Genomic DNA, 60598 nt, shown 5'->3' with positions numbered 1-60598 from the left:
TAAAAAAAATTACGACAAACCGAAAAAAACTTATTTTCATATTAAATTAATTTAATTTTAATACTCAATACTTGCGTCGGTCGGACGAATGATCGACGCCCATTTCACTCATTTAGAGGATAAGCTACCGCCGGCCAGGACGCTCCGTCTGACCTGATCAGTCAAGGGACGCTGCGCCGGGAACAGCTCCACCTCTCCACAGGTCCAGCAATCGCAAGACGGCCCCACAAAATACACCAGTTTTTATCATAGCCGCAGAACAGGTGGCCGTCGCGGAGATCGAGAAGGCAACCGCTCCAGGGGACGGTGACTGGGCTATCGTCACAAAGAAAGCCAAGAAAAAGAAAAGAGCGTGAAAGTTCCTCCGTCGGACAAGTTCGCAGTGCAGCAACAAAAGCGGCAAAAGCCGAGGTCCAAAAAGCCCCGGTTGGCGACCCCGCGACGTTGTGCATTACTCACCCAACTTGAAGCGTACGCCGAGGAGAAGGGGCTCAGCCATAGCTACCTCCTGCGGCGTGCAACTGACATTATAAACCTGCAGGACCTTGGCACAGAGGAAGGCCTAAGTATCTGGCGTGTCGCTATCGGGGCCAGGCTACCTGAGCTGGTGAAGGGGCAGATCCCAGACGTCACAAGGCGTTTGGCGGAGGAGCTCAAGCAAGTGCTCGAAGCATGGCGAGGATAGTCCAGCCCATGAAGCTGGCAAGTCTTCGGGTCTCTGGATTGGATGATTTAATCACCGAGGAGATGGTGGCTGGGGCAGTAGCCAAGGCCAGTGAGTGCGACGCAGGTGCTGTGAGGGTTGGCGCAATAATGGCCGGACCGGAAGAGATGGGCACTTCGGTGCTTCCGTGCCCGATCCCCGCGGCAAAGGCTAGGGCCGGCATCCTTCTTGCAAGCTAGAGCTCTGCCAGAGTCATACTGTTGGAGCAGCGCCAAATGCGCTGCTATAAAATGTTCAGGGGCTATTGATGTGTCGAAATAAAAGTCTTACTCAGAAGGTGTCGATCGAATGTATTTATTGAATAAAAAATATATGTACAAAAGTATTTACAATTAAAAGTTACTTATACTAATAAAAATAAGTTTAATCACCAATCAGAGAATATTTATTACTTGTGCTCTGCGTCTCTTTTCCGCACGTGGCTCTCTTTTTCCACGCGTGCCGCTGTCGATAATTCGTGCGTATCGTAAAAACTCGTAGGTGCGGTAGCGCAGAGCGATAATTATCAATAGGACATACGTTCCCGCGGTTCGCTCTTTTCGGCGGTAATCGGTACGGCGAACGGACGTGTATTTCACTCCACGGCGGCGAGACTATACATCGTGAAGATATACGACAAGAAGAGCACGTGCAAGTTGGCTTGAAGACTTCTGTGAAGATCTGTGCATGTGATTGGTGGTGCTTCTTGCATGGTGTGCTGTGATACTTCTATTTACAAACAGTTCTCTTCAGAGCTAAAGACGTCTTGTTTCTCGAACATAAAACAGTTCTTTTCAGAGCTAACAATCTTGTTTCTCGAACATTAAAACAGCTCTTTTCAGAGCTATGTATTTCCTGTTTTACGAACGCGTCATGCTTCTTGGTAACGGTAATGGTATCAGGTAAGTTATATTGTGGTAGCCTCATTGAATTACTATTATTACTCAAGTAATAATAGTTCGATGTGGTATGTAGCCACAAATGTATGGGTATCGAGCACACTCGCCCGACCTGTCCCTTCGTTGTGGACAAGAGTAGTTTGTGCTACCGGTGCCGCAAGGAGGGGCACATTGCTTGCAACTGCACCAGAGCTCTGTGTTGCGCCGTCTGCAGCGGCTGAAAACCGGCGGCGCACACAATGAGGGGTGGAATTGTGCAACAGTCTGACAACAGACAGACAGACGGACGGACGGACAGACACTCAGACAGGCTTTTTATACCTTTCTGTACAAAGTTGTTTTTTTTTTAAGTGATTATGACTGTCTCTAAAATATGTTCACAATCTTGAAATAATAATGGATCAGAAGAAACAATCCTGAAGTTATTTTGGCTAATTTTATCACAATTGTTTTTAAAGCGTTTGAACATTGCAATTTCGGCTCCACTGGAAGTATCCAATGCCTGAAGTCCACGGCTTCTAACATTATTTCGAGTAAATAATGTCGGCAAGCCAGCCAGAGCAAATCCTTTTCCAGCTTTTGTTCTAAAAGTACCTCTGCAAGCACCATTCCTTGAACCAGTGTTTGATGCCGTATTATCGAAACACGTGGACTTAATTTTTTCACATAAATTCCAACTTTTAATAAGCAAGTGCCTCTCCTGTTGCTTGGTTTAACGTCGGGATACTAAGATCTATCAACTTTCTTGTGGCCAGATATATCTTCACACATTTTGCGATCGCAGTGAATGGTGACAGGCACTTCCGGTTTTAATCCTGACTTGTGCTATTTTTACGACGAACAGAAAAAGTGAAAATAGTGTATTTTAATCTATCACCATGTATCACAATCAGCACTTTTTAGTGTAGACGTCAGGACGACAGCAGCTTTTCTATTGCTTTAGCAACGGCAAGAATGCTGCCTCGTTTCGTTGGCGGTGCGTCAGAGTTCGAAGGCTCTGGCTATGGAGTAACAATCAACAGTTCCATTTAATCTTTTGACACTTTATTCTTGCCGCTGCTTCAAGCTTTGCCGGCGACTGATATGGGCAGGGAAAAAGTGGCGATTTTTATGACGTTTGAAGTGTTGCTTGTGTGAGTATTGTGTTATTGTTAATAATTTTTTTTTATTTCACCCACAGGAAATCCCTAACGGATGCCTCCAGCCCGAGGTAGCTGGATGTCGGATTCGCACGGACTAAAACCTCTGGTGTGTTCCTTCGCTCGTCTAGGGTGGGATCACGGGGACGCTAAGTACTTCCGCGATCCCGATGTTAATAATAATGTGTATCAGGACTTGATATTCACGTTCTTAGAAAAAATAATAAAATAATTAACTTCTGAAATTCGGCAGTAACCAGTAAATTAAATTCAAAAAATAAAATAAAAATTATATTCTTATATTTTATGCCTTTAAATTTTGGATTTTAAGGACCACCCTAGTATAGGTAGAAACTTGCTACCAGAGGCAGTTGGCCAATTTTTAGATATTAGCTTCTAAAAGTATATAAAAGTTGTATTAACTAAACTTATTTTCTAAAAGTTGATTCTTACGTATGTTGTAGGTAATATTGTATTAAATAAGAAAGGTCTGGGGCTCTGGGTTTTTGGACCAAAATAACAACCGTGGATTGTTTGCTGTTGTATTATGACTAATAACAAATAATAAAACAATTTCAGTCAATAGTTTAATATTTTTAGTTGTTCGTAAATATTCTAACATATAATGAAAAAAAGTTTATTCACCATCGATAAATTATGATTAACTAAATATTACATAATGTTGTAATATCTACTGTATTTTTCACATAATTATCAAAATCAAAAATAAAACACCAAAAAGATTAGTCTATCTAATCTTTCTGCAACACGTTAAATTCTTTATGCGTTTGACAGTGTCTGTTCAAAGCTATCATCCTAGTAAAGCTCTCACCACATAGACCGCACAAGAATTTTTTTTCTCCAGTGTGACGAACCATATGATTTTTCAGCTCATACCTCATAAGGAAGGCCTTATCGCAGTGCTTACACCTATGCTTTTTCTCAACCCCGTGCCTTCTCCTCATATGGGCCAAGAAATACGGCTTCCAATTATAACAATTACCACAATATTCACATGTCATAACTTTAACTTTTTCCTTATGATGCTCGGTAACATGCACGTGTCTTTGGAATAGTCCGACAAACTTCTCGGGACAATAAAGACATTTAATTGTACTTTCTTGATTATGCACTAAGCTTATATGTTTGGCACGATACTTTTCTAATGTGAATACTTTCTCACACATTTCACAAGGATAATTGCCAACTTTGTGGACATTTAGATGTTTGTCTAAACGACTCGCTGATAAAAAAGTATCCCCACACTCGTAGCATATGTAATTACTATAATGGTTATTCATATGGCTATCCAAATGGCCAAAGTTGTGGAAATTCTGGTGACATAGAACGCATTTCAAGTCTGAATCCAGCGCATATGGTATGATGTTGGTGTAGGCCAGGTCGAATTCTAAATCGTGGACTTCTGCATAATGGACAAACATGTAATTCCAGTCCGGCAGAAGAATATCACAAGATTTGCATCGTAAGTCGTCAACGTCGAGCTTGATTATCTCGTTTAACCACTGCGGACGCATGTATATTTCAATTTTTGTGCGTTCATGTGCATGTTTTGACCTTGTATGTTTCCTTAGTTCGTCCGGATCTTCAAAATGTGGTCCTTCCGTGGAACAATAGAAGCAGTAGTACCTTGTTGTTCTAGTTTTGAAAGGTATCGCTGTAGTGTGAAGAAGAATTGTCTTTATTTCCTCGATAAGCTTGTAATATTTTATATTTTTTTGGTCGCTGGTAACAGTGCCTGGAAATTTAGAAATTTTCGTATTATGTATTTAAGTTTATTATTAAAAGCATCCTACAACTAAGAATAGATAGAACATACACAAATTAGGCGAATAAATTGTTGAAATACATTTTAATACTGCTGTTTTTAATATTTAAAAAATCTAGTAGAAACAGTTTTGTTCAGAGTACATCACTTTGCACATAGTGCTGGGATCGCAAACAGAAATAAGTGCTCTCAAAGTAATTAGTACTCATTAAATATCTACACCTCAATCCATAAAATGTTAAAAAACAGTTAAAAAATTCGAGATTTTATTAGTCGTATCTATGAATGCAATGTTGCTTATAATTAGACCAGCAATTAGTCATAGAACAATGTATGTACATTTTAAAGTCTGTTCAACGAGAAGAGATACCAAACGTAAACAAAGCCCATCATTTTTTCGTAGCGACGACGGGACAAACAAAATATAGTCTATCTCTTTCTATCTCGTTTGTTTTTTATTTGCTGCGTCTCTCTGCCAGGTCGAACGATATTTTAACTGGCTTTGAAAACATTCGGACCGTGGACGGCCCTTTGATTTTGTATTATTTATTTTTATTTCATTCCGTGTCCTGAAGCGTTCGGGGTGATTTTTATATTTTGATAATTATTATTTAAGAAGTATCAAATCTTATATACATAATTATATTTAATTAAGTAATTATCAAAATATAAATATATTTTACATTTTAACAATTTGTGCAAGTAAAAAAAAGTTACAAAACCCTGCATAGTTGAATGACCTCGCATTTGGTTCGTTTGCATTTGGTATTTCGGCTCGTTGAACGCACTTTAAATAATTTTACTGTATGCTCTGTTAGCACCTTTATTAAATTAAATAAATAAATTAATAGTTCAGGGCTCAATATCCGTGCCGATAACATACTATATAATGCTAACAAACATATATGGGCAGTTGTTCTGTCAGGTACTAGGTGCACCCTGCGGTTTCACTCGCGCTAATTTGAGGAAATAAAGTACCAAAATATCCAACACAATGGGAATTTTTCTATTCGAACCAGTAGCCCTGAGGTTAGCGCGTTTAAACAAACGAATTTTTCAGTTGTATAAATAAATTATATCTTTAAACACACGGTTACACACGGTCGTCTGTTCCTAAGGAAAGCGACTTAATGCTTGTGTAATATGTAACAGCCGACTGTTAGAGGTAATTTTTTTTTAAATACATAGAAATAATACCCATATAAATATATAAAATACAAATACTACACCCAGGTTCACAACAAAGCATTGCCAATACATACTGCGCCGACGGTCAAAATATAATGTATAATAATAGACTATGCTAGCAAATAAGTGTAAATATAGACATAGATAAGTAAAATAATAATGTTAGAAAGTAGATAGCAATTATGTGTATACTTCTCCATAAACAGTATTTAGTAAGGAAAAAAAAAACCGTCAGCGTCGGACCACGTCCTAGTTTTACTAGACAGTCACAGGACTGTATAATAAGTAGAAAAATCGCCTGTAGTATTATTATAATGCATGCATGATAAACAAAAGGCACGGGCATTTTGAGCCCGTGGATCAAAATTTATAAATAAAAAAAAAATAATAATAATAGACTATAAATTAAACTTTTTTTATACAGCTAGGTTGAGAAAAAAGTGTACTGCGTTGCCGGACATAACCCTTTACTCTCGTCAGGAGCTCTCTTACTCACCACCGGAACACAACACCACATGAGAGCATTATTATTTAGCTGTTATCTTGACCTCGACCTTGACCTTACTGAAGGTCACAGCTAAATAATACTATTTTCAAGCAGTGTTGTGTTCCTGTTGGTGAGTAAGGTGACCAGAGCCCCTGGGGGGATCGGGGGTAGGGTTGGAAAAGCGCTTGCGATGCTTATAATGTTGCAGGCGTCTTATAAACTACGGTAATCGCTTACCATCAGATGAGGCTTACGTACGCTTGTTTGTCAACCTAGTAATGTAAAAAAGGATATATCTCGCTGTGCCCTACCTAAAGACTAATGTATGAGTGTGTGAACTACACTTACCATCATCGCTGTTAACTTTAACGGTCAGAGTTTTCTTCGGCACACCGTATTCAACAGCGGCATTAGCTAACGTCATCTCACCACTTCTCACGGCTTCTATAGCCTTCTTTAGGTCTTGCTGTGTGTACTGCTTGTACTGTTTCGTACGCTCGCTTTTCTTCTTTTTCTTAGGCCATTTCCTTTTCGGGGACTGAGGACCTTCGGGCAACGAGGAGGACTGACTTGATTCTTCGATGTTGAAATTTAGTTTCGGTGGTTTATCTGTAAATGGATAAATTATACACATAATTGTATTTGCTCGCAAACGAAAAAAAAAACTATACTTCAATTACATCGACAAGTAATACAACGTAGATCGACGAAAAAATAGTCAAGTAACTACGCGTTATCAAAGATTACTCAAAAAGTAGTTATCAGATCTGGATAAAATTTTAATGTGACCACATGATAAACACCACCTTTCGATTAAAAAAAAATGTCGAAAATTGGTCCACCCAGTCAAAAGTTCTGATGTCACATACATAAAAAAAATACAGTCGATTTGAGAACCTCCCCCTTTTTTGGAAGTTGGTTAAAAATATAATTGTAGGTAGTCGAAAAATTAGTTAAATACACTTTATTACAGCAATAACTTAAATACTCAATCAAATTTAAATGAGACCAGTTGACCACCACACAATAAGCTCAAAATTAAAACCCACATACTCAGTAAAAATACAATTGAATCGAGAACTTCTCTTCTTTTTAAGTCGGTTAACACAAATATTAGAGGTAGTTAAAAAAAAATCATAGGAGGTTTTACGCGTAACTTTATTGGCTTTTATGCATTTTTGTTATTTTTTGCTGTTTGTTTCCAAAATAAAATAAAACCTAATTATCTAATCTTTTACCTTGTGTTTTTTTCCGGTTTTTAGATCAAAAAAAAAATAAAAACGAGTGTGCTTCAGACCACACGACTGAAGTAAAACTTACGAAACGTCACTCTCTTTCTATCTTCACTAACGTATATCTCCTTTTCAACTTCCTTTCGACTTGCACGATCACACTTTTCGTAACGCTCGCGTCACGCATTCACCAGCTTACTCCCAAGTCAAGCATGCTTAAAGAAGTTGTACTTCAAAAACGTGTACCAATAAACTCAATTCTATGGACCCTTTCATGAACGAACCACTGTCATATAAATACCTTGTAAAGCTTCTTCTAAGTCGAGATACTCCACTTGCTCAAAGTCCTCTCCCAAGAGAACATCCTGCACTATATTCACTTCTTGAACTGATTGTGTTTCTTTTTTGACATTCTCTGAAAATATTTACATGTAATTACTAATAGATATAAAAACAGACCGATACAATTGTAAGTGTGGCGACATCTATCGCTCGAAATGCGAACGACTACAAAGATTGACGAGAAAAACTGACGTATGCTGCATCACGCTATCAAAGATTTCAAAGTGATTAAGTATATATACAAGATCCCGACAACAACCGTCGGGGCCGGTAGCCCGCCAGACACAACACCCGTCTGGTCGGAGGATCCTCCCTTTTCGATGGGGAACGAGGAACTCAATCACCATGTTCCTCACACTCCCAAATAAGCAACTTTAGCACTTATTTATTTAATGCCTTTATAGCACACTAGCTGCACTACGCAGTTAAATTCGCGTAATTTCCCCATTCGCGTAATTTCCACACACTTAGATTAGACACTTTATAGCAATCATTAATCATCACTATCACAATTTAGCTCAAAACATCCCACAGCTGGGCGTAAACCTTTCTCCATTTAGGTGACGGGTTGGAGGCAGATATGCACTATGAGTAACAATTGCTATCAGGTATCAATGATAGCAACCGGGACTGACAGCTTATCATGCTCCAAGGCGCGGCGAGAAGACCCACATCATTACTCATAGTAAGTTATTAATATATCATTATCATATTTACCTTTTATGACATCATCTTGATCGACATACTGTTCTTGCTCGTATTCATCTTGTGAGAGGTATTGAACTTCTGTTTCCACATTCTCTGCACCATGTTCTTCTTTGACGTTTATCTCTGGAAGTAATTTCAATATAGTTTTGGGTTTAGTCATTAATTCCTTAATTTAGTTTAGGCTCTCGCAGTCCAATACTGGACACAGGTCTCCGCAAGTTTGCGCCAGAAATGGCGTGAACTCATGTGTTTTGCCCACAGTCAGGGCTCGCTTTGTCGCACCGAAGACGCTGCCGCCCGTCTTCGGCCTGTCTATTTAGAAGCCAGCAGTTGGATGGTTATCCCACCATTGGTCGGCTTTTTAAGTTCCAAGATGGTAGTGGAACTGTGTTATCCCATAGTCGCCTCTTATGATGCCCACGGGAAGAGAGGGGGAGACTATATTCTTTACTGCCATAACCACGCAGCAAATTCCATTAATGAAATCTAAAATTGATGAGATATGCGTAGTTTTTTTTAAAAGACTGCGGAAGCTCTTGCCAAACCTTGTCTACAAAATCTACATTATGGATGGATGGTAGCATCACACTAACAATAAGTAATTTATTAAAACCAAATATATAAATTTAATTGTAAGATTACAAGTCAAAAATGCTTTTGGAGCCTAAGTAAATACAGAAAGTAAAAATTTTTTTTTTGATTTTGTGGACTAGATGGCTTTGAATCCTGTGTTTGGGGCCAGTAACATACAAACAAAGAAGCACAAAGCCCCGAACACAACAAACACTTATTTCGTCTATAGAAATACTTTTATGTGAGAATATGTCTTCTTGAATCTAATTTTGTACTAAAACACAGTTTATATATTATTTTCAAAAGAGTAACTGCAGAGTTTCTTGCCGATTCTTTTCTGCAGAATGTACACTCCGAATCGGTGGTAGCTTCACTTTTACAAAAATAATAATTTATTTTTAAAGTTTTGATTTGTAAAATGACGATTCGAAAGTGCTTGGAGCCTATTTGAATAAAGCTATTTTTGATTTTGATTTTTATGATATGCTGGTTTACCACCATGATATAAGAGATAAGAGAAACAACGTGAATTTGGTCTGGATCAGATCACTCTTTTTAACAATACAACCTCCATTTGTATATATTTTTGTTCTCCTTGTATATTATTTCTCCTTGCTTTTTATACTGTATTTAAAGTATATGTGTGTTGTATTGTAGATTATAAGCACAATTTAGGACCAGAAACAAGTGTCCTCTTTGTTGTCACCTTTTTTTAAAAATATATTAAAATCATTTAAATTAAAATTTTGTTTGATAATTCTCATCATCCATAAATTAAAAATAATATACATGCATGGTTCAATGGTCACAGCTTTGGTTTGTGGCTGTTGCGCTGGCAGTTACGGATTTGATCCATGCACATGACAAACATGTATTGGCCATGCATATGTTTGCCGTGGTCTGGGTGTTTGTGCAGAATTGTGGGTTTTCCCACCGTACCTCGGAGTGCACGTTAAGTCATCGGTCCCGGTTGTTATCATATACACCTGATAGCGATTGTTACTTATAGTAGGGAATATATCCACCAACCCGCATTGGAGCAGCGTGGTGGATTAAGCTCTGATGATTCTCCTACATGGGGAAAGAGGCCAATGCCAAGTAATGGGATATAACAGGCTGAAGCATATAAATTAAAAATAATATACATACCATTAGCCAATATCTCTTCAGTGGCTAATATCTCCTGTTTGAAGTGAACGGCTTCCCGGAGCCTTGAGACACATAACTCACAAATATACTCGACATCTTCAGATGGCTGCCACTTGAAATAAAATATGTATTGTTAAAATAAGTTATTCTGCATATCACAATGATTAACATAAATAAGCGTAAACTAATTCGACGATTTTAAAAGTTTTAACAAACAAATAATAAATTTTAATTACAAAAGTTGTACAAAGACATAATTTATACATTAAAAAAAAATTTGACGACGCGTTGGCGAAACGCTCACAGCACTGGTTTGTGGCTGTTGCGCAGGCGATTGCGGCTTCGATCCCCGCACATGACAAACATTTGTATTGGCCATACAAATGTTTGTCGTGGTCTGGGTGTTTGTGCAATCCTTGTGGGTCTCCCCACCGTACCTCGGAGAGCAAGTTAAGCCGTCGGTCCCGGTTGTTATCACAAACACTTGATAGCGATCGTTACTCATAGAAGAGAATATATCCGCCAACCCGGAATGGGAGCAGCGTGGTGGATTAAGCTCTGATTTTTCTCTACATGGGGAAAGAGGCTTATGCCCAGCAGTGGGATATTACAGGCCAAAGCGTAAAAAGCAAAGAAAAACTTTTTTTTTTACCGGTAAAGCAAAACATTCTGTCAGCATATGGCCGTAGATTTCTTGATCACCATCGTAAATATGCACGTCCCATAAGTTTTTTAATTCCTTATCGTCCAAACAACATTTACATTTACGCAAACAATCCTCATCTAAAAATTCTACATTGACACTCATGTTCAAATTTATTTACAATTTACAAACAATTTAATGAGGTTTTTCTGAATTCTTGGCTTGGAAACGAGTCTTTTGCACATTGATATTTGTTAAGCACAGTCTGGTGACAGACTGTGTTACCAGTGTTGCAAAAGTGTAAAATAAAAAATCGGTATATTTGGCTCCGAAAAATCGGTAGAAATCGGTAGATTTTTACTCGGAGTAAAACATAAGTATTTTAAGTCAATAATGAACGCATTTATTTAAATTTGTTCCGTTAAATTAAATCAAATTCTTAATTTCCATGAATATAATTAATACATAAGGTGTTATTAGTTACAATGTCTCATATAATCTACCTTAAATGGCGTGCAAATTTTTGTTCCATTTATAATTATAATTATTTTACATTACAGAAAAAGAAAGTACTCAAAAGCAATACGTTTTATCACTAAGAAACATTAATTATAGAAGTAGTCCATACAATGGAGACAAAAAGAAGTCATTTATTTATTTTATTTATTTATTTTGTTAACAAAACCAACAGCCTTATATACTAAACATATAACTCCTCTCACTCACACACTCACTCTACAATCTTATAGTAACCTAATAACAGGTTTTCCTTAATTATCTGAGCATGTAATATTAACATGCCCTTTGATATATGCGAGCAGAACTCTGTTATATGACGTGTTAGTACAATTTGTTTTAACACACCGCGGATTTGAACGGTCATATTCGACGTGGTGGGAAGAATTTCGGGAAGTCCCCGTGCATTGATTTTGTGTTACCGTTTTCTTTTAGTGTTACCGTATTAAGAATATTATTTTACCTTTTTTTATAAAATTATTTTACATTAGTTGAAAATTCAAAAATTCGGTAGATAGCACTGCTAAATCGGTATATCGGTAGACAAGGGCCAAAATCGGTAGATCTACCGAAAAATCGGTAGCTTTTGCAACGCTGTGTGTTACTGATATTTTCTTACCAGCTATAGTGTTGAACTCTAAATACGTTTCAAACATCGATATCGCTTCGATAGTTTTCAGTGTAAGGATTGTCAATTGCAGAAACAAAACGCAATTTATATTTTAACTTTTATTATCTGTTACAGATTTTGACAATTAGTTAGGGCATGTTGGGTTGGGAAGCTAAAAAATCACAATATATTATGTTTTCATCCGCTTTTAATAAAATTTTGGAAGAATTAATGACACGAAAAGCTTTAGTTTGAATGAAAAAGTGTTATGAATGTTCATTTGTGACATAATATGGCCTTAATTAAGAACAATGGTTCTATTATAGACCCCGCGCTGTGTAGATGTTGTAGGGCTATAAAGAAATGCAGGCTTCTAACATCGGAGTACACTTGGATGGAGAAGAAGGAGATTTACGCGGACATGATCATGGACTGCTTTGGTATCCTCGTAAGTGTATGAAATATTTACACAAAAAGTATTTTAAAATAAGTTAAAGATTTAATGTCAAAGTTTAGTGTTTGGACCTAAATAAAAATATAAAAAATAATTTTTGTTTTCGTATTCTAATGATGAGATAATTTACAAAATTGATAATTTAATATAAATGTATTTAATACAGAATTTCTAATTACTGTTATAAATAAATTAAATATCAAATTTATTTTATTAGTTTCATGAAATTATTATTTCAGAAACATTTTTATTCAAAGTGAGTCTTAATAAGTTTATATTTGTAGATTTACGAAAGTATACCTGTTTTTATGTTTAAAATTTTCATAGAATAATTTGTGAAAAAATATAATAAATAGCTACATCTTGTAATATGTTTATTGATGTTACTCAGATCTTAATTCATTTATGGTCTATCTTATTTAATTAATCTAAAATTAGCTTAACTAACGATTGATGATGAGCTTAACAATCACGAAAATATAGATTTCATTTTCTAAAAAAAACTAGCGACCCGTCCTGGCTTGGCACGGTTGCAAAAACTATCAGTGTTCCTCTACTATATTATGCATGTATCATACATGTAAACCTTCCTCTGGAAGCACTCTATTTACTAAAGAAAACCGCATCAAAATCCGTTGCGTAGTTTTAAAGATTAAAGCAGTCAGCTATGTTTTATACTATGCAATGATATATTATAATATTTGAGACTACATTATGTTGTTTTCTATAACACAACACTTTACACCTATATCACATAGCATCTCTATTACCCGAAGGTTGCCTGGAAAAGTTTGCATTCAACACTATTTAATGTCGCCTTTTGTGCATATGTATATCAACTGGTTATTGTTAATGTTACTTTTTTCTTGATGTACAATAGTGTTATAATCACTTAAAAATAATTTAAATATTCACCCTTGTTAGTCATAATTTCTGTGTCACCTTTAGTATATAATCACACTTAAGGAGCCATTCATTTATTACGTAAGACTAATTTTGCTAGTTTTCGACCCCCTCCCCCTTATTATAAGGAAAAATAAGACATAGTCGACCACCCTCCCCCCTAAATCGTCGAACGTAATAAATGAATGGTAAAAACATAAATACATTCTCATATGTTTCTTCTTTATATATATTCTTGTTCTCTTACAGCTATCTCATGTAGACGATGAGGTAAAAGACAGCGGTGTGTGTGCGACCTGCGTGGTACGGTTACGAGATGCCTGTGCGTTCAGGCAGCAAGTGTTGCAGTGCGAGGAACTGTTTCTGAGCGCTAAATTGGAGGATAAAGATGGTAAGAACTATTAGAATTAAAAAATGTACGTGCTTTAGACCGCACGACTGAAGTAAAACTTACAAAACGTAGCTTTCTCTCTTTCTATCTTCATTAGTTATATCTCTTATCTCTCTCACATATTTTGCAATGATGCACATAACTTTCGATATTATTTTTAATACATTATACATCATACAATTAACCCACTGGTGAAGTGGTACACCACCACCCCCTCCACCCCCTCTCTTCCCGTGGGTGTCGTAAGAGGTGACTAAGGGATAACAAGGTTCCACTACCACCTTGGAACTTAAGAAGCCGACCGATGGCTGGATAACCATCCAACTGCAGGCTTTCAAACACACAGGCCGAAGACGGGCAGCAGCGTCTTCGGTGCGAGAAAGCCAGCCCTGCGGTCACCAACCCGCCTGCCCAGCGTGGTGACTATGGGCAAAACACATGAGTTCGCGCATTTTTGGCGCGAACTTGTGGAGGCCTATGTCCGGCAGTGGACTGCAATAGGCTGGAATGATGTAGTGGTACGAGTAGTCGCATAAAACACCGACGTTTTGCGGGTTCGATTCCCGCCCGGGATGGATATTTGTATTTGTACAAATATTTCTATCCGATTTGGATGTCTTTCCTTGTGGATCTCCCCACCGTGCCTCAGAGAGCACGTTAAGCCGTCTGTCCTGATTGTTATCATGTACACCTGATAGCGATCTTTACTTATAGTAGAAACATATCCGCCAACCCGCAGTAGAGCAGCGTGGTGGAGTAAGCCCCAATCCTTCTCCTATATGGAGATAGAGGCCTATGCCCAACAATGGTATGCTACAGGCTGAATGCAACTTATATCTCCCTCTCAATCCGTTTGCCTCGCTCAATCACACTTTTCATAATGCTCTCGTTACGCATTCACCACCTTACTCGCAAAGTCAAGCGTGCGTAAAGAACTTTTACTTCAATAACAAAATCCCTACACAATAATTCGATTTTATGCCGAAAATTCATCATTTTGTAAGAACTCTGACACTTCAAAAATACTCAATTCAATTTAAGATTGTCCAATTCGATTTTGATACAGATAAAAATAATAATAATAATGATAATAATGTCGGTAAACGAGAATTACGTTTTGAAATACTATCGCCACTCTCCTTTGCATTAGAAACAATATATATATAATATATATTGTTTCTAATATCTGTTCTATAATTCAAACTTTTATACAATAATTTCGGAGACTAATATTACGTATTATTTAGTCGACGAAAGTCTAAGAAAGTCTAGCATAAAAATTTTCAGAGACGAAAAAAGATACGGATATCGAATTGAAAACTGAACCAAAAGACGACTGCAGCGACCACAACTCACTAGCCGAGGATCACCAGGAGGTCATATCTTTAGAATACCCGCCAGCTATCGTTGGTAAGTGGGTATTAAGTTTGTGACGATATTCGCTAGTAAAATTTTATTAATATTTATAAATGCGAAAGTTAGAACGAGTAAAGTATTTGTTTTAAATTCTGAGGGTAGTTTCATGTGCTATTTAAGTTGTTTGGTAATTATTTACATTCGCGGCGAGAAATTTATGGGGTTGGGGGAAAAGGGGGGGGGGTGGGAAGGAGTGTGGGTTTTTTCACCCCCCATGACAACTACTTTCATGTAAACCCCGTTGTTACAGAAATATCGTGGTTGAAGTTTTGAGGGTCAATTTTTAAATCGGAAAAAATTAACCTACCACCTTTAAAGTTAGAGTAACGCTTAGCTACAAAAATTTTACCTCCCATAAAAGAATCTACCTGTAATGTACATAATAGCCAGTTGTTTGATTATCATCATCAGTTAACCGAGGTAGGGCAAATATCGTGCTCAAAATATGGAGCAGCCCGACGGGGGAAGTACCGCGACCTTACAGAAGATCGCACCCAATTTTCTATTCATAATTTGAAATGTGTATTAAAACGTTACATATCTTATGTGATGAAATTAAACACCTTTTCTGACTGACTGATCTTTTAATACAGTTGATTGCATATACAGTACATGAATAAGTAATTAATTTGATTGGATATACAATATATGATTAAGTAACCAATGACAGAACTAGCGCTCGCTTCAAATCCAGCAACCAGAATGAATCCTCCGTTCCTTCCTCTAGCTTACCAACAAATTATCCCCACTTAACATACCCCCACTGTAATCGATTTCCATTGATTTAAATGACATTTAATTTAGTTGCCAGATTCTTATAATATTTAATAGTAAAATTAAAAATAATTATAAGTTTTAATGAAATAATGCAATCTTTTTATCGTAAACTACAATTAAATTAATAAAAATCACAACACTTAGTTAAGTTGTGTTACACATGCGTGCTACATGTAGTTATACGTGAGTAAATAAAACAGTTAATATCACCTGTTTACTGTATCAATACGCATAGTGAGTTTGAAATTATGTTTTGATTTTATAGTTTCAATTAATCAATAATTTATTTAATTTAATACAAATCTAATTTATAAACAGCAAGGTTCTCGTTTTGAGGCATTTACTGTGACATATCACAAGTTGTACGAGATGTGCTCAATTTAAACAAATATTTCAGACGTAAAACCGCCCAAGAAGGAAGAGGACGAAAACAAACCGGAAATACAGACACATAACGATATAACAAAGGATTTGGACATCGAGATCGATGATATGGACGATGATGATTATCACGACGCTTACTCTGGATCATCATCAGATTCAGATAAACCGATCAAAAGAAAAGCAAAGACAAAGAAAACTAAAGTCACAAAGAATGGAACGCAGAAGAAAAGAGTTCTTAAGGGTAGAGTCGTTAAAATGAAACAGAAAACAGGTAATTATATATTGATATATTAAGTAACGTGTGATTGTTTATTGAAAAAGGTTATTTGCTAGGAATGTCTGAAATTATAAAACTGATTTATGTATATTTTTGATAACATGTTTCAACTTAGAGGTGGAAAGTGCAAGCGAAAACGTATGCCTACTTATTTAGAAATTGAGTACAATAAAGCTATTGCTATATAGATTGTCAGATTTTGTACCTTCTTGATAAGTTAAACATCAATATTACGAAGTAATTAACGAGTCCTTAGCAAATCACTCATTAATACTATGCATTTTTGGTACTCTCGGTAATGAGAAGAAAAAAAAAAAAACAATCCATAACTATCAAAACACGCGGTAATTTGAATTTTTGTCATGCAAACAAGCGACAAATATAAATGGGCATGTTAAAACTGACCTGAAACTGAAGGTGCTTTAGACCACACGACTGAAAAAAAATTTACGAAACGCAATCCTCTCTCTTTTTATCTTCACTAACTGATATCTCCCGCTCAACTTCCATTCACCTCGCCCGATCACACTTTTCGTAACGCTCTCGTCACGCATTCACCAGATTACACCCCAACTCAAGCGTGCGTAAAGACGTTTTATTACAATAAATAAAAACTACTTTTAATTATTCGAAGTTTTTGGTTTCCTTTTGGTGTTTCGAACTCTTGGTAATTCGAAGTATTAGGAAGGTCGCTTCAACTTTGGAGTCGAGAATCATCTGTTTTTATTTTTGATTTGATAAAAGATAAAAAAGTTTTTTTAAATATACGTTGGCCAAATTTAAATGTGTTTTCGAGAGGTTGATTGATATAATTGTGTTTGCTCGCAAACGAAAAAAAAAACCGACTTCAATTACATCGACGAGTAATACAACGTAGATCACCGAAAAAATAGTCAAGTAACTACGCGTTATCAAAGATTACTCAAAAAGTAGTTATCAGTTCTCGATAAAATGTATATATGTGACCACATGATAAACATCAGCTTTCGTATAAATTAAAAATCATCAAAATCGGTACACCCAGTAAAAATTTATTGCTGATTTTCGAGAGTTTCCCTCGATTTCTCTGGGATCCCATCATCAGATCCTAGTTTCCTTCTCGTGGTACCAAACTAGGGATATCCCTTTTTCAACAAAAAAAGAATTATCAAAATCGGTACATCTAGTAGAAAGTTATGCGGTATAATACAACGTAGGTCGACGAAAAAAGCGTCAAGTAAAAAGGCATTATTAGATACAGCTCGAAAAGTAGTTGTTAGATCTCAAATAAATGTAAATGGGACCAATTGACACACACCACCTTTCGATTTAAAAAAAATTTGTCGAAATCGGTCCACCCGGTCATAAGTTCTGATGTAACATACATAAAAAAAAATACAGTCGAATTGAGAACCTCCTCCTTTTTTGGCAGTCGGTTAAAAATGAAAACGTCTGTTGGTTTGCCTTTTAAGTTGATCTGACACTAAAACCTTTTTTATATACGCAACGCATTCAGTCTGCAACGTCCCACTGCTGGGCATAGGCCTCATTCTCCACTGCGGGTTGGCGGATCTGTTTCCTACTATGAGTAACGATCTCTAACAGATATTGATGATAACAACCGGGACCGACGGCTTGACGTGCTCTCCGAGGCACGGTGAGGACACCCACAAGGACTTACGTCCCAACCGGAAAGGAATATTTGTACAAATACAAATATCCATTTCGAACGGGAATCGAACTTGCAAACCGAACCACTACACCAGAGCGGTTGTTAGTTCAGAGAAGTTGTTATATACGTAGTTAGTTATACGAGGTTAATAGTTTTAGAGTTTCTATATAAATACATCATATTTTTGACTAGCCCGTTGGCGCAGTTGTCACTACAAACCTGGGTCCTGCTTTCACTTCCGCGGTTTGCGGGTTCGATTCCCGCCTGAGTGTGGGTGTAATATTTGTATTTATAAATATAGCTATACCAGTTGGCTGTTACTTGTAACACAAGCATTAAGTTGCTTAGCATATTAACAGACGACCGTGTGTGTATGTTATAAGATATTTATTTATTATTTCGAATTTCCAGGTTCATCCGTAGAAAAAAAGGTCAAAATTAAAAAACCGCCCGTCGAAAAAAAGAACACATACGACCGAGATTTAGACTGCATGTCAGAGGAAAACCTCCTGACGATCATCCAGTACTCCTACGTCTGCCCTTTCAAGAACAGAAGAAACAACTACTACTGCTTTTATTGCAAAGATTATTATCCAAAACCAGAAGACTTAAGAGAACATACGGTTTCCCATGACACAAAACCGTTCCAACTCTTGATGGGTTACAAGAAAATGCCGAAATTAGACATTACCAGAATAGACTGCAGGCTCTGTCCGATGAAAATTAACGATCTGGAAACGTTCAAGCAGCATATAGACCAAGTTCATGGCAAGAAAATATACTTTGAGGCTCCGGATAAAATGCTACTCTATCGTTTAACTTGGAACGATCTGGTCTGTGTCATGTGTAATGATGTTTTCGAAGACTTCAATACTCTAAACACACATATGGTGGAGCATTTCAGTAACTACACGTGTGATATATGCGGTGTTTGTTTCTTAGAGAAACCGAGGTTGGACGCTCATCTCAAACGTCACAAAGACGACGAGAGGCATACGTGTGAAGTGTGCGGTAAAGTGTTCAAATCGAATCATTATAAAGACATGCACGTCGACATAGTTCATAAGAAGAAAGCGATAATACGGTGTCCGCGTTGTGATGAGTGTTTTATGTCTTACGCGTTGAAGAACAAACATTTGACTGAAGCCCACGGTCAGAAGCGTACGTATCCGTGTAACTTGTGTGACAAGGTGTACAATAGACAGAAGACCCTGACCGAACATCAGAGGCGTAATCATCAGAAGGTTCTGAAGCATCAGTGTGAGTATTGCGATCAAAGGTTTTATTTACCGTCCCGTTTGAAGGAGCACATAGCAACTCATACAGGTGAAAGGAACTTCAGATGCGAGTACTGCGAGAAGAGCTATCCACGGCTCAAATCTCTACAGTACCACATAAGGACTCACACAAACGATAGACGGTACCGTTGTCATATATGCGGACAGGCGTTCATTCAGAATGCGAGTCTAAAATCTCATATAAAGAGCCATCACCCCGAGTGTGATATAGAGGGGTGCTATTTTTAACGTAATTCAATGTTTAGTTATTAAATTAGTGTAAGGAAATGTACATCACGTTATTAAGTAATATATGTTTTTTAAACAAGTATATCTATCGGCGCGGATATTGAGCGATTGATCTATAAATTTACTTCAATATTTCACGAACCTAGACACGGGTGGGGGGACACAATAGTTGGGATCATTCAAGTACGTAAGCAGAATTTTAGTAAATTTTAACCCCATCCTCCCCCTTTTCAGCGAAAGTCAGCAAACCCCTCAACCCTCCCCTTATTTATGTAAACATCTTTAATCTATTCAGAAATAATAAATAGATAGTGCTGACGTAACCACTGGCTAGACCCCCGACCCCCCATGTCATCAAAAATAAGCAAAAAAGACGCCCACAACCCTTCTCGGAGTTTATGTAATACTTGAATGACCCCCCTGCTAAATACAGTTACGATTTTATTTTTGTAAAAAGTGCCCCCATGTCCCTAATCAAAGCCTAGTGCTCAATATCCATGCCGATACCCATATAAAGATGTAAATGCTGACCGCTGAAACAGACTTTCACGTAATTTCTGTTTGACTAATTCTGGCCTAGTTGGAGTTTACTCGAACGATATATGATCCATGGTATAAAAAAATACGAGGAGTGAAATTTTATGAAACAGTAACGCTAAATAGTGGTATCGAGACCTAAAGGGTACATCGATTAATTACGTGAGCTCAGAATGGGTCCCATGAAATCACACCTCAACTTCAAAAAATATAAAATATTACAGATATGAAAAAAAAATATTTTGACTGTTCATTTTGCCCGCTAAAATATATCTCATGGCTATTAAAATAATTTAGTTTTGCTTTGAATTTTATTTAGTTTAAATAAATTAACTGTAGTATACATGATACATGAACGGTTCATTATTTTCCTGAATAATAAAAATAAATTTAGTTTAAAATATTTTTAAGGGGGGGAGTTTTTTTTTTTTGAGTCTAAACTGATCGAAAAATAGCTCACATAATTAATGGATGTCCCCAAAAGAGAAGAATAGGAAGAAAGGAAAGAGATAAATATATTTTTAAATACCACAGGCAGTGACGTAGCGAGCTTAACTCGCGCCTGGGGCACAATACCTTTTTAGCCCTTCCCCCCCTTCGAAAACCATATATAATATGTCCAGCGGTTTTTTGTTTTGGGACCATTTGGCACCACTTTGCGAGCGCCCGGGGCATGATGCCCCTGTGCCCCCATCCGCTGTACCACTGATCACAGTTGTCGTTTATATGGAGTAAACTACAGTTGCTTGTCGGAGTTAATACAGATAGTTTTTTACTTAAATACTTTAGCAGTCAGATCACACAAATAAATTTCTCGATTGTACATAACAGATTGGTGTTTTTAAACTTAAACGTGAATACTGCAATATCGTGTACTGTGATTATCAACTTTAGATATTAAGCAGTAAGCGCATTGTTGTATATATATTGCTTTTAAAAGTTTCCTAAAACGTTCAGGCCATCTCTCTTTTATATTACCGGTTTTTTACTACCCCAACTAACAAGCATTTGGACTAATGAATTCTTAGATTTATTTATTAGTACTGTTTATTTATTAGCGCCGTAAAGCCAATTACTTAACATTATTTTTTTATTTTTTTTTTCAGTCCGTAACATCCCACTGATATGCCTCTTTTTTATGTAGGAGAGGGTCAGGTACTTTAAATAGTATAAAAATAGTAAACAAATTTAATCACAGGTGAAGCAGCATAGTGCATCTATTTTATACATATTATGTAATTCAGTATTTCATCTTATGCTGTTACATCTTGGTTCAAACAATCTGCCTCTATCCTACATACTTTGCGGTTATCTTGTCTGTACATAGGGTTTGGGATAGAAGGATATTTCATGTACAAAGAAATATCTAAATTTTATTCAAAGCTAGTCGAGACTTGGCTTGAAAGGCTTGTAAAAGTTTTGGAATACTTCAGATTTTTTTTTCATTAATCTGAAAATCGAATGTACTAAAAGTTGGTACAATTTATTAATACCCATATTATGAGAAGGAACATATACGTCACTATAAACAGTATTATATTTAATCTTTAGTTATATTAAATTAACTTATGACGTAATAGTAATTGAAAAAAATAATGAAAACCCCAAAAGTTAAATGTTTGATAATTTGACGATTTAAAAAGTACGTATTAAGAGATGGTAACATTGTATGAAATAAGTATGTGTTGATAAATGATACGTATCCATGTCTACAAATCCATACCTAGTGAACTCGTGACATTAATTTACGTTAATGTGATATCAAAATGATATAAAATTAGTGTTTTATGTCATATTCGTATCACATTTACGTAAACTAGTAGCCGTCCAGTTTTCAACATAATTAAAATTATAAGTTTGAACATTATTAAGGTTTCGTTGTCAAAGAGTCAAAGACTATACTTCTATAATAATAAACAAAAGAGTACATATGCGTGTGTGTGACGAATACGTGGTAGTGTTTGTAAATTTTTTTATTGATTTTTTATGCATAATTTTTAAACAATATTGGCTTCCTGCCCTCCTTCTCTATATAAACTGTAAGTAATAGTTACTATGTCTATAAGAGGGCAAAATTTCATACTCCTCCTTTTGCGCAATTTTTCCAAAAAGGGGTACAAAGTTTTTGCTTCGCGTATATGTAGATTTACGTCATGTGAATTATGGAGATACTACTTTTTTTCTTCTTTCCTTTTGATAGTAAACAGATCAATAATTATCGGGTATTTTCTTTGCGAACATATAGAACAATTTTTTTTTAATTTTTTAATAAGTGATACATACAATAATGGTATTGTAATATTTATATTATTACTGTTTATTAGATTTTATTTTCCTTATGTTTAGATAAGTGAAATATACTAAATTAATGTCTAGTGTATATTACCAATCAGAGATTTTGCACTTTAATGTGTAATTATAACAAGATAATCAGTCAAGTTCGTTTTATAAAAGGTTCTAATGAAATCATGAGAAAATAAATAACGTTATTTGCTACGATTGTATTGAATTCCGTTTTCATTTTGTAATATTAGGTAAATTTGGTACACATCGCAAATGTTCTCGTGATTTTGATTAAGAGCCGTATGCTACATTGATCGTAACTATATGTAACTATAAACGGAAACATCAAATCTGTACATAGAATATTCGTAGTGTGTTACAAGCGATTTATATGAACTATTTATTTCTGATTTTATCTCCTAAAAATATAATTTTGACATCAAATTCACAGTAATGTCCAAACACCAATCTCTAATGAGCAAAACCAGTAAAAATTGACAATATATGACAAAGACAAGTATAAAATAGTTAAATACAGTTGCAGTAAAGTACAGACATATTTATTTACTTGTTAACTTGTACATAAAATAATGATTTTCAATCGAATTTGCACAAAATGAAAATGCTATTTCTAGTTGAAGTAAATAGATTTTACCGGTTTTTTTATACGTCCCTAGCAATAAGACTCGTTGAACGTTAACTTTCCATATAGGATCTTTGTGGTAAGAACCAAAATTATCATTGTCAAATGGTATATTTGTGCACTTCTATTCGTTGCTATTATATCGTGTTATATGCCCGAAAGTTGTCTGTAAGAATTCGTTGTTTTAGCGATAAGATCGCCTTTATAAGTCGTGTACTGTAGACATATGTTTGTATTTTGCGTCACACAGTTTGTCAAACAATTCAAACATTTATGGAATGCATGAATGAATGAAGTAATTATGAATAATGCAATATATCAGGAACATTATGGATATTAATATATCAAGAAATAAACCATATTTTTTGTTATACACCAGAATACAAAAAAGCATATATAAAAATAATATGTTTAAATGCGATCTTATTCGTAAAATTGCCACTTATTCCAGACAAAACTTTGGACATATGACATACAACTCGATATAGTAACAGCAGTGAGGAAGTACCTAAGTCATATGTACGATATAAAATATTGTGCAAATTCTATAGAAATTCTTTCTTATCCATATGAAAATAAAGGCTTTAATGAATACTCAAATCACAATTGAAATAAACTGAAAATGAATTGTATCATAGAGATATTACACATTTAAAATAAATAATAGTATTGTTCTCGATAAGTTAGTTCAGTAATGTACCTAAATATAGTAAAATAATTGAAATTATTTAGTGTCTAAACATTATTTTAAATAATTAATTTTTTAATAAACTTATTTGTACAGACTGTTGTTTTATTTATATGGAAATATGTTTAACATAATCTAGTGTCAGCATATCTTTATACACTCGCGTGCAACTGAATCGACTCAAGCCCTATATTGGTATAAAAGTTCGATTTTTAGGAAAATGGCTTATTCGATTTTCTTGTTTTTTTTTTTTTGTTTGAAAGCCTAATCTTTTCTCTTAAAAAATGCTATCCTAATGAGAAAAATCGGTTGAGTATTTATCGATAATTTTTTTTTTAAATTTATTTATATTTTATTAATTTGAGAAAAAAATTATTTTTGATAAAAGTAAAGAAAATTTAAATTTTCAATACGTTGTATTGCCTCCCCTAGCTTTTATAACGGTTTGTATGCGATTTTTCATTGATTTTATCAATTTTTTGATAAAATCTTGAGGTATCGTATTCCATTCTTCCTCTAGCGCAGTTTTGAGCTCGACGATGCTTGATGGAGCCGTATCTCTAGCTCGCACCCTACATCAAATGTAGGGTGCGAGCTAGAGATACGGCTCGTCCATCGGGCTCGTCCCATAAATGCTCAATGCAATTCAGATCAGGACTGAGGGCTGGCCACATCATCGTCTCAATTTGCACCTCTTGAAGAAACTGGTGAGTAACACTTGCTGTATGGCACCGAGCATTATCATGCATCAATAGAAAATCTTCTTCTATGTACCCTGCATAAGATACAACATGATCGAGGAGAATGATTTCCACGTACTTTTGAGCTGTTAGACCACCACTCCGACCACCACCAGGCACGAAAACAAGCTCGGTCTTCCCTTCATATGATATGCCAGCCCACATCATGACTGAACCACCGCCATATGATACTGTTTCAGCGAAACAGCATTGCGAGAACCGTTCCCCTGGACGCTTGTATACTCGGTCTCTTCTGTCGTTGCCATGGAAACACATTCTGCTCTCGTCAATGAACAGAATGGAGCTCCATTGCTCAATAGTTCAATTGAGGTGTTCACGAGCAAATTGAAGTCGGTCTTGACGGTGAGCTGCGGTCAGTTTCGTGCCTCTGGCTGGCCGTTTAGGAGTTAAATTGGCTTTCTTCAGGCGTCTTCTAATTGTCCACTGACTGACAGCCACTCCTCGAACCCTCCTGAGCTCCTGTTGCACATCAACACCCGTGAGATGACGATTTCTCAACGAAGTTGAGACAATGAAGCGGTCGTCTGTCTCAAATGTGCTCCGGTGTCTATTGGTTTGTGGTCTCCGAACGAAGCCACCAGTCTCTTGAAACCTTCTGTATACTCGTGAAACAACTGATTGGCTCATGTTAAGTTCACGAGCGACTTGCCGTTAATTATGGCCCGCTCGCAACAAAGCTACAACTTGGGCCGCTGCTTCTGAGGTAGTGTCCATGGGATCGCGATTAAAATACTGGGAGCTTAAGGGGATGTGTACCTGCCAACCCTGACGAGTGACTGATAAGAAATATGGGTCACGTGAGCTTATATACATGATTTAGTCTCGCAACTCGTGGGTACCGCAACGAGTAATTTCTGTAACGCTCATGTTTGACCGTATTTATTAAAAAAGTTTTGTCATTGTTTATTTGAAAATTGCTATATTTATGAAAAAAAAGATATATGTCTTTCGAATACATTTTTTTTTTACGAGAATCGGATAAGCCATTTTCCGAAAAATCAAACTTATATACTAATATATGGCTTGAGTCGATTCAGTTGCACGTGAGTGTATTTTATTTATAATTTTTACATATTGTACTTATTACTTAAAAGTTGTAATTAACACTTCCTTGGATGAATCGAAACTCGCGTAGACAAAACCATGTCCAAATACAACTAGTCGTCGTAGAATGCTGTAAACGTGTTTAGAGTTAAAGCTGCATTATTTAACAATAATATGACCTTTAATAGTGTATTCTTTTTAAACTTTTAACTTACTTAAAACCTTATAATTCACCCTTAAATTTTAATCGATACATACAACATGTACATATCAATGAAGTATCGATAGATAAAACATCACTCATTGGAAGCAATCTCAAAACGCAGTCATAAGTCATTCAAGACCCCTACTTTTTAATATTCATTCAGTCATTCTACTCTATGGTTAAAATCACAGAGTATTTGTCAAAGAGTATAATAATAAAATACGGAAGTATTTGTATATATAGGAAAGTTAAAATATCACACGATTGACATACGAACATCTCTTCATCATTTTTGTACCTATATTATTTCTATTTCATTTAGTTATTTAGTATAATGGAAAACGTAATTGTGTCTAAGAAAAATCAGGGTCCTTTAATAGATCCCGCGCTGTGTCGATGTTGTCGTTCTATTAAAAAATGTCGCCTTTTAACATCGGAATATGAATTTATGGGAGCGAAGGAAGTTTACTCTGATATGTTTATGGATGTTTTTGGCTTGCTTGTGAGTAAATAAACAATTTTATCACTAATATTTCAATAATGCAGACAAATGTCAGGAGCTCGAGTGGGCTTACTAAAATAAGAAAAACCGACTTCAATTATATCGACAAGTAATACAACGTAGGTAGACGAATAATTAGTCAAGAAAATACGCATTATCAAAGATTACTCCAAAAGTTGTAATCAGATCTCGATGAAATTTAAATGTGACCACATGATAAACATCGGTTTTCGATTAAATTAAAAATCATCAAAATTGGTGCACCCAGTAAAAAGTTACGCGGATTTTCGAGAGTCTCCTCAATTTCTCTGGGATCCCATCATCAGATCCTGGTTTCCTTATCATGGTACCACCGTTAGGATATCTCCTTTCCAAAAAAAAAAAAAAAAATAATTATCAAAATCGGTCCATAAACGACTGAGTTATCCCCAAACATACATAAAAAAATATATATATATATATATACACGGTCGAATTGAGTAACCTCCTCCTTTTTTTGAAGTCGGTTAAAAAAATAAATGTACTGAGAACAAATATTTTGATAGAATTCTGCTAATGTTAAACATTTTCCAGATTTTACCACTTAGGGTGATATAACTACGTTAACTTGAATGGTTGGAGGGTAGGATCTCTTTGGAATATCTGCTAATTTTAGTTTTACTATTTTTTAAGTAAATAAAATCGTCTCTTATCATTGGAAAATAAATTCTGGTGTATTTTGGTGTGTGATGGTATTTTTAAGTTGTAATTTCAGTTATTTAGGGGTTGTACTATTTTAAATAATCATGTTAATTACACAGTTTAACGATTTTGAATAAATGTTATTCAATTCAATAATATTATCATTCAAAAGCCAAATCGAGCTTTCATATATTTCTCTGAATATTGTTAGCAATATATTCCAATAATGTGGTTTTTAATAACAAATTAGTAGTAGGAAGGTAGTTAGTTAGCAGTAGGAAGAGAAAAAATTATTCTATCTTGAACTTGACAGAAATCTATTTTGTTGAAACAAAAATACGCTTCAGCCTGTAATATGCCACTACTGGGCATAGGCCTCTTTCCCCATGTAGGAGAAGGATTAGAGCTTAATCCACCACGCTGCTCCAATGCGGATTGGTGGATATATTCCCTACTATGAGTAATGATCGCTATCAGGTGTACATGATAACAACCGGGACCAACGGCTTAAGGTGCTCTCCGAGGCACGGTGGGGAGACCCACAAGGACTGCACAAACACCCAGACCACGGCAAACACCTGTATGGCCATTTGTCATGTGCGGGGATCGAACCCGCAACCGCCAGCGCAACAGGTACAATCCATGGCTGTAACCGTCAAACAAAAATATCAGTTTCTAATTTATTTATACTTATTTCAGTTATCGCATTTAGAGGAAGATAGCAAGGAATCATGCATATGTGCTACATGCGTGTCTCGTCTACGTGAAGCATGTGCTTTTCGACGGCAAGTACTGCAGTCTGAGCAAATGTTTTTAGAGGCTCGATTGCAGAATAAAGATGGTAATTGTCGGCACTTACTAGAAGGTTTATATTTGAATTTTTAGCTCAGTCTAGGAATTATTAAAAACATGTCTTTTAAATATTTTTTATTTGTTTTTGAGAAACAGTATCCTAACATGTGTAATAAGAAATAATTAAAAGTTTTACAAATATATGATGGTAACAACTATTAGAAGTTAACCTGTACTACAGTCTGTTTATAGGTGTATAATTGAACGCTAGCTTCTAGTATTTTTGTCGTAATTAATAAATAAAATAAATCAACACTTCACATTTATTGTGCCCCAATTTTTCTCATGAAAAATGAATGAGTTCAGAAAATACATAAAATACACAAGCATAAAATAAAAACCCATTGGCAAATGTCCAGACCACGAATAACTTTTCTAATTATGACCTGTACAAATGTCTATCATGTGCGGGGATCAAACCCTGACTGCTAACACATTAAGCCAGTTGCTGTGACCGCTGCGCCGACTAACTGCTTGTCAATTGTAAATATAACACACTATCGCTATCGTTTCAGCCTGTAATATCCCACTGTTGGGCATAGGCCTCATTCCCCATGTAGGAGAAAGATCAGAGCTTAATCCACCATGCTGCTCCAATGCGGGTTGGTGGATATATTCCCTACTATGAGTAGCGATCGCTATCAGGTGTACATGATAACAACTGGGATCGACGGCTTAACGTGCTCTCCGAGGCACGGTGGGGAGACCCACCAGGACTGCACAAACACCCAGACCACAGCAAACTCCTGCATGGCCAATACAAATGTTTGTCATGTGCGGGGATCGAACCCACAACCGCCAGCGCAACAGGTAAAATCCATGGCTGTGACCGCTGCGCCAACGCGGCGTCAAAATAGAACACATGTAATATTAAATCAATAGTGTGTGTGTGTGTTTATAGAAAAATGTATGTTTTTCAGATACTGAGCAAAATCTAAAAGTGGAAATAAAAATGGAGCCCCCCTGCGAACCTGATTGTAATGACGTTGCTGATATGCAGGATGATCAGTATGGTATGATAATTACGAATTTACGATTGAATATACTAGATGTGATACTACTATGGAGTCACTAGAATGCCTAGCTATTATTCGGTCTATCCTAATAACCTCACATTTATTTGACTGTTACTCTCTAATGTAATTTATGTACTTGTAAAAGATGTTCTTAGTTTTATATGATTACTATATGTAGGAGATAATTATTATTAACAAAATTTAATATGTAGATGAATTTAATTTATAAAGTAAACGATATTACAATTAATATGAGAATGAAATAATAATTAAATTTAGATGCACGGTTAGTTTTAAGATTCGTAAGCAAGTGTGGTGTGTGAGCGCCGTTCAGCCGAACACTTCAATTCTTGATGGCGTCATATTTCTTTCAACGCATTGGTTTTATCGTGTGGTCCAATGTGTAAAATTTGTAAGGAGCTGGTCCAAGTTGATAAAATAATATTGTGGCGTTTATTATCATCAGGAAGTTCGCCACATATTCCCCCTGGCTAGACCGTAACTACGGTCGATAAAAGTTGGGAAATTGGACTCTTCGCCCGCTTCGTGTGTACTTCTCTGTTGAAGTTTTGACAGGTTGTGATAGTGTTACCTTTTCTTCTCTTGCCATGTACGCCGGTTTAAGCCTGTCGATAGAAACATTAACCTTTTTGTTCTGGACGTCTAGTGTGAAATACTTAGGCGTTCTTTCGATGACCTTGAAGGGTCCGGCATACGGTGGTTCTAACGATCCACGCAATCGGTCTTGTCTCAGAAATACATGCGATGAGTTTGTTAAGTCTTTAGGTATATAAAATGGTGATGCGGTAGATGTATGCCAGGAAGTTGGTCTTGGGGAAAGTTTAGCCATATGAGATCGTAGGCGTGTGGCGTAAAGAGTTACATCTGTTGCGGTGTAATCATCCTTAGGCGACAGGAACTGACCGGGCAATATAAGTGGCTCACCATAAACGAGCTCTGCTGGTGACGCTTGAAGATCATCCTTCCAGGAGCTGCGCATGCCAAGAAGTACTAGTGGAAGAGACTCAGTCCACTGCGAAGAACTACAGTTGCTGTTGCACATGATTGCTGTTTTAAGTTGTCGATGCATTCGCTCAACTATACCGTTTGCTGCAGGATGGTAGGCGGTAGTGCGAATATGTCGAGCGCCAACTGTCGCTGTGAGAGATTTGAACAGTTGACTTTCAAATTGCCGACCGCGGTCTGTGGTTACCCGGGCTGGGCAACCAAAGCGTGCAATCCAACCGGACACCAAAGCTGCGGCACAGGACTCAGCTGTTATGTCCTTAAGCGGGAACGCCTCAGGCCATCGCGTGAATCTATCGATGACGGTAAGGCAATACCTGAAATCATAAGAAATAGGTAAAGGTCCTATGATGTCGAGGTGAATGTGAGAGAACCTTGAAGAAGGAGTAAGGAAAGTGGAAAGGGGGGATACTGTATGGCGGATAATTTTGCATTTTTGGCATTTTAAACATTGCCGTACCCACTCTCTACAGTCCTTACGAATCCCTGGCCAAACAAATCTTTGTGTCACCAGTCGTACTGTAGCTGACCTTCCAGGATGATGTAAACTGTGTACCATGTCAAAGACTTGTCTTCTAAATTCTGGTGTTATATACGGTCGAGGTGAATGCATGGAGATGTCACAGTAGATGGGTATAGTAGTAAATTCAGTTGACATTTTCACAAGCTTCAGTGAAGAACCACGGCGAAGAAAGTCTTGCAGTTCAGTATCATTGTCCTGAGATTGTGCAAGAGTATGATAATCTATGGTACTGATTTCTTCGATCCGAGAAAGTGCATCAGCTACTTTGTTGTCCTTACCCGGTATATATTTTATATCAGTGGTAAATTGAGATATGAAGTCGAGATACCGGAATTGTCGTGGTGAACAGTCTTGCTTACTGGTAGAAAAAGCAAAAGTGAGGGGCTTGTGATCGGTGTAAACAGCGAATGTAGCAGTTTCTATCATATGTCGAAAGTACTTGACAGCTTCGTATACAGCTAGAAGTTCTTTGTCGTAAGGGCTATACTTCTTTTGTGCAGTAGACAACTTATGAGAGTAAAATGCTAGAGGTTGCCAGTCATCAGCTTTCCTCTGTTGGAGTACCGCACCGATAGCAAAGTCTGAAGCGTCAGTGACGATTGCGAGTTCTGCCGAGTAATCTGGATGAGCTAATAGTGTAGCTTGCGATAGTGAAGTTTTACAGTCTTCGAAAGACTTGAGTAATGTAGATGTCATCTCTACTGGGTGAGAACCTTTCAGTTTAGGTCCTTGTAGAATGGAATTCAGCGGCGCCTGGAGTTTTGCGGCATTCGGAATAAACCTACGATAAAAGTTTAGCATTCCTAGAAACCGTCGAAGTTCTTTAACTGTCTTAGGTACAGGAAATTCGTTGATAGCTTGGACTTTTGATTCAAGAGGCTTAGATCCAGAAGCAGAAACGTTATATCCTAAGAAATTTACAGTTTCTTGACCAAATGAGCATTTGGAAGTGTTAATTAAAATGCCATACTGCTTGAGACGTTCAAATAACTGCCTTAGATGTGACTTATGTTCCTCTTTAGATTTAGAAAATACCAAAATATCATCGATGTATCCGTAGGAGAAGTCTAGACCGGATAACACCTCATCAATAAATCTTTGAAATGTTTGTGCTGCATTCCTAAGTCCAAATGTCATGTAAGGGAATTCGAATAATCCAAACGGTGTTGTGATAGCAGTTTTTGGTATATCCTTCGGACTTACAGCTATTTGATTGTATGCCTTAACAAGATCAATAGTAGAGAATATTGAACATCCTGACAACTGGTATGAAAAGTCATGTATATGACGTATCGGGTATCGGTCAGGTATCGTTCTAGCATTGAGTGCTCGATAGTCACCACAGGGTCTCCAACCATCGTCCTTCTTCTTAACCAAGTGAAGAGCAGAAGACCAAGGACTTTCAGAGCGTCTGGCTGTACCACTTGCTAACATATCCTCGAATTCTTTTTTAGCAGCCTGACAACGGACAGGATCTAGACGACGAGGCTTACAAGATACTGGTTGTCCAGGAGTGGTTCTGATGTAATGCAGAGTATTATGTTTTGTCGGAGAGTGTATACCTGCTGGCCTTGTGATCTCCGGGAATTCTCGCAAGATCTCGTGGAATTCAGTTTCACCTGTGACAGTCTTCACTGATGCGATGTCGTCAGACGGAACTGTATGGTTAGCACGTACTGAGAGGGAAGTGATACCATCGATCAAGCGTTGCTGTTTGCAGTCTATGAGCAAACCATAGTAAGTCAGGAAATCGACACCAATGATAGGTCGGTAGACATCAGCGACTGTAAAGTTCCATGTGAAGTCTCTACGAAGTCCGAAATTAAGATGCAGTTTTATTGGTCCGTAAGTATGAATGACTGTGTTGTTTGCAGCCACCAACTCAAAATTAGTTTGCTTGCGGGGCGTCTTTAATACTGACCGTGGGAAAACACACAGGTCGGAACCAGTGTCTACAAGGAACTGCATTTTACTTACACGATCGGTTACAAAAAGACGGCCTGTAGTTGTTGTTGGGCAGTCATAGGCCGCTACTTCCGACTGCCCGTGGAGTTTTCCGAAGAAAAACTACATGGCTCCTTGCATTTTCTTGCATTTGCGCCGTAGGTAAAATGGTAAAAACAATGAGGATGATCTAGGGGTGGTTGCTTGGGATATGAGCGGCTTCGTGAGCGATTATATTTTCGGGTATTTGAGCGTGAGCGCGAGCTATTGTGTTCTAACCGTGCCTTAAGTTGTGCTACTTGCTTTGCTAGTTCGCATACCTGCTTAGCCAAGTCATCGTATGAAGAAGATGAAGTATTAGAAGATGTACTTGCTATCTGCGGCGTTGATGGAGCAATTTCATGCACCTTGTCGGCCAATTCTGCCAGCTTTTCTAACGGTAGATCTATCTGCGAAGCGATTACGGTTTGAATTGTCTGAGGTAATCGACTAGACCATAAAGTGGCTAAAAAATCTTTAGGGACTGATGGACCTGCCAGTCCTTCGAGATGACGTAGGAACTGTGATGGTTTTCGGTCGCCTAGCTCCTCATGCATTATAAGTTGCTTTACGCGTTTCTCCTTTGAGGCAGATAGGCGTTTAATGAGCTCGTTTTTAAGTTTTGAATATTTATCTGCAACGGGCGGATTAGTAATTACGTCTTTTACTTCAGCTGCATATTGGTGATCTAATTGAGCCACTAAATAGCAAAACTTAGTCTCGTCGGTTGTTATTCGAGATAACGTGAACTGGCTTTCGACTTGAGCGAACCATAAGGTGGGTTCCTCTGGCCAAAATGGTGGTACTTTCACGCCTACACGCAATACATCTGTGCCGACATCGGCATCTCTAGGATCATCCTGATTCATATTTATAAGAAAAAAAAAAATCTCGCTTACCGCTATCACTTGAGGCACACCCTAAAAATCACAACTCAATATTCCTTAAGGTATCTTTTCGATGTTTTCAAAATCCAAACTTCGTTCCTCGTCGGGGTCACCAATAATATGGGGTCACTAGAATGCCTAGCTATTATTCGGTCTATCCTAATAACCTCACATTTATTTGACTGTTACTCTCTAATGTAATTTATGTACTTGTAAAAGATGTTCTTAGTTTTATATGATTACTATATGTAGGAGATAATTATTATTAACAAAATTTAATATGTAGATGAATTTAATTTATAAAGTAAACGATATTACAATTAATATGAGAATGAAATAATAATTAAATTTAGATGCACGGTTAGTTTTAAGATTCGTAAGCAAGTGTGGTGTGTGAGCGCCGTTCAGCCGAACACTTCAATTCTTGATGGCGTCATATTTCTTTCAACGCATTGGTTTTATCGTGTGGTCCAATGTGTAAAATTTGTAAGGAGCTGGTCCAAGTTGATAAAATAATATTGTGGCGTTTATTATCATCAGGAAGTTCGCCACACTACTTTAACTGAGGTAGGGCACAGCAGGAATTTATTGCTCAAAATATGGAGCAGCCCGACTGGGGAAGTACCTCGACCTTACAGAAGATCACAGCTAAATAATACTGTTTTCAAACAGTATTGTGTTCCTGTTGGTGAGTAAGGTGACTAGAGCTCCTGGAGGGGATTGGGGATTGGGTCGGCAACGCGCTTGCGATGCTTCTGGTGTTGCAGGCGTCTATAAGCTATGGTAATCTCTTACCATCAGGTGAGCCGTACGCTTGTTTGCCGAAATAGTGATATAAAAAAAATGTGCCCTGCAGTTTTATCCATAATTTGATGAAAAAATGTACTTAATGGAATTTAGGTTTATTGCAATAGTTTGTGTAGTTCTTATTTTTGTGCTCATGAGACGATAAGCAAAGCATTAAATGTCTTGCTCAAAATCTGGAGCAGACTGGGGAAGTACTTCGTCCTTACAGGAAATCACGGCTAAATACTTATTTGGGGAAGTTCCTTGATCTTCAAAAGATTACGTCCCAAATAATACTGTTCTCAAGTTGTGTTATATTCCTGTGGCGATTAAGGTGTTCAGAGCTCCTGGGGAGGGTCAGGGGTGGGATAAAGCGCTTACGATGCTTCTGGATTTGCAGGTGTCCATAAGCTGCAGTATCAGCTTAGGTTTAGGTGAACTGTATGCTTGTTTGCAACCTTTGTTTGAAAATAAAAGAATCATTTTAATTATTCTCTTATTTCCAGAAGATGATGACATTGATACTAAGTTAGATACCCAAATACCAATAAAAGAAGATACTTTAGAGCGGAAAATGTCGTTAAGAAAAACGAGAAACAGTCAGAAGAGCAAAGTCGGTAAAGAATTGAGTAGTAAAAAAATGCAGAAATTAAGAATGAAATTGGATAAATTGATAAAAACAGGTGAGCTTGCCTTAAGTAAATGAGGATTACCCAATCTACATATAATTTTCCAACCTTTTATGTTGGGTGTTGACAAAACTTTTTTTTTGTGAAAATTGAAATATAATGACTAAAAATGGGTATATTATAAACAAACTGATCTGACAATCTTTGTACGGTACTTTTCGTGAATATATATCTGAATATATATACAAATGTTATCCTGATTGGTGAATAAAAAAATAATAATTATCCAATTTGATAAAGTCATTCGGAAAGTATGCGCGTACCAAGATATTATTATACGATATATAATAATGTCCATAATGTATCCTAACACATTTTAGACAATTGTTGCAAATGCTTCACACTAACGCCTCACGTTTGACGGCCCTCACTAGGATTGATCCTACTAACTAATAAGATATTTATTATGTTTATTTGTTACTTTTTATTATGACTCTTTTGATTGTGTATGTGGAATGTGAAATTGTGAATAAAGTTTTTATCCATCTATCTATCTAACATCTAGAAAACTCAGGAACATTCGTTTTGAACTGTACAAGGCATATATATCACCAACCCGCCTGCCCAGCGTGGTGACTATGGGCTTGTGGAGGCCTATGTCCAGCGGTGGACTGTATAGGCTGTAATGTCAACTATTTTTTTCTAAGAATACCCAATTTTATAACAAAGGTTGTTTTCGTTCATTACAGATCCACCTCAGCCGAAGAAATTGAAGAAGCAGACCATCGACCACGACCAGATGGCCTACACCAACACAGTGACAATAGTTCACAATTCATATGTTTGTCCCTTCCACAACCGCATCAGTTTCTACTACTGCTACTATTGCAAGGATCAGTTTACAAATCCCAGTGAGTTGAGAGACCACACACTATCCCATGACCCAAAAGAATTGTTCGAAGATACAACAGAAAACAAGAAACCACCAAAAATCGATATTACTAGAATCGACTGCAGGCTCTGTTCAGAAAAAATCGACGATCTCGATACATTTAAAACGCACATCACTAACGTCCACGGCAAGGTCATGTACCCGGTCACCAATGAATTTTTAAAGTTTCGCCTTACATTAAACAATTTGACTTGTACTGAGTGTACTAGTGTGTTTCCTTACTTTGATTCTTTAAAAAAACATATGATCGACCATTTTGGCACGTTCACCTGTGATATGTGTGGAGCGTGCTTTTTAGAACAGGCATCCTTGAGAACCCATATAAACAAACATAAGAAGGTAGATGTGAATTTTCCATGTGAGGTCTGCGGTAAGAATTTGAAGTCAAAATACAGCAGGAGCTTGCATGTAGCCACTGTGCATGAAAAAAGGCCATTTGTCAATTGTTATAAATGCGATGCAACATTTCTATCCTACGCTCTTCGTAACCGTCACTTGATAGAAGTGCACGGTGACAAACGTACGTTCCCTTGTAAGTTATGTGACAAAGTTTACAATAGAAGAAAAACTTTAATGGAGCATAATAGACGAAACCATTTAAAGGTGTACAGGCATCAGTGCGATCTCTGTGATCAGAGGTTTTACTTGCCATCTCGGTTGAAGGAGCATATGGCAACGCACACAGGTGAAAGAAATTTTAGATGTGAGTTCTGCGATAAAAGCTATCCTCGGTTGCAATCATTACAAGAACATATAAGATCTCACAGCAGCGAGAAGAGATACAAGTGTGACGTCTGCAATACGTCGTTCACTCAGTGCGGTAGTCTGAAGAATCATATGAAGAGTCATCACCAAGTGTTTGAAATGGAGGGAAGCTTTAATTAATGTTAGTGTGTAATTTTTTAGCGCAATTTAAAAGGGATTGTTTCACCGGCATGGATGAAATTTGTGCAGTGCATAAGTAACGAATAGATTTTACAGCAGGAAGTAGGATATGGTGATTAGGATCTGTTTCTCCTCAATAAAGAAACAATTACTTTTAGATTCTAATTGCGAATAGAAATATACCATAAATAAATAATACAACAAAGTCGACGAAAAAATAGTCAAGTAAATGCTAATAAAATATGATTCAAAAAGTAGTCCTCAGATCTCGATCAAATTTTAATGGCAATGGTAATTTGGATGGTATGCAACATGTCTTACGTTTTACTGTTAAAGTCTATTCGTAACTTATTTATAGGATAAATTTCATCCACAATCGGTAGAACAGGCATTAGTGTAATAAATTTTAATAGTGAGTCCACTCAGTTTGACGAGTATAATTTAGCGCCCATAGGCTCTTACCTCCATGTGTTTAGGTAGCTGAAATGACTAACAAATATGGAGTGTAGAAATGAGGAGTGCAATGTTATACAAAGAAAATAAAAAATAAAAAAAATATGGGAGAAAAATTGAAAAAGTGCCCAGCGTGTGTGTGTTAGCATCTCCAGACTGACCTAAGTCAGTCCGGGTCAGGCTTATAGGCAGAGCCTCTATGCCCGGGCTGTCATCACCGAGGGACTTTGCCATCGCCATACCTATCAACCCTACCAGAAAAAGTTCTATTCCTGATGGAGTTGTTGTTGTTGTTGTTGTTCACGGGCTCTTTTCTGCAACTCGACGTCTTGGTGCGCCTTTTTTGCGTGATCGGCTGGTGGGCACTATTCGTGCCAGCCAAGCTTAAGGAGCTAAGCCTAGCAGACCCTTCACGTTGCCGACGACTTCCTGGAGCAACCTCGGTGTCCCAAGGTGTAGTGCCCTGTAGTTCGCCACACCACCGCATTCCAGCAGGATATGTGAGGCCGTTTCCTCTGCCTCCAAGCACGCTCTGCACAGGGGGCTGTCTGTAACACCTAGATTGTGTAAGTGCTTGTTAAGCAAGGCATGTCCGGTAAGAGCCCCGACCAGTAGTCGTAGCTGGGCTCTTTCATAACCGCGAAGTTTGCGGGACAATCCTGGGTTGATCGTCGGAAGAGCTTCCTTGGTCTGCCTGCAGGTAGTTAGGTTTGTCCAATATTCTTGGTGCATTACCTTGGTGTTGTGTCGCAGCTGGCTGCGCAGCCATCCGAAAGGCAGAGGCAGAATGGGTTCGGGTCCGTGGACCCTCATCTCCGATCCATTCCTCGCCAGTCGGTCGGCCGCGTCGTTACCTCGCGATCCACTGTGTCCCTTTATCCATTGAAGGGTAATGGTGTTTGTTTCACTTACCTTCGTCAGAGCTCGATGGCACGCGTATATTAGCCCTGATGTCATAATGTCGCTCTGTCTGTGTCTGTAGGGCTTGCAAGACCGATCTGCTATCGGAAAGTATACGGATTGGAAAACCCTGTACCTCTCTAGATTTGATCGCTGTTGCTGCCATTATGATTCCCATGCATTCCGCCTGGAAGACGGTGTTGTGGATTCCTAATGGCGATGAGATGTGGATATTCAGGTCTTCTGAGTAAACCCCAGAACCTGTACCTGTTGATGTTTTCGACCCGTCTGTGAAGATTCTTAACTCTCTATGGTTGAGGCCTTCACCTGGGTCTTCGTGTAATTGTATTCTGTATTTTTTGTCGAATACGTACTGTTTGGGTATCCTGTCGGTAACCGCTTCGACGAGCGGTTCCCTGTTTGCCAATTCGCCAAGTATTCCTGTGTGTGCTACCTTTACGTTCCTCCACAGGCTTAGCTTCCTGAGTCTTACCGCAGCCGCTCCCGCCTCCTGTTGGATAAACAGGTGCAGCGGCGGCAGGTTCAGTAGGGCTTCCAGGGCGGCTGTCGGAGTGGTCCTCATGCAGCCCGTAGTCGCCAAGCAAGCTAGCCTTTGAAGTCGTTGTAATTTTGCTTCACCGGTGATTAGTCTGGTTTTCGGCCACCAAACCACCGCACCGTAGCTGATAATTGGCCTGATGACGGACTGGTACAGCCACAGAGTGATTTTTGGGGATAGACCCCATTTCTTACCTATCATTCTGCGGCACTACCAGGCTATTGTAGCCTTGTCAATTTTGCTGTTGAGATGTTTGCTCCAGTTCAGTTTGCTATCTAGAATAATTCCTAGATACTTTACCTCCGAGCTGAACTGTAGCTCCGTACCGAACAGTCTAGGGGGGTTGTAGCTCCCCAATTGCCGTTTGTTAGTGAACATTACCTGTTCCGTTTTTCCAGGATTGACGGTGAGTTCGTTATCTATGCACCATCTCTCCACAATTCGTAGCGCCTGCTGTGTGACATTGCACACGGTACTGCTGACTCTGCCGCTGATTAAAATAGCGATATCATCAGCGTACCCGATCGTGAAGTAGTTGTGCTGGTTCTGTCTGGTTATAAGGTAGTTTACCACTAGGTTCCACAGTAGTGGGGAAAGCACCCCTCCTTGTGGACATCCTCTGGCTACCAGTGCGTGTTGTGCCTCAGTTAATGTAAGTTTGATGACTCTTTTTCTGAGCATGTTACCTATCCAGTCAACCATTATCGGGTGTATCCCGTGCTTAACTATGGCCGACGAGATGCTGTTGAAGTTGGTCTTGTCAAAAGCTCCTTCTATGTCGATGAAGGTGCCAAGACACATAGCCTTGTTTTCAATGGCCTCTTTTATTTTACTGACTACTGCATGTAGAGCTGACTCTGTTGATTTACCTTGGCTGTACGCGTGTTGGTTTGGGTGTAAGCGTACTGTAGCTAGGGCGTTTTCTCTCAGATCCCGTTCGCACAACCTTTCTAGAGTCTTCAGCAGAAACGATGTAAGACTTAGGTCTGTGGGATTTGGGTTCAGAGTAGTCACTTTTTCCCGGTTTGGGGATGAAGATTACCTTTACCTCCCTCCACTGCCTTGGCACGTAGCTGTGAGCTAAACAGGCTACCAAAACAGTGGTAAGCCTCTGGATCAGTCGGTTACTTCCCCACTTTAGAAGTGCCGGGAAGACCCCGTCCAACCCTGGGGATTTGAAGGAGTCAAAGCTGTTGATAGCCCATCTGACTTTTGATGGGCTTACTACCTTGAGTGCATACTCCCAATGCTCCTCTGTTGGGGCTACGTCCTCCTCGGGCCAATCCACCGACCGCATGATGTAGCACCCTGGGAAATGTGTCTGAACCAGGATGCACTCTGCTTCTTCCGGCTTGCTCGTGAAGGTGTTGTCAGGCTTTCTTAGGGAGCCCTTCAGCTGGCTGGATTGGTTTACTAGAACCTTCCTTACCCTATTGGCCTGTTCGCAGGTTTCCACGCTGCTGCAGAATTTGCGCCACGAGTCGGTGCTTCTATACCTTAGTCGTTTCTTGTATCTGGACTTTGCTTTCTTATACCTGTCCCAGTTCCGATCGGCGCATGTATTCATTGCTCTGTTTAGAAGTCGCCTTACCTTTTTCCTGAGTCTTTCCAGTTCAGGCCCCCACCAGATTACTTTACTCTCCGGTGGCAATGATAAGGGACATGCAGTTTGGTAGGGGTCTATAATGTTGCTAGTCAACGTATCTACCTGCTGTTCTATATGTCCTGTTCCCACGAGCCGGCCTGGGCATGCCTGCTCGCTGAGCAGCTGCTCCAGTCTCTCAGCGTAATGCACGCGGTCGGTTTTGCGTGGGTTACGCCTAGGCGTTGCTGGAACTGTATTTACCTGCACATCGAAGCGTATCCATCTGTGATCTGAGTACGATGCCTCATCGGATACGTGCCAGTTGGAGATGGTCCCGGAGGCCGCTTCTGTGGCAAGAGTTAGGTCGATGATTGTCCTGCTACGTCTGTTCACGAAAGTGGGTTCAGAGCCCATATTCATGATCTGTAGGTTTGTGGTCATCAGATATTCAACTAAGAGCTTACCTCTTTCGTTTGTTGTTTTCATTCCCCATAGGATGTGATGTGCGTTAGAGTCAGTGCCTATAATTAGTTGCAGCCTGGCCTCTTCGCAGTATGTTATCAGCCGTGCCATGTCGTGCGGCGGTGGCGCATCAGCCTCCGGCATGTAGGCCGACGCGATCACCATCTCCGGCAGGCTGTGGTCTTGCGTTCTATGCAGCTTTATGGCGCACACATCTCTAGAACAGAATCTCGTTAATGTTTGCGCCTCAAATTCCTGATGGAGTTCGAGAGGACATCGCAGGTGGATCCCGGGTATCCTATCCATCATCACGGTCATCACTATCGTCGCCACCGACCGGAGCGTTGACAACCGGTGGTGACAGTAGGAGGTCGCGAGGCAAGAGACGTCTGTCCGGTGGTCTCGCATGAAGCGGTGCTATACCGTGGAGCTGTTTGCACGTGCTTCTGTCCAGGCGACGCACATATTTCTCAACGGTTGAGCGTCTCGGTATCTCTTTGGATGACGTCGTTCATGACGTACCTCGTAGCATCTACTATCAGTCGTAGGCACCGGTTCTGCTGGATCTGAAGCCGTCTGGCCTGGCTCGCCGAGCAGAGGGCGTACTAAGCGGGGGCCGCATACGTCAATCGCGAGCGAATGTAGGCTCCGTAGATCTTCAGCTTAGTTTTCTTGGGTAGTCTGGAGGTGAACACTGAGTGGAGTTTCGACCGGGTCGCTCCTGCGTGGTTGACAGGTGGGTCCATGCGCAGCATCTGTTCGATGTGACACCGCGAGATACCTCACTGAGATCCCCCACTCTACGTCTTGGCCTCGGAGAGTTAACTGGCGCCACGGTTTGTACCCACCGGTAAGCAGAGCGGCCGTCTTCCCAACGTTTACGGAAATTGTCCACTTACCCAGCCACTCGAGAGGTCTCGAGAGCAGGTCTCGTCGCGATGACATTGTTGGCGCGATCTCGAGACGCAGGTGACGGCTTATATGGTGCGGAAGCTACCACCTTTGCCCTAGGTAAGGGCACGACGTTGGGGCTGGCAGCAGTCGGTCCTCGATCCCCGATAGCCGGACGTCGAGCATGTCGCACACGGTGGAGGTCAAGGACCGCTTTAGCTCCTCGACCAGTACCATCCCCAGCGAGAGTGCAGATGCCGTTCGCGCTCTAGCAGCTGCAGTGTTGGCGGCGGTGCTAGTGGCCGCAGCCGCCTTCGACTTGGCCTCGGTTAAGCCGCGCCTCAGCGCCTTCACCTTGGCTTTGGTCGCTTCAACCTCCAGCTTGAGGCGGCGATTCACCGCTCTCAGCCCCCTTGTTTCCTCGGCGTCACTACGGTTCGCCAGCGCGTCAACCTCCTCGGAGGGGGCGGAGGCGGACCTCTTCAGCTGGGCCACAAACTGGCCCTTGAGGTTGCCAGAATTCTTGGCAACCTCCAAGATGTAGGCGAGGCTCTCGCCCGCGCGCGCTCAAACATTTAGCATCGATCAGTAGACTCGATGTCTTCCGTACTCCCGATAGTGACGCTCCCGGGCCTGTATTGCCTGCCACGCAGTTCTGCATCTAGTTCGTCTGCAATAGGCACCGGAGTAGATTAAAAATTTAGCCCTCGAACTCGAACCCGCCTTCGAGCCCAACGGCCTCCCCGCCTGGCAGTAGTAATTTTGAAGACCGTCGTCTCTTCCGTCTCCGTGTCCGAACCCACGAAGAAAACGAAGGAGGACAATTTCTTTTTCCCCTCAGTACGGCCCTGAGAAAACTTTCTAGAAACGTCCAAGTCCAGGTCGGACTCGATGTTCGACTTGTCCAAACGACGGCTTGCCTTGGTTTGGCCCTGAGAAGGGGCGTCGTGTTAGCCTTGAGAAGGGCCGTCGGGTTAGCCCTAAGAAGTGCCGCCGGCTTGGCCCTGAGAAGAGCCTTTGGTTCAGGAACGTAATAGAATCGCGTCAAACGACAAATTACGAATATGTAAAACACACAAAACAATGATCAGCCAGCCACAAGTATAGTTCGTAAGATTCAGTCACCCGCCTGCCACCTGCGCTACCGGGGTCAGGACGGGTTCCAGGGGAGACGACAAGGGCGTACTTAACAAACACTAACGGGACTCCCCCGGCGACAGATAGCTGCTCTAGGGTACTCCAGCCCGGATGGGACGCGGTTGGGATTTCGCGCCTTCCACCGAGACATAGAAGCTACAGCCTTGTAAAAACGACGCTACCACTCGCACAAACGCGGGCGGTGTTGTTGTGTTGATCACCTTAGCCAGGAGTCCGGCGTGCCACATACGATCGAAGGTCTTCGCCATGTTGGGTGGTTGGGCGTGATAATAAGAATATAGGCTTGACTTGATTGTATTTCACTTTATTGTTATAAGACAAAAAGACAATAGTTAACTAAATATGGAGTGGCAGACATGACACCAAGGACGACAAAAGGCAATGGCAATCACTTATAAAATACTATGTAACGTCTCCCTTTGCAAATAAAAAAATAAAAACAATTTTGTGTCTGCCCCAGTATCTAACATAAAGAAATAACTTTACTATTAATAACAATATCCGCCAGTTCTTCGCACTTCAGTGTTCCTATAAAATATAGGTCTTCATTGCATTCAGTTCAATATTTTCTTGTGTTACTGCGCGGACAGTCCTGCTCGATCTGCAATGACTGCAAAATGGTTGTACTTTTTACATATTTTGCATTGGACTTCATTGGCTGGACATCTATAGCGGTGAACTTGACCACACGGCTACAAGTTTCCTTATTATTTCCATATCGCTTGTGCTCTGGTTATCTGTTCCATAAAGGTTGTCTTGATTGACTGTCTTGTCTCGGCTGGGATGTCTGTCTTGTTTTAGATGTGTGTCTTGATCTGAATGCCTGTTGTGTCCTTGCTCTTCTACTAACTTGTACTTTCCAACATCTTGGCTTGTTTCCTAGAAGCTTCCTGGTGCTTCGCTATTTTTATCGATTCATTTAGTGTCTGTAGTTTTTCTTGAAGAATTTTCTCTTTTATAAACTGGTTATTTGCATTGAGATTCCAACTGAAGATATCACCGAGAATGTCATCTAGATTCTTGAGTTCCCACTGACTGGCTATGTTTTTGAGGTCTGTTATGTATTGCTCAATCGACTCGTCTTCTCCTTGTTGTTAAAAAGGCCAGTGTGGATCAAAGATTTTAATTGATTAAATTTACAATTTGAACGGGTGCGAGTTTTAAACATGTAGACGAGAGGAACCACAGAGTACAAAAGGACAGATAAAATGGTTGACATAGACTATATAAAAGTTTCCAATATGCAGATTACAAATAATCAATATGAACATACGTTCCATTATATTTTTTAACACCTCCCCTTATGCTGCATATTTTTGTTATCACGTTTAAGCTTAAAACACTTTGATTTTAAGTGGCCAGGCTTCTTGCAGTAGTGACAAACCACGAAGGATGACTCGCTGGGTACGGAGACTCCATTGTCGCTCTGCTTACGGAACTCCTCCTGTAGAAGACGCGCTCGCACTGCTTCGCTTGTCAAATTTTCCAGGATATTTGCAGTCTCCAGACTCGAAACAAGCACATCAAACTCCTGCGACAGCCCACTCAGTAGTAATTCTGCTACTTCCTTGTCTTCGATGACACGGCCGATGTCAGCAAGCTGCTGTACTAGTGTCATCACCCCGTCGATATATTCTCCCATGGAACTGTAATCGTTGTAATTCGATCTGTGAAGCTTCCGGAGCAGCAGGACCCTTCGGTATAACCCTTTATCCTCAAAAACTTCCTTCAGCTTTTCCCATGCCTGTTTTGCGGTGGTGACTGACCTGAGGTACTGGATGCAGTTGCTTTTCACAGACAGACAGATTCGTGCCAACGCCCTTTGGTCTTTAGCAGGAGTTATTACCTCTCCCTCAGTTCTCTCAATACATGACCACAGCCCTTCCATAATAAGAGCCATTTTCATTTGGAATTTCCAATTGTGGTAGCTCGCCACACCGTCCAGCTTGTCGAACGAGTAGGCGGCATAAGGCTCTTGCGCACCCTCGCTCGACATTGTTAATCTTAAGCGTTTTAATGTTTTAATTATGCAGTACTTACAGCGTATTTTCTTCTGGGCCCATAACCTGTTAAAAAGGCCAGTGTGGATCAAAGATTTTTATTGATTAAATTTACAATTTGAACGGGTGCGAGTTTTAAACATGTAGACGAGAGGAACCACAGAGTACAAAAGGACAGATAAAGTGGTTGACATAGACTATATAAAAGTTCCCAATATGCAGATTACAAATAATCAATATGAACATACGTTCCATTATATTTATTAACACTTGTCCCATGTTGAACAGCTTATGGCGCTCTATTGTGAAGTCGATTTGCGATAAGAAGTGTTTTTCAAATTTTTTGATTTGCTGTTTGAAAGGGACAGTGTCGATGTCAAGGCCAAATGAATAAAATATTTTTAAGGCGTCTCTGCCTATGTGATACAACAGAATAGCTACTGTTGTCCTTGCTGTCTTCTAGCATGTTGGTACGAAGGTATAGTTTAAGCTGAATGAGCCAATTTTTCCATTCTAATGGCATGTTGTTTGAATGTATGTTCAGCGGCTTAAGAAGACCTCCCATGGCCCCTAGGTAAGACTGGTGTTTATTTTCAGATTTTTCCGATATCTTAAGGTGCTATGACGAAACCAATGATATAATTATACCTCTCACCTCAATGGACGAAACCTGGCATGCGGCGACTTGAATAACTATTTGTTGAAGCTTGAGTCTCTTGACTAGAACCACTCGGCGGCAGACGTGACACCAAGGACGACAAAGGGCAAAGGCAATAATGTTGCCACTTATAAAATACTATGTAATACTCCATATCGGGCAAGACCCCGACCGTGCACTGCCGGTTGTTCAGCTAACTGGCTAGGAGATTGAGGACTTTCGCCAGCTTGAAAGCGCGAAACCCGAACTGTTCTTCGCGCAAGGGGAAGTGCGGTGCGAGTCTTCGCAGTAGCAGACGCTCGAACAGTTTTCCAGTGCGGTGACCAGCGTAACCAGCGTGACTGTGACTGGGTTCGAGGCTCTGGCTGTTGGGTGATGGGTTTGCGGCAGGTCTTGACTGCTCGGCACAGGTGCTACCACCACCTGTTGCCGTGGCTGCGGTTTCGAGGCAGCCGCTGGTTCCGAGCGAGCTGGCCTGGCCGCCCGCCTGCTACGCTTGGTCTTTTTCGTTCGAGCCTTCTGAGCTTGGCTGCCCACTGTTCCGGCCTGGTGTCAGCCTCAGATGATAGGAGGATTGGCTGGTGAGATCAGCGTGGTTGGCGCTCTAGGTTCCACTAAGGGAGGCTCCGCTGGTCTTTCTTTTCTCTGCCCCTCGGTTCGAGTCTTCGGCTGTTCTCACAGGGGGCCAGTGAAATTCTCCTGTCTCGCTGTATGCTATAAATTACAGTTCGAAAATCTTCCACAATCGTACTGGTGTAGACAAAGGGTATGATATGAATGAAGCAATTATAGTGTAAAATTCGACCGAAATGGGGCTAATATCACTAAAAGTATGATATGAAGTGGAAGTTTCAGAGAAAGTTTTTAGATTTACCCTTATGCCAATGTGGCGCCACACTAATTTAATGCATTTCTGATAATTATTCTCTTCGTACCCTCCATACAACTGGTAACAAACTAGGAATGCCTTAAAAGTTATTGTTTTTCATTATGATTTAATTTTTTTAAATTTTATATTAGAATTTATGAAATTATTTTAACTGAAACATATTTTATTTAATAAGAAAATAAATAATAATAAATTCTTTTTCTCTAGCTTTCTAAACAGATAATAAGTACAAATAATATGTGGACGCATTTTATCGATAAATTTGGCGCCAATAATACGCCATTTTAAAATCTAGAAGAGTCGTTATTAAAGTTTATTACACTGATTTGTTATAAAAGAAAAAACAGCAAGATCATGTATTAATTGTTGACAATTATATTTAAAAAAATGCATTAATTTAAATAACTATGAATATTGATAATTAATTACTATTAACTTGTGTTTGCGCTTAATGTAAATAGATAATTTTGTATTATTTATACAACGTGGCGTAATTTAAATAAAATAATATTTATTATAATTAAATTTATTTTTATTTTTCACCTACATACATTTAAGACTGGCTGAAAAAAAATGGCTTTTTTTGCATCTTTTATAATTCGTTCATTTTCTTACAATACGACTACCGGCGCTAATTTCAGGCACTACTTGTTCGAATTGAAATTTTTTATTTTCTATCGTATAGCCCATTTACCGAGGAAGGCTATAGGCTATTTTTCTTTTCTCAAATAAACGTTGGTGAAACCGCAGGGCACAGCTAGTCTTATAACATAAAAAATTTATGCTAAGTAATAAATAAAATTAAGTAAGTGGTTATTAAATCAATACATATAATAGAAAATGTAAAGGGTCGCTGTCTGTACATTTAAGATAAAGGTATGAGAAAAAATATTATTGGGACCTTTATCAACGCAAATAGCACTCAAAATAATGATTAACCCTTTTTTAAAGTAGAAGTATAATACTGAAATATTAAAATTTTAGATTAGTTTTTGAGACTCATTTTCTGGATATATATAATAACTTTTTTTCAAAATCAAAATTGTATCGTCATTTTAATTTATGTAAGACAAAAATAAAAGTATGTGTATACTCATGTTAGCGCGTAAGAAGTTATACTTCATTGGCTAGCTAACTTCAGGATGTCGGTTTTTTGTAATGGAATAATGAAAGTAAATTTTTAGATATCGTAAACATTTACTCTTATAATTTTTCCAAAAACTTGGGCAAAATTGCCGCCCTATAGGATATATCCTACTCAGCCTACTGGTAAATCCGCCACTGTAATAAAATATTGTGATTCATTCACAGGCAGAGACATTGTACCTACTTTTATAGATATTTGATTTTGGTCCACTCAGTTTTTTTAAATCTTTATTTAATGGCACTTTGTCAACTTGACGACGTCCAGTAAATCTTAATACATATTTCCTAAAACATTAGCAATATATTGTTTAATAAAATCAAGAATAAGTAATCAATATTGGGTAAGAGATTCTACATCTTGAACGATACAGGCCATATATGTACTTTCTAGCGACCCCAGTCATATAAATTATCCTTACTGTAGTAGTTTTTAAAAGATTTCTTTGTAAAGGAGAGTTCTAACAGCAACATTTGTAGGGTGACAAAAAAAAAAAAAAACCATAAAATAACAATCCATCATTTATTACAATAAATTAACTATATTCCGGATGCTGGCTCTTCATATGACCCTTCAGGCTACAATTCTGTATGAACGCCTGGCCACATATGTGACAACGGTAGCGTCTATCATTTGTGTGTATTCGTATGTGCTCTTTGAGGGTCTTCTTACGGGGGTAGGTTTTTTCACAGACTTTGCATTTGAAGTTCCTTTCGCCTGTGTGTGTTGGCATATGGTTGGTTAGGGCAAAGCCGGTAAAAAATTTCTGGCCGCAGGTTTGGCATTCGTATCTGGAAAGATAAACTTTATATTAATAAAAATAATTGTTTTTGTTGAAATCTTCTCTTTTTGAAGTTTAAAATAAGGTCATAATCGATGAGATGTTTTTCTTAATATTATAAAGTTATAAAGGTGGCAAACAAGCATATGGACCACCTGGTGGTAAGCGATGACCGTAGCTTATAGACGCCTGCAACACCAGAAGCATCGCAAGCGCGTTGCCGACTCCACCCCCGAGCCTCCTCTGGAGCTCTGGTCACCTTACTCACCACAGGAACACAACACTGCTTGAAAGCAGTTTATGTAGCCGTGACCATCTGTAAGTCTGAGGTACTGCCCCGGACGGGCATCGCTGGGTTTTAGTAGGTAGGTTGGGTTGTTCACTCCGGACCAGGAGCCAGGACACTCCCGTCGGCCTAGTCGGCGAGTTCATAAAAGCGACAAAAAAAAAAGAAGGGCTGCTCCAGATTTTGAGCGAGATATTTTCTGGAGAGCTCTATTTCATAATCTACCTAATTTTTTTAAATACCTATAATCCTTCAAATGCTCTTTCCTCCTGTGTATAGTAAGCTTCCGTCTAGTTTCACACACTTTGTCACAAACATTACATGGGAACGATAAGGGCTCTTCCCCGTGGACCTCCACTAAGTGTTTCAACTTCTGCGGATACGTCATCAGTCTGACGTCACATTTTGGACAGTATACTCTGCCTGGAAATGAGAAAATTATTATATTATTAGTTTGTATTATCCTTAATTTTGTTTTTTGGAGCCTAACTATATGCGAATGATTGGAGGGATAATAGTCTACAAGGGCTCTAAAACATAGCATTGGGCTGTCATACTAAAGAGAAAACATTAAAATTCATTTATCAAGTAATCATACCAAATTTAAAAGTAATTTTACAATACTTTAAGCCTTTTGTGTCAGACTATAATTTGTTTTATACTACTAGGAAGATAAATTAGCTTACGATCCACCTTATAGTGTAGTATGTGTAGTACCAGTCTAAAGCGACAAATTGTAATTTACCGCCCAAATTATGCATACATTTTATTTTTGAAACATTATTTTGTATACATCCAGAAAATGAAAAAGCATTTCCACAACCTTTGCACTTGCCCGTTTTGACTAGACTTTCGATTAAACACCGTTATTTTGAAGTTAGATAGGTTAGGATTTTTTTGTAACAAAATCATGTCGATAAATGGTCTAATTTGGAAGTTAGATAGGTTAGGGTTATCTTTTTTTTTTGTAATGTAATTATATCGATAAACGGTCAAATTTTGAGCTTAGGTAATTCGACGGTTCTTAATCTAAAGCCGTTTTTTTTTTGGCCGAGGGCGTGGAGAGAAATAGGGTATCGAGTTTCAGCGATCACTCAGGGCGGCAAAATTTGAATACCCTACTAGAGCTAAAAATTGAATAGCCTACAGGCGGTAAAAATTGAATAGCATACTGAAGCCAAAAATTGTATAGGCGACTGGCGGCAAATTTGAAAATAATCCACTGCTCATGTCACATCTATTTTCGCATAGACCAAGAAATCTTTGAAACAAATATTCATTTGCGTACATACTTTGTGTAACTATATAAGTGTATAATACATAACACCAATATTTTTACATTTTTTTATTGTATGTAACGGCCCTTTTTATATCTAAAGTGAAAAATTGTGTCTTATATAATTGAATTGATTTATTCTTAACTCTACTAATATTATAAAGCTGAAAATTTGTTTAAACGCGCATTGCAAAATTATTTTTGTGTTGGATAGCCCATGTACCGAGGAGGACTATGGGCTATTATTTCTTCCTATTTTTCTTCAAATAGAATCGTGCGAAAATCGAAAATAGCTAGTAAGAAATAAAGTTCGTATGCCAGAAATCTCACCTCTTTTTTTATGCACCCTGTCAACATGTAACTCCCTATTATAGTGTGCCTTGAACACCTTACCGCAGACTTCACAGGGAAAATCGCCTTCTTCGTGCCTCTGCTGATGCATTATAAACCTACCCCGATCGACGAAACCCAGGCCGCAAGTCTCACAGACATAATTACTGAAATGTTCGTTCATATGTTTGTTTAGAGCGTGGAAATATGGAAAGGCCAAATCACATAGAGCGCATTTGAACTCATTATTTGTCAAACGGAACGGTAAAAGGAGGTCACGGTTATTGAAGTAGTATTTCTTATTGTGGACGCTAGAAATGTGATGTCTGAATTCGTCCAATGTTGTTATCCTCTCCGGACATAATCGACAATCAATCCTAGTTAGGTCAATCTTGAGCATATTCTTATGTTCGGTTATTTTAAACTTCTTTGGGTGATGGCTATGTAGTGTATGGTTTCTCAGCAGCTCGGGATCCGAGAAATTTTCTCCGCAGTAGAAGCACAGTAGGTTGTTGTGTCTGCACTTGAACGGACAGACGTACGAGAATTCAACTATTGTTAGTATATTCGTTTCTGTGATGTACGATGGGTCTCTCTCTCGCATCCTTTGTTGCAGTTTTGACATTGGTATCACTGGAACAAATCAAATTTTTACTTTCGTTTTGGTGTCGCAATTTAGTACTAAAAATCCACTTTTATTTTTGTCAATTATTCTTGTTTTTTCTTTACTATACTGTCTACGATGTTGTCAATTCATTTGTATAATTTTTTTTATGTGTGTCAACTCTGTACAAGGCGAGTATTTTTTTTAAGTAATCCCAACAATGCATATTTAATTTGAATATTTATTTGACTACCTACATTGTATACCTTGTTAGTGAAAATCGAAGTCTGTGTTTTTGCTGTGTGGATACGGCATTAAAGAATATAGCCACTCCCCTCTTCCCGTGGGTGTCGTAAGAGGCGACTAAGTGATAACACAGTTCCGCTACCACCTTGGAACTTAAAAAGCCGACCGGTGGCGGTATAACCATCCAACTGCTGGCTTTGAAATACACAGGCCGAAGACGAGCAGCAGCGTCTTCGGTGCGACAAAGCCAGTCCTGCGGTCACCAACCCGCCTGCACAGCGTGGTAACTATGGGCAACACACATGAGTTCACGCCATTTTTGAAGCGAACTTGTGGAGGCCTATGTCCAGTAGTGGACTGCAATAGGCTGAAGTGATGATAGTAGAACAAAATATGATCATACTTGGTTGTTCAACAATATTCCTTGTGATGTCTCCGTTTGATTTAAGGTCTGTGTTCCTGTTAGGTCGGTCAGCTATCTGGTACAGAGGTATGTCGTCGTTTGATGAATCATGCTCCAACGCTTCTGGTTTTATTTCATCTAATAACAATAATAATAATAAAAATAGTGTAATTTCCATACCAAAATACATACACATTTATAGAAAAAGATATACAAGGACGACCTTATCGCCAAATGTGCAAATTTATTTATTTAATTAGGCATTAAAAATTTTTAAACATCTATTTACTAACTTTATGATCATTAACCGACTTGCAAAAAAGGAGGAGGTTCTCAATTCGACTGTATTTTTTTTTAATGTATGTTACATCAGAACTTTTGACCGGGTAGAGTCGATTTCGACAATTTTTTTTTAATCGAAAGGTGGTGTGTGAATTGGTCCCATTTAAATTTATTTGAGATCTAACAACTACTTTTCGAGTTATATCTAATAATGCGTTTTTACTTGATGCTTTTTTCGTCGACCTACGTTGTATTATACCGCATAACTTTCTACTGGATGTAACGATTTTGATAATTCTTTTTTTCTTGAAAAGGGGATATCTCTAGGTTGGTACCATGATAAGGAAATCAGGATCTGACGATAGGATCCCAGAGAAATAGAGGGAAACTCTCGAAAATCCGCAAGAACTTTTTACTGGGTGTACCGATTTTGATAATTTTTAATTTAATCGAAAGCTGGTGTTTATCATGTGGTTACATATAAATTTTATCGAGATCTGATAACTACTTTTTGAGTAATCTTTGATAACGCGTAGTTACTTGACTACGTTACTTGAGGCGTAGTTACTTTTAAGTAGTCAGATTTCAGATTTTCTTCATCTTATAGGTATGGAGTGTAAAGGTATAATGTTATATGGGAGAAAAGTTAAAAGTATTCAGCTTCCACATTCGCGCTGGTGTAGACAAAGGGTATGATATTAATGTAGCAATTATAGTTTAAAATTCGACCGAAATGGCGCTAATTGACAAACATTTGTATTGGCCATACAGGTGTTTAGTGTTTACCGTGGTCTGGGTGTTTATGCAGGATTTGTGGGTCTCCCCACCTTGCCTCGGAGAGCACGTTAAGCCGTCGGTCCCGGTTGTTATCATGCACACAGGATAGCGATCGTTACTCATAGTAGGGAATATATCCGTCAACCGGCATTGGAGCAGGCTGAAGTGAACAAAACTACTACTGAACCGATTGGAACAATACTTATACCATAAGATGCAGCGTGTTTCAGAGGAGGTTTTAGTATATAATATGTTGGTGATTACTTATCGCAAATAAAAATAATATATATGGCAAAACACATTTGCCGGATTAGCTAGTAAATTAATGAATTATAAAACTTACAAACATCGTCAGCCAGTGCATCCCTTGGCGGGGACTCCGATGATATTCCAATATCGTCGTCGTTTTCAGTATCTTGTGGTTCTGTCTTAACTTCTACTTCGATTTTCTGGTCTTCTGTTTGAGCTTTTGCACCATCATCTTTAATCAAAAGGCATTAATAATAATAACAATAATATTCTTTATTGCACACCATTTAAAGATACAAACAAAAGTAGTACAATTAGAGGAAGATGTACAAAGGCGGTCTTATCGCTAAAAGAGCGATTTCTTCCAGACAACCTTTCTTGACAGCGTATAGAAAAGCGGTTAGGAAGTGTACAAATAATTGTTATAGAAATTAGAATACATCTGATATATATTTAAGTACCAACTAGTGCGGGTACTACGAAATATGTTTGTATCAAATTATTATTTTTGATGAAGGTAAATCAGTTCCGCATTAAATGTTAACTAGCAGCAAGTCTTTCCTTTGGTTCCCATATAATAATATTATAATATACTTAAATATTTATCAACATCACAATAGATTATAAAATTATGCATACATATATTATATACATACATACATATGCTTACACTTTTTTTGGGGATCGCAGTTACTCGCGTCCGTAGGATGTACCAAGTCAGGTCTTAACCCTCTTTACCCTACACGTGACCCCTGGGTGGTGCAAAACGAGTAACATACATAGGTGGTAGGCTTCGGCCGTGGCTAGTGTGACCACCCATCGAGCAAAGACGCGCCGCCAAGTGACGCGTCTTGCGACACGACTTGTCGTGCCGTGAGGCGCCTCGCGTTCCGGAACGATGCTCGTAATAGCCAATCATAGGGGTATGGGTATGTACAGTTGCGCTGCGTCTAGTGACAGGATCCTGATCTGCGTAGTCACTGCGCCGGACGTCTCGACCTGGAGGGTAGCGGGATCCGAAGCACGGTGCACCGCTGGCCGACCGCAGGCAGTAGGGGGCCCAACTAGTAGGTTCGCCACCTATGAAAGGCTGCCCCGCCACCTAGCGAAAAATCCAGGGATGGCTTCCATCGTGCCGGTTGGCGACCGGTGAGAGGACCCGATGGCGATTTCCTGGGGGGTTCGGGCGTCCCCGCGGTCTCCAGGCGAGTCTTCTTTAGTGTGGTTTCTGTAAAAATCGTGGAGTCTATAGACGTAGCCCCTCGTACAACTACCATTTCCCCTCCTATTCACCCCTTGACCACAATGAAGAACAAGAAAAAAAGTAAGGTTAAACAGCGGCTGCACCTCCTCTCTCTCAAAGTGCACCTCACCAACATACGAGGATTGCACTCAAATCTCGATGCAGTCCACCACCACCTGGAGACTGAGAGGCCGCATTTACTTTTCCTTACGGAGACGCAAATAGGTAGCCCAGCAGATGTAACGTACCTGCAGTACCCTGGGTATTCGCTCGAACATAATTTTAAATCTCACGCTGGAGTCTGTTTGTTTGCTCGTGATGATGTCTGCTGCCGGCGTCTCCGTAACTTAGAGATACCTAGCCTTTCCATCATGTGGTGTTTATTGGACACGGGCATGGAGCAGATTGTGTATGCCTGTACCTATCGGTCGCACAGTGGTGATCAGGAGACGACTCGGATGTTCGACTATCTCAGTGAGACGGCTGACATGGTCCAACGTCGGTATCCAGCTGCCCAAATGGTATTCCTGGGGGATTTTAACGCCCACCACCAAGACTGGCTGTTCCCATACCAGAATACCGACCACGCCGGGAGAGAGGCGCTCAAATTTGCCCTGTCGCTAGATCTTACTCAGCTAGTCCAAGAAGCAACACGAGTACCCGACGTTGACGACCATACACCTAATTGTTTGGACCTTCTGTTGACAACTGACCCAGACCGGTCCTCGGTATCAGTTGCAGCTCCCCTGGGCACATCTGATCACTGTGTGGTAAAGTCAGTATCTAACTTTCACCCTCTGGATACAGGTCCTACCGGAACCAGACGTGTGTGGCGATATAAGTACCATAGATGATTTAACTAAATCAAATACTTTAAATCAACTTTCAGCCTTACCCACTCCAAATTTTCCTGCTTTTACTTTTTGTCAATTCACTGTAAGTGACGTTAAGAAAAACGTTTTAAACATCAGCTCTGATGCCGTCGGTTCTGACAGTATTAGCCGTAGAATGATTCTTCCCATTATTGACATTATAGCTCCAATAATTACGTCTATTTTTAACTTTTCTATCCAGTCCTATAAATTTCCTGCTGTGTGGAAAAATGTTCAAATTATCCCTTTACCTAAAAAATCAAATCCCTGTGCTTATTCCGATTTTCGACCAATTTCTATTCTTCCATTTCTGTCAAAAGTCTTTGAACGTCTTATTTATCAACAAATGACTCCTTTCCTTTCTAGACACAACCTTCTTAATCCTTTTCAGTCTGGTTTCCGCCGTGGTCATAGTACGGCTACTGCTTTAATTAAAATAACGGACGACATCAGAGCTGGTATGGACAATCAACTTGTCACGGTGCTAACATTACTAGACTTCAGTAATGCTTTTAATACTGTTGATTTTGACATACTACTTGCCGTACTTCGTTATCTGAACATGTCTGCTGAGGTGACTGACTGGTTCCAATCTTACTTGTGTGGTCGTCAGCAACGCATACATGTTGAGGGATACTCCTATAATTATTATACAATTAATGCTGGCGTGCCGCAAGGTGGCGTGTTGTCCCCTGTATTATTTTCTCTTTTTATTTCTTCTGTCACTAAGCACATTAACTCTCTCTACCATTTGTATGCGGATGACCTCCAAATCTACTCGCAAACTTCTCTTAGTGATCTGCCTAAATGTATTAATTTACTGAATGAGGATCTTATGAATATACAAAATTGGAGTAAATCATTTGGTTTAAAAATCAATCCTTTAAAGACGCAAGTTATTGTCATTGGTAGCCAGAAATTAATATCACGCATTATCTGGTCACAGATCCCGTCAGTGATTGTTGACGAAATACGTATACCGATAAGCGATCAAGTGAAAAATCTTGGTATTATTTTTGACAAACACCTATCTTGGATACACCAAATAAACTTTATAAGCAAAAAACTGTTTGCAGCAATTGGGTCTCTGAGAAGGTTAAGCAACTTTCTTCCCATTCCCACTAAAGTTATGCTTGCACAGACTCTCCTTTTACCGATTCTTGACTATGCTGATACTAGTTTTGTTAATTTAAATGAGGAACAATTAAATAAACTGGAGCGCTTACAAAATCTCTGTATTCGGTTCATATTTGGTTTACGTAAATATGACCATGTTTCAGAATTTCGCAAACAGCTCAAGTGGCTACCTATCCGACTTCGCAGGAATACTCACATTCTGTCTCTCCTTTACTCAATCCTATTTAATCCTCTAACACCTTCCTATCTAAAAAATCGCTTCGAATTTCTTAGTGATACTCACGAAAGATCTCTCCGCTCTGATAATAACCTCATCCTAAAGATTCCATATCATTCTTCAACCTTTTACTCTAAATCTTTCACTGTTGAAGCCTGTCGTCTCTGGAATTCGTTGCCGCTAACTATAAGACGAGCTCAAACATTGGAATCATTCAAGAGGCTAACTAAGGCAATGTACTTGTCATCGTAATATTATTTTATTTTTATTTTTTACTTATTTATTCGTTTATCAATTTATTTTTTTCTCTGTGTATGTATTCTTCTTTGTTATCAAAATATTATGTGTTTTTGTAGGTATTTGTGTACGTGTATATGTGTGTATTTGTGTAGGTGTATTTGTAGGTATATGTATGTATATGTGTATGTATGAATATATATAGTAAGAAAACACCTTAAATCAAAATATAAAAGTGGCGCGCAGCCCTGCTGGGCGCTATCGCGGCCGGTTGCCTAAGTGCCCGGCCCCCCTCACCGGTGACGCTGTAAAGGCCAGTAGGGCCAACAGCTACTATCATTTCGAAAAAAAAAAAAAAAAAAAAAAAAAAAAAAAAAAAAAAAAAAAAAAAAAAAAAAAAAAAAAAAAAAAAAACTGCTGGGCGCTCATTTGTCGGTTGTCGCTCGACGAGGCAACATCACTCAAGTACTTTAAGTGTCAGTGTTTAAGTGGGTAGTTGTAAGGCGAATACTCTGTAAGTTAATTTTTGTTAATTGTTGTTTACTGGTGATTATTTTGTTCCATGTGATAGCTTTTATGTTTGTTTATTAGAATAAAAAACTGATTGTCACTTTAATAATTGTTGTATGTGTTTTTTTTATAAATTTCGAACCTAGAACCTAAATTCAGAATTGGGATAAAGATCTCTATTCATTCGGTCATTTAAGGGACAAAATAATCATCTCGTTTTCATTTTTCTCTATATCACTTTCTTGAACTACCGCTTATTTTGTTGTTTTTAATAATCATGCCTAAGGAAACGAATCGTAATCGATCTAGAATTAGAAGTAGGTCACGTCATGCTAGAGATAGATTAACACCTAGTCCACGTAGGTCTCGTAGAGCCCGTGGACGGTCGCGTGATAGCTCACTGAGCCGGTATGAGCACGAGTCTCGTAGGCGGAGCGATTCAGAGGATAGTGCGAATGGGCGCTACGACTCTGTTCGTACTCGTTATCGTAGATCGAGACATGAGTCGAGAAGTTTACGCAGAACGCCTCCTCGACACTCATCCGTGTCACGATTAGTTGGTAGCGACTCGCTGCAAGACACTCTGAATAACATCTTAGTAAGACTAAACGCTGTCGAACAGTCTAGCAATAGTGGCATGACGCCGATCCCTGATAATATTGCCAAACCGGGTAGTAGCATTGTAAAAAGTGTACCTACAGCTAACAATCACGTAGGCAATAATAACAACGTTACGTCGCGCGCGAATAGTTTAGTAAACTTGAGTGATGTTCCTCAGACAAGCGTGGACAATTCCGAGGGCTTGCATTCTACTCACGATCCAGATCCCACGGTTCGTAGTTCCGATACCATCTCAGCTTCTTCTATTACCGTTCTGGCGGAAGCCATTAAGTCTCTTAGTTCAAGTAAGTCGCGTGATTACTACGTGTCCACCTTTGATCCATCCATACATGACATCGACTTATGGTGTTCAGAGGTTGACCGTGCTATGACTGTGAACGGCTGGGGGGATCAGGAGTGTCTTTCCCGTGTGGCAGCGTGTTTAAAAGGTGACGCCAAAATATGGTTAAATGAATGGGTGACAAGTGATCGCACTTGGTCAAATTTTAAAAATGAATTTAAGCCTCTCTGCCCTCGGAAGTTGGACTACGCTAACATTCTATTTGAATGTATGAACACGACATCCGACAAATACACGACATACGCTGAGTATGCGAGACGCACATTGTTGCGCTTGCGAGTAGTTAAGGGTTTATCGGAAGAGCTAAGGACCCTTATAGTCATACGAGGTATCGAAAATCCTCAAATTAGGGCTGCAGCGGCAAACGCGAACTTGTCAGCTGGAGATTTAGTCTCGTTTCTATCGATTTACACGAAACCAAATCGTAATAAAAGTAACAACACTCACGTTAGACCCCAAAAAGCTTCGCGGTCAGGAATCAAATGTTATATCTGCGGTCAACGCGGACATTCAAGACATCATTGTAATAAAAACAAAGACACTAACACCAATAATGTCCCGAATACAAGTACTGCTCCCACTGCTAGGTCCACGGTGTCGTGTACTTTCTGTAAAAAGACGGGGCACGCGGAAGACAAATGTTTCGTAAAGAACAGGGCGGAACTGAGAAACCAGCGAAATGTGAACTTGTGCGCACCCAAAGTTCTCACTAACCTCGATGTAGTTCCTGCAGTTGTCCAGGGCATACCGATGGACGTACTTATTGATAGTGGTGCTCACAACATATCGCTGATTTCTTCTGACGTTCTTAAGTTTCTTTCGTGTCAACCCAAATATACACGATGTACGATAAAAGGCGTTAGTGAACAGGAAATTGTTGCAACTTCTTATGTCACTGTTACCATTGAGTTGAGTAATATTTCATTAGAGGCTGATCTAGTTGTAGTGCCGTCGACTTGCATGAACACCTCAATAGTGATAGGGACTGATGTTCTGAATCGTGATGGGGTCATGTATGTACGCACAAAAGACCAACAGTATATCACTCGCGTCGAAAGTGCTACTGGTCAGGTTAATCAATTGCAGAATATTGAAAGCTCCTCAGTAAAAACTCCGCTGCTAGGCAGTGATTTGGAAGCACTTACACTCGTGTTGACTCCATTCTCGAATTTCCTCATCTCGGGTACTGCTACCACGACAGTCACTACTGGCGAGATGGAAATCAAACTCACCAGTTCCACTCCAATAACCTACCGCCCATATAAGTTATCTTATGGAGAGAAACTCAAAGTTCGCGAGATAATTGGGGATCTTTTAACGAAGGGCATCATCAGGGAATCTCGATCCCAGTATGCGAGCCCCATAATTCTGGTGAAAAAGAAAGACGGCACTGACCGTATGTGTGTCGATTTTAGAGCACTTAATCGCATCACTGAAAGGGAGAGGTACCCGCTCCCCCTCATTGATGATCAAATCGATCGTCTTGGGCGGTACACTTTCTTCACCAGCCTGGACATGGCCACTGGTTTTCACCAGATAAGGATTAGAGACGACTGCGTTCACTACACGGGGTTCGTCACGCCCGAAGGGCATTATGAATACTTAAAGATGCCATATGGTTTGACAAACTCACCAATAGTTTATCAGCGAATAATCAATGATACTCTACGTGAGTTCATTGATTCCGGCAATGTGCTCGTTTATATCGATGACGTGCTCCTTCTGAGTAATACAGTAAAAGATGGTATTTTGTTGCTTGAAAGAGTGCTTAAGAAATTAACGGGATCCGGTTTTTCGATTAACATTAAGAAATGCTCCTTCTTAACTACCGAGGTCGAGTACCTCGGTAGACTAGTAAGTGGTGGTCAGGTACGACCAAGCGCCAGAAAGGTTGAGGCCCTAAAGAATTCTTCTGCACCTAAAAATGTGAAACAAGTCAGACAGTTTCTTGGGCTCGCGGGCTATTTTCGTAGGTACATATCTGGTTACGCCACTAAAACAGCATGTATTGCTCTACTAACTAGAAAGGGGGTTCAGTTCAACTGGGGTCCCGAACAGGAACAAGTTCGTCAAGACTTGATAAGATGCTTGACAAGTGAACCTGTTCTCACTATCTTTAGACCTGAACTGCCTACTGAAGTCCATACCGACGCGAGCAGTGCAGGTTATGGGGCTGTACTCATGCAGACACATCCGGATGGCAGTAGGCATGTAGTAGCGTACTTCAGTAAGGTCACACAAGGAGCCGAAAGTAAATACCACAGCTACGAGCTGGAAACGTTAGCGGTGGTTAAGGCCTTGCAGCACTTCCGCCATTACTTAGTAGGTATCCAGTTTAAGGTTATAACTGACTGCAATGCCCTCAAATCGACCCAAAGCAAGAAAGATCTTCTCCCTCGTGTGGCCCGCTGGTGGATATACCTGCAGGATTTCCACTTCACCATGGAGTACCGTAAAGGAGTCATGCTGCAACATGCCGACTACCTTAGCAGGAACCCGGTAGCGACAGTTAACCAGGTATCTAACCCGCGTAATTGGGCACAAATCGCGCAGGCGGCCGATTGCGAAACCAGGGACTTGATGCAAAAGGTATCGGAAGGTCAATTAGATTCGGATCGCTACGTCATACGAAATGAATTACTGTACTACAAATATACATCTGTTGGCGAAGAACCACGCCTTCTGTGCTACATTCCGAAGGGTCATCGTTTAAGCTTATTGCGTGTCTTTCATGACGAACATCAACACATTAGTGCTGATAAAACCTTGCATCTTATCCTGAAACATTTTTGGTTTCCTAATCTTCGCCAATTTGTAAGGAAATACGTTTTACATTGCTTGGTCTGTATAT

At 39.2% G+C, this 60598-nt stretch overlaps 4 protein-coding genes across 4 annotated transcripts; 2 read left to right on the top strand and 2 right to left on the bottom strand.

The window, feature by feature from the left end:
- Positions 1 to 3314: 3314 nt before the first annotated feature.
- Positions 3315 to 11118, bottom strand: LOC123667074 (zinc finger protein 57-like). Its single transcript, XM_045601068.1, has 6 exons — positions 10859 to 11118; positions 10207 to 10318; positions 8494 to 8607; positions 7736 to 7849; positions 6551 to 6811; positions 3315 to 4497 (listed from the first exon to the last, which is right to left on the bottom strand). The coding sequence occupies exons 1-6, from the start codon at positions 11012 to 11014 to the stop codon at positions 3494 to 3496; spliced, it is 1761 nt and encodes a 586-aa protein (XP_045457024.1). The 5' UTR covers positions 11015 to 11118; the 3' UTR covers positions 3315 to 3493.
- Positions 11119 to 12108: 990 nt separating this feature from the next.
- Positions 12109 to 19833, top strand: LOC123667085 (zinc finger protein 25-like). The gene is made up of 5 exons (XM_045601074.1): positions 12109 to 12423; positions 13582 to 13723; positions 15011 to 15133; positions 16314 to 16571; positions 18640 to 19833. The coding sequence occupies exons 1-5, from the start codon at positions 12268 to 12270 to the stop codon at positions 19752 to 19754; spliced, it is 1794 nt and encodes a 597-aa protein (XP_045457030.1). The 5' UTR covers positions 12109 to 12267; the 3' UTR covers positions 19755 to 19833.
- A 6314-nt stretch (positions 19834 to 26147) lies between these two features.
- On the top strand, positions 26148 to 37063 carry LOC123666961 (zinc finger protein 69 homolog). Its single transcript, XM_045600974.1, has 6 exons — positions 26148 to 26417; positions 27798 to 27982; positions 28047 to 28059; positions 28852 to 28963; positions 34678 to 34854; positions 35550 to 37063. The coding sequence occupies exons 1-6, from the start codon at positions 26250 to 26252 to the stop codon at positions 36635 to 36637; spliced, it is 1743 nt and encodes a 580-aa protein (XP_045456930.1). The 5' UTR covers positions 26148 to 26249; the 3' UTR covers positions 36638 to 37063.
- A 10781-nt stretch (positions 37064 to 47844) lies between these two features.
- LOC123666960 (zinc finger protein OZF-like) lies at positions 47845 to 53847 on the bottom strand. The gene is made up of 6 exons (XM_045600973.1): positions 53718 to 53847; positions 52665 to 52802; positions 51263 to 51400; positions 50010 to 50642; positions 48646 to 48826; positions 47845 to 48127 (listed from the first exon to the last, which is right to left on the bottom strand). Exons 1-6 carry the CDS (start codon positions 53845 to 53847, stop codon positions 47872 to 47874), a joined length of 1476 nt encoding a protein of 491 aa, XP_045456929.1. The 3' UTR covers positions 47845 to 47871.
- Positions 53848 to 60598: the final 6751 nt, after the last annotated feature.

Source organism: Melitaea cinxia, chromosome 27 (genome assembly GCF_905220565.1).
Source record: "Melitaea cinxia chromosome 27, ilMelCinx1.1, whole genome shotgun sequence".
NCBI lineage: Eukaryota > Metazoa > Arthropoda > Insecta > Lepidoptera > Nymphalidae > Melitaea > Melitaea cinxia.
Note: the sequence above shows the minus strand (reverse complement) of the source record. Positions and strands in the feature narration are given on the sequence as shown.

What these genes read in the sequence shown, in the direction of transcription:
- LOC123666961 (XM_045600974.1), top strand. Translation starts at nt 26,250, where the DNA reads ATGGAAAACGTAATTGTGTCTAAGAAAAATCAGGGTCCTTTAATAGAT. An exon ending in TGGATGTTTTTGGCTTGCTT is followed by an intron (nt 26,418 to 27,797) that starts GTGAGTAAATAA and finishes TACTTATTTCAG; the next exon opens with TTATCGCATTTAGAGGAAGA. An exon ending in GGATAAATTGATAAAAACAG is followed by an intron (nt 34,855 to 35,549) that starts GTGAGCTTGCCT and finishes CGTTCATTACAG; the next exon opens with ATCCACCTCAGCCGAAGAAA.
- LOC123667074 (XM_045601068.1), bottom strand. Translation starts at nt 11,014, where the DNA reads ATGAGTGTCAATGTAGAATTTTTAGATGAGGATTGTTTGCGTAAATGT. An exon ending in CAGAATGTTTTGCTTTACCG is followed by an intron (nt 10,319 to 10,858) that starts GTAAAAAAAAAA and finishes TTTTATTTCAAG; the next exon opens with TGGCAGCCATCTGAAGATGT. An exon ending in CTTAGAAGAAGCTTTACAAG is followed by an intron (nt 6,812 to 7,735) that starts GTATTTATATGA and finishes ATCCATTTACAG; the next exon opens with ATAAACCACCGAAACTAAAT.
- LOC123666960 (XM_045600973.1), bottom strand. Translation starts at nt 53,847, where the DNA reads ATGGTAGTTGTACGAGGGGCTACGTCTATAGACTCCACGATTTTTACA. An exon ending in TGCACTGGCTGACGATGTTT is followed by an intron (nt 51,401 to 52,664) that starts GTAAGTTTTATA and finishes TATTGTTATTAG; the next exon opens with ATGAAATAAAACCAGAAGCG. An exon ending in GAATATTGTTGAACAACCAA is followed by an intron (nt 50,643 to 51,262) that starts GTATGATCATAT and finishes GATTTGTTCCAG; the next exon opens with TGATACCAATGTCAAAACTG.
- LOC123667085 (XM_045601074.1), top strand. Translation starts at nt 12,268, where the DNA reads ATGGCCTTAATTAAGAACAATGGTTCTATTATAGACCCCGCGCTGTGT. An exon ending in TGGACTGCTTTGGTATCCTC is followed by an intron (nt 12,424 to 13,581) that starts GTAAGTGTATGA and finishes GTTCTCTTACAG; the next exon opens with CTATCTCATGTAGACGATGA. An exon ending in TAAAATGAAACAGAAAACAG is followed by an intron (nt 16,572 to 18,639) that starts GTAATTATATAT and finishes TCGAATTTCCAG; the next exon opens with GTTCATCCGTAGAAAAAAAG.